We start from the raw sequence: 60,948 nt of genomic DNA, 5'->3' as shown, positions 1-60,948 counted from the left end.
GGACGCATGGTAACCCCCGTGTCCCCCACCCCTTCCCGCTGTCGTCTCTCCATGTGTCCATATCTGCACGCCTCTCATAGCCGCAGTTGCTTCTCGGCGCTAACACCGAACCAAGGAAAAAAAAAACAGCTCGAAGAAACGATGTCGTCCAAACGAAAGTGTTCCGAAACTGAAATTCGAACATTTTCCGTAAGAAACTTAGATAATCCGAAACAGAGAGAATGGGAAAGGTTGTAATCAGTGATGGCCAGTAGTGAACAACATGTTGTTAAACTATTATTCTGAGTGGTACTGCAGTTAGGTTACTGCAGGCGCCAACTGCTTCCGATTTTGCCGCAAGCTTCACGGCACAAATTTTGTTCTTCCGCCTTTTGCCTCGAGCTACACGTTTGATGAGAACGGACGTGCACAGCAATTGCGCCGTGCATAAAATCTTTACTTTCGTCACAGCTTACGATTCATATTAAGGTGGCCAAGAACACTGTAAAATGGGATTGGTGTTGATGGACAATGTGAAGTTGTTAAGAGATGTAGATAAAATACTGTAGAAGTAGTTAGTCGCCATCAGTGGTTGTAATACCACCACTTTCCACCTCACACAGCAGACTCTGAAGACAGTCGTCATGAAGACGTAGTAGTCATCATGAACTAGTAGTTAGACTATTCGATTGCAAAGTAGTTAGTACTTATATTTAAACTACAGTAGAAGGGAGTAGATGGTCGCCATCAGTGGTTGTAATACCACCACTTTCTACCTCTGACAGCAGACTCTGAAGACAGTCATCATGAAGACGTAGTAGTCATCATGAAGAACTAGTAGTCAGACCATTCCATTGCGAAGTAGCTAGTAGTTACAGTTAGACTACTGTAGAAGTAGTTAGTCGCCAACAGTGGTTGTAATACCACCACTTTCCACCTCTGACAGCAGACTCTGAAGACAGTCATCATGAAGACGTAGTAGCCATCATGAAGAACTAGTAGTCAGACCATTCCATTGAGAAGTAGTTAGTAGTTACAGTTAAACTACTGTAGAAGTAGTTAATCGCCATCAGTGGTTGTAATACCACCGCTTTCCATCTGTCCCAGTAGGCTCTGAAGGCAGTCATCATGAAGAACTAGTAATTATACTATTCCATTGCGAAGTTGTTAGTAGTTATAGTTAAACTACTGTAGAAGTAGTTAGTGGCCATCAGTGGCTGGAATACCACCAGTTTCCATCTCTCACAGCAGACTCTGAAGACAGTCATCATGAAGACGTAGTAGTCATAACGAAGAACTAGTAATTAGACTATTCCATTGCGACGTTGTTAGTAGTTATAGTTAAACTACTGTAGAAGTAGTTAGTGGCCATCAGTGACCACCAGTTTCCACCTCTCACAGCAGCCCCTGAGGACAATCGTCATGAAGACTGCCATCCTTATCCTGTTCGTCCTGGTCGCTTGGGGTGAGTATTCGTGCTGGAGCAGTGGCACTCTCTAACGACTCCCATGCGCAGGCGCCGTTTACGAAGTGGAAGCCTTGCCTTATCCTGGCAATAAATATCCCTCAATCATGCCAATCCTGCCAATGCTTAGAGCTCAGCCTGGGCTGCTGTCCAAGGTATGGCCCTGGAGATACATCAGACAGCGTCAAAGTGATTTATAAAAGTGAGATGGGGTCCTGAGACGCTCCGTCACAAAAGGGCTAGAATTGAGTTCGCAGATCCACGAGCACGTGGGGGGAGGGGATAGCTGTTTCTCCACGAAAAGAAGGAGTAAAACGGGGAGTAGTCGCAGCTTCTACTCCCCTAGTCTGCAATTACTCCCCATTTTAGTCCCTTAACCCGACATTTACTCCTCAGAACTGCAAACTGTCCCTGAACTTCGCGAATGACCTCCCGACTGCGACAGTCTACGTCAATGTCTGCCCTTGGTCAATTTGAAGGACATAAGCCTGTATAACTCAGACAACGCAGCAATTTTCCAGCCACACAGAGCAAGAAAGTGTGAGCGCTGCAGTGTTCGCAAATTGTGCCCTATGTACGGCGCAATATTTTATATAACGCAATATATCGGGGTTGATGGTTTGCTGCAAAGTATGTTCATGCATGCACACCTGGGACCAATTATGTATCTGGGACCCTTACAACAGCGCGTCAAATGCAGCCTCCACACTGTGACATTCATTTACTCCCGTGCATTTACTCCCGAAAGGGACTATTTTTTGTGGAAATGCATTTAGTCCCCAAAAGGAGTGAAAGTAAGTGTGCGTAGAAGCAGGAAAAGCTAATCACATGGGTTAATAAAACAAACGTCAAGGGTTGATACAGTATCCGATTCCTCATTCGCGATCTTCAAAACATGGTCTTCCTTGGTATAGGGAACGGCACGGTTGGTGATTGATCTTACGATAGTGAGAGAGGAAGTAGTCGACGTATTAATTTACTCCTTATCGATCACCGGAACTCAGAGACTCGGCAGTGAAAGTATAGAAGCTACATAAGCACTTAACGCAAGCACGCCCATCACTTGCCACAACGCGCACCTTCCGCCGCGGCGCGGTGTCACGTGTCCAGTGTTAACAACCAATACGGAAGCAGAGTGAGTACGACGGATGACGTTATCTCGTGCAGGAGGGAGCGTGGCCTCTGTGTGTCCAGTCGATGCACACTGTAAACTGAAAAACGCCCTTATGGGTGTAAATGGCGTACCCTGTAACTTACACCACTTTTTACACCGTATGGTGTGCAACACCCTTTTTAGAGGTTGTATTCGGTGTAAAACGCCCCTTTGAAAGGGTGCTTTTCCTTGAAAATGCCTTTTGCACCCTTTAAACACTCTCTTATGAGGGCGTTTAACAATGTTACGCGCTCCTAAAAGGGTGTTCAAAGGGTGCAAAAAAAGAAGGCATTTTCAAGAAAAAGCACCCTTTCAAAGGGTGTTTTACACAGAATACACCGTCTAAAAAGGGTGTTGCAGACCATACGGTGTAAAACGCGGTGTGTGTTATATAGGACAAGCCATTTCCACCCATAAGGGTGTTTTTTCAGTTTACGGTGTACCTGCGGCGCAGTAATACTTTTATAGCTGACGAACTAGAGTTCTCTTCTACAGCATTAGCGTATATCTGCTTCTCTGCATGTTCTAGTGATATTTAGTCACTTGCACCTAGTGTACTAACACACTAATTGTTGGATGGGGAATGTACTTTTGTTTGTTTTGGGTTGTTTGTTTGTTTGTTTGTTGTTTTGTTTTGTGAGGAGCAGAACTAGTCAGGAGGCAAGTTTAATTTCTCCCTGGTTTTCTTTTACATGATCAATCAATCAATAGAGTTCTCTTCCTTTTTTATAAGTTGAACGAGGTTATCAAAATTAGAAAATAAGCTGGATCCATGCATGCGCGCAACATATATTCTGTAATTGCCGCCCACTTTGTTTCCCACACAGTCCTCGGAGCCTTCTTCGCCGGGGCTCCCGCGGCGCTCTGGCGTTCCGTAGGCACAGATGCGGCGGCGTCTGGGATGTTTACGACGGTTGACGGCACCTTGATGGCACTTTTTAAGAGGTCACCAGCACCAGTGGTTCATACCGTGGTTACACAGTGGTTATACCGTGAAATAAAAACATTGAACGAGATCCGTTCGGGGACAAAACGTCTCGTGAGCAGAGTGTATTCTCTGGTGTCGCTATATCCCATGGCTCTGAAGTTATGGTATACGCCAAGATTAAATCGCATGAAAGATGAAAGTCACTGAAAATTGGTTAGCCAGCTGTAGGACTCGAAACCCACATCTTCTGGATTGCCGGTCCAGGGCTCTACCATTTGAGCTAAGCTAACACGCCTGCCAAGCGACTTCCAGGGTGCGCCATCTGAAGGGACAAACCAGTCACTCTCCCTCACTCATCCTGCTTTCACTCTTACGTTTTTGGCACACTCATACACACATTTATACGACAGGGATCGACGCAAGCGACAAATGTTGAACGTGGGAGAACTGATGTTATGAGGCTGGGGGGAACAACGTAGAAGGGACATAGAGGGGCTTGGGGGGCCTTATATATGATTATCCCGTCTATATTGTTCCAGCCTCAGAATCAGTACTCTGATATTAAATCGCTTGTTACGCAGTATACGGTCAGTGTAGGATTTTTATTTATTAATTTTTCCACTACCGTATTGCGTAAGCCTAGCATGGCCAGGTAACCATCCCCGCCCTGACACTGTATTTCTTCGAGCCGCAACCGGAGAGGTTTTTTTTTCTTTTTTTTCATACTCAATGCAATACGTGTACATACAGTCGAAGTTCGATTTATGAATCACGTGCTTCGGAAAATCGTTCGAGAGATTCGAAAATCGGAGTTCACAGTGAGTAGAGCATCTGAAAGTCTAATACCCCTGTCACACGGGCAGTCTTCAATGATCATTGAAACCAATGACCATTGAAAATATGTGTAGTGACACCAAGCGTGTAACGTGTCAACTTCCCAAAGAGTATTGGATTCAGTGTTCCCCGACAGGTTGACTCGTTACACGCTATGTGGCGCTACGCGCATTTTCAATGACGATTGGTTTCAATGATCATTGAAGACTCCCTGTGTGACAAGGGTATAAGAATGGCGGTAACTGCACCGTAACATTTTACAACCTTATTTACTTTACAGTACTTACAGTACTACTTTACAGTCATCTGACGCACCGATCTTTATCGTACTACTCTATCCCACTCTACAGATGGTTCCGCACTGATCCGGCTCTGGCTACGCCAGCTTCCAACGGCAGGTATCCCTCGGTTGCTTATTTCTAAACCCACTCCCGTACAACAGGTCGCCGCCGCCGTGTTCATTTAGCGCGGCGGCGGCGGTGGCGTATACTGGTAGCAGCAGAAAACACTGAAATGTCATGGAGGCCGTATGTTGGTGTTCGGAGCGTGTTATTGGACAGATGATGAGTGGAAACTAAAGGGAAACACCTGTTTAGGTGTCTTTCGATGACGATGAGCAATACATAGGTCCTTTGAACATTTATGTACATTTCTTTTGAGAATGTGAGACGACGGATATTCAACGTTTTCAATGAAAGTGCCGTTGGACTCCTGCTTCGCCTCTTCGATTTGCGATAGCATGAACACACTGCATGATCGTTCAAAATGTTTTGAAGTAAAACGTGCGCACAGTTTAAAAACCAAATATAGGCCAAAGCTTTGTTGTGTGTAAGATGCATGTTTGACGTTTGGTCGACGTGTAATGGACTCGTATGCATGTTCTACATACGAATGGAACATCATTTATTTAAGCGGGAATCACTTCTTCATAAGTCTATGGGCGATTTTCGTTCGCACAAGACACGTGAGCGCCCTAAACTGTCCTCTTAAAGGGACTATGAAATTTAAGGAACCCCCATACTTTTCTTCGATGGAAACTGCTCTTCCCGCAGAGAAACTAATATGCCACAAATTTTTCCGGACGAAATCGCTCCACTCTGCGAGGAGCGCGCGCTGGAAATGTCTCTTCCGCGTTCCTCCTCTCCCGCGCATATTTGCCTGCCGATGGTGCAACTGTACGGACCGCACTTCGGTTCCCCGTTACGTCACCGGTGTTGCACAATGGCAAGTAATGCCGCGAGCTCGCGCTGTGGCTGCCGCCACTGCCGAAATCTGCCGATTGCGCGAAAGCTGTTGTCATGGAGGTTTCCACTCCCGATGAACGCATACGCGGGATCCTACGGCGCATGCTCCTGGCAGGATTCCTCGGCTCGGCAACACGTCACGATGACGTGTTGCTGAGCCGGCCGTGGTCGCGTCAAGTTACCCGTTGTGTCTCCGCTCGGCAGCTCGCCACGGCGTGGCGCCAGCTGTCCTCCCTTCGCCGCTCCGTTTAAATTCGCTCCCGAGAAATCCGCTCGCGCGACGAAAGTAAAATTTCGGTTCTAGACTCAGAAAAATGTCTTCTTTCGAACGAAACGAACAAAAAAATCGTTTCATAGTCCCTTTAAGGTTGGTACTGGCGAATGACGAATGGCGAACTCTAGTGAATGACGTATGTTTTTGGAGACGAGGTTAAGCCGTTGATTTTTAATCAATTAAAGTTTGGCACGTCTCAAACCTGTGCTGCCATCTCGATAGGGTGTCGCACACTAAAACGTTTGCGAACTCGGGCTCAACACAAATCAACGGATAGTCCTGGAATTCTACAAAATGTGTCATTGACAAGGGCAATGCAAGGAGAACACGCCAGTGCGTCTGTTTTTACGACATTTTACGCCGTTTCTGGGCGGTGTGCGAACAAACTTTTTTTATTGTCTTGATTCCGCATTAAGCACTAAAAAAAGTATATACATTGACTTCCACAGGGCTGGTATGTGCCGCTACACGTTTTTTCCCGTTTCGGAATTTCAGGGGCCCGCAACTGATCGATATAAGCAGAAATCCTATGTGGCCCGTACAGGACACTACACGACTCCTACATGTCCTTCATAGAGGATGATTCTCCATATAGGACCTTATGGCTCCTTCGTTGTCCTACATGACACCTGCAGGGGCTCGTATAGAATAATCCCATAATTACCTACACGGAATTCGTATAGGTTCCCATACACTTTTATACAGGACCTATTTGAATGGAATGACTTGTAGCATCGTGATGACGAATAGGAGCAAGAAGACAAGGACAGGGCAGAAGTAGAGAGGACAACTGCTGGCTCTCAACTGAAGTTTAATCAAGGAACACAGCATCTTAAATGCAAACAGCTAGGTCACTGACTATCACGTAAAACTGTACAGAGACGACAAGGTTTTTGCTTCCGGCTGGGAGATAGCACTCAATATCATAACCGTGCGTAGAAAATCTATTTCCACATATGCTAACGTGACAGAAGGGGAGCTGACACATCTCTCTTTACACATGGCAATAAGAGATGCTTCTATTATCTTTCCCACCTACTGATCTTTATTAACTGCCAGCACCTTGATCTGATTGAAAAACGCGTACACAGCAAGTGAAGAGGCATGTTCCATAAGCCTAATGTTAAGGCATCTGCATGATTGACCAGCATAGCATCTGCCACACTAAAGAGGTATGCGGTAGACGATATCAAGCTTGCCGACGATCAAGGATTTGTAGCGTAGACATTTTTTTTTTTTAAATTGGTATCCCATTCCGCCAGACACACAACATTCCACGATCATCTATCAAACAATCGCGATGAATCACATTCTACCTGTCAAAGCAAAGGTGTGTGAGAGTTGGTACATACTGACGCAAAAAAACAGTGCAGAGGCAGGACGTGAGTAGACAAAACGAAGCCCTGACTAACAACTGCGGTAAATTGGGAAGGAATAAAAAACATGCCGGACATACCGGATCTCCTGGTAAAAGAGGTTAAAGAGACTATGAAACGATTTTTTTCTTCGTTTCGTTCGAAAGAAGACATTTTTCTGAGTCTAGAACCGAAATTTTACTTTCGTCGCGTGAGCGGACTTCTCGGGAGCGAATTTAAACGGAGCGGCGAAGGGAGGACAGCTGGCGCCGCGCCGTGGGGAGCTGCCGAGCGGAGACACAACGGGTAACTTGACGCGACCACGGCCGGCTCAGCAACACGTCATCGTGACGTGTTGCCGAGCTGGTCGAGCCGAGGAATCCCGCCAGGAGCATGCGCCGTAGGATCCCGCGCATGCGTTCATCGGGAGTGGAAATCTCCGTGACAGCAGCTTTCGCGCGATCGGCAGATTTCGGCAGTGGCGGCAGCCACAGCGCGAGCTCGCGGCATTACTTGCCATTGTGCAACACCGGTGACGTAACGGGGAACCGAAGTGCGGTCCGTACAGTTACACCATCGGCAGGGAAATATGCCCGAGAGAGGAGGAACGCGGAAGAGACATTTCCAGCGCGAGCTCCTCGCAGATTGGAGCGATTTCGTCCGGAAAAATTTGTGGCATATTAGTTTCTCTGCGGGAAGAACGGTTTCCATCGAAAAAAAGTATGGGGGTTCGGGAAATTTCATAGTCCCTTTAAGGAAGGCAGGCTCACACTGTTACCACCTCTATTAAGAATTTGAATAGCTTCGTAGATTTTCCTGGCCCTTTTATGTCGATATAAGACCTAACACGCGGGTGTCTTCAAGCAGAGGACGGAGGGCGTCCGCAATCACGGCAATCAACAGCTAGGTTGCTCCCCGCGTGTGCAGAGAGTGACCCAACGTGAGTCTATCGTTAACACGTCGTCCTGTCTGGCCCACATAGGTCTTAACAACATTACATTAGCACTGGACTGGATATATAAGGCTTTGCATGTTTCTTCCCGCAGCCCAAAAGAGAAAGTCCTTCCCCGATTTACTCGTAAATTTAGTCCCCCAAGCGGGTGTATCCCGTTTGAAACCATTAAAAATAATCTTTCAAAAATAAACGCGTAAGTACCCACTGTTAAAAATATATCTCCCAGAATATACGCTTAAAAATCAACGCACAAAAATAATCGCCGAAATATCCCCGTTTAAATAAAAACCCTAAGGAATCCACGGTTAAGAATATATCGTTAAAAATAAATCGTTTCAGAATCCCCCCAAGTCCACCCTACATGTGGTATGTGGTCATGTGGTATGGCCCAAATCAAGGTAAACTGCAAGGAAGGGGCTTAAACTAACCTCACAGGGCCAAACTATAGCCTAAACTATCCCAAACTAACCTAACCTAACATAACCTGATCTAACCCGGCGCAAATTGCAATCAGTCCGCCTCCGTGCTAGATGGTGAGGGTATTTTGAAACAGTTTATTTTTAATGGTGAATTCTAAAACGTTGATCTCTAAGCGGGGATAGTAAGCGGTTTATTTTAGGAGAGATATTTTTAACCGCGTATTTTTCAAGCGGATTATTCTTGAATGTTTTATTCGTAAGCGTTTATTCTTAATGATGGATTTCGGGGACCCCCCCCCCCCCCAAGCTTATGCGGCGTTGTAAACACTATGTATAGATACTCGCAGAGCGCTGGCGTGTGCATTTTGGTCATCGCTTGCAAATATACTCAATGACCTCGTGTCAGCACGCCTTGACAGGGCTCTGGACTCTTGACACTGTAATGACACACGGTGGGACTGTCAATCTGTGGGTCTGTCAATCTGGGTTACGATATTTTGGCCTATTCCCGTGTCTACGGCTATTACCTATGCTTTTCGCTAAAAATGCAGGTTTCTGAACTGTAATGGGACGCTGTGGGAACGCCTATCTGGATTACGATATTGTGGGACTATTTCGAAGTATACGGGTATTACCCATGCCTTTCATTAAGGATGCAGGTTTCTGCGCTCTAATGGAATACTGTGGGGCTGTCTATCTGGATCACCATTTCGCGGGCCCATTACCGTTTCTACGGGTATTACCCATGCCTTTCATTTACAATGCGGGTTTCATCGCTGTAATGGGATACTGTGGGACTGTCTATCTGGCTCTGTGATATTGTGGGACTATTCCCAGGTCTTTGCACTGTACGTCAACCCATGTCCACGGATATTACGTATGGTTTTCATTAAAAATGCGGGTTTGTCCGATGTAATGGGACACTGTGGGACTCTCTATGTGGATTTGCATATTGTGGAACTATTCCCATCGCTGCTGGTATTACCCATGCTTTTCATCAAGACTACGGATGTCTCAACTGTAATGGAACGCTGAGAGACTGTCTATCTGCACTACGATATTATGGGACTATTCCCCATGGCTAAGGGTTTCGTCCATGCGTTTCATCAAAAATACCTGTGTCTGCACTGTAATGGGACAATGGGGACAGTGTATCTGGATTACAATGTTGTGGGACTATTCCCATGTCTGAGGGTATTACCCAAGCTTTTCATCAAAAATGCGTGTTTTTGTACGCTAATGTGGTGCTCTGGGACTACCTACTATCCAATACTATGCACTATGGTATGCACTTCTGTGTTACATCATACTTCTACGTCCGAAATACAACATAAAATCAGGTAACCCACGCACAGTCACGGTCGAGCGATTTTCTTATGAAAGTGGACTAAACTGCGTGACAGATGATATAAATTATGTGAAATCATGATTGAAAATAATGAAGGGAGGATTAATTCCGATGGCAAAAGATTTACATGTCGTGGTATAAGGATTAATTGTTATGGCACAAGGATTAATCACGGCGGCATAACCTGTAGTCACTAGTTACTTGCGACTGAATTTCGCCCCATGGTTGGTGTAAATAAATCAAATGAAACGACTCTATGCAAGCACACACAGATTGTATATTGTCCATGTCTGTCTGGTAAGTATCACGAAAGTTTCTTTTTTTTATGAATTGAAATGGGCAGACTATTGCTGTTAGAAATTAATGGTGTAATTAAATGGCAATTGGTAAATGGCAATTGTTTGGTATCCCGCCCTCCTTCACCTGTTACATTGGTTACCTTTATTCGTTTCCGGACAGTGGTAGGGACAGCCTACCGAATTTGCACCTTGTGCTAAAAACAAGACAGCACAGCCGTTCCCTTTAGAGCTTCAACTGAATGTCCTTTCATTATCTGTTCAGATAATGACCTACTAGATTATAACGACCATGTCATAATCAGCAACCCCTATGAGGAGCCCGTCCGCACGATCCGCTAGGGGCGCTACTCATCGGCACGCGAGATCTGCACCACGATTGGACGATGGAAATTTGAATTCTGAACGCGCAGAAGCATACGTACGACTACCGTAGCAGACGACAGCGATAGCTCCTATGAAGAAGACGCATAGAATGAATGATGATAATCAACCTGAGATGAAACACCTGTGGAATATCCACCGCTTGCACAGGAACACTAAGGTAAGCTAAAGTGCAGAGTATTGTAGAAGTTGAGGAATCAATAACTGGGACGATGACTAGCGCCACCGCTACCTTACAAAAAATGCGGCGCTGGGAACGGGTGCCTACGACATGGTCGTTGTAATCTTGTAGGTCGTCGTGCAGACACGGTTACAGCGAAGGGCACTGGAATGACACAAGAATGCATTGAGCGACAGCTATAGCTGAAAGTCAACCAAAGTGTCCAAGCTGTATGGTCAACGTTCTGTGTTCTATGTGAATGTTTATGTTGTAAGGCCGCCCTCTCCCCAACTCTCTGCCACTACCGCTGTTCTCCGTTTTCTCAGACCCTTAGGACTAATGAACTGCATGCGGCTTCTTCTTCAGCTTCTTCTACCAAGGAGATGCATGCGACTTTGTCACGTTGTTATAGTGTCTCTTCTTCCATTGTGTCTTTCTGCTTTTTTTTTCTTTCTTTGGAATAGCAAGACCGCTCTTTGCATGGCTACCCTCTCTTTTCTTTCTTTCTTTTCAATCAATATATCCTCCCCTCCTGCAGTTCAGGCGCGGCTTCAGGCAAACAACAACAACTTTATTTTAAGATGAAAAGTGGGGAGGTTCGTCGCAAGGGGCGATGCTCTACCCCATTGCTGACGGAATAGTCCCACCGGCCATCATTCCCCACCAGGTCATAGTCACCACATAGTCCCTCCAGGCTTCAGGCATTAGGCTCCTCTACTGATCCTAACAAAACGGCCCTTGTTACTGGGGCCTCGATAGCAACCACTAATTGGGTATCATTTCCGTGCTACGACCTCCAAAGCAGGATGTACAGCAGCAACCTTTAAGACTGATTAATAAAACTTTCCGGCTGTTTCTATAAGCTCTCAATACAATTCGTGGGAATGAGCAGTCGTGAAATAAGCGTCCACTTCCTCGAAATAACGAGCAGCGTTCAAGCGTATTCGATTATCAAAACTGCGGGTGTTTGGCCACATTCTGTGCATCCTGTTTAACACGACGAGCTGCCTTAGTTTCACATAGCGTCCGTCGACGCTAATACTTGATAGGTTCGAGGCTTTACATGGCGATACAGCACTGACCGTAAGGGGTACACTCTAAGGGAAAAAAAAGGAGTACAATGGGGAGTAATTGCAGACAAGGGGAGTAGAAGATGCAATTACTCCCCGTTATAGTCCCCTAACATGGCATTTAATCCTCACATTTACTCCCTAGGACTGCAAGTTGTCACTAAACCTCGCGAATGGTCTTCTGAATGCAACGGTCTACGTAAATATGTGTCCTTGTAAATTTGAAGGGCATAAGGCTGTATAACTCAGGCAACCTAACAATTTTCCAGCCACACAGAGTAAGAAACAGTTAGCGCATCTTTCTTCGCAAATTGTGGCCTATGTGTGGCGAAAGATTTTATATAACTGGATATATCACGGTTGACGGTTTTCTTCAACGTATTTTCACGCATACGCACGAAGTATGTACATGGGACTCTTACAACAGCGCGTGAAATGCAGTCTCCACTCTGTGACATTCATTTACTCCCGTGCATTTACTCCCGAAAGGGACTATTTTTGTGGCAACGCATTTAGCCCCCCAAAACGACTAAAAGTACTCCTTTTTTTCTTAGAGTGTACTGCTCGTCGAACATTTTCTCATATCGTTCTTTATTTCTTTCTTTTTTTATGAGGTGATGGTTAGCTTTATGGAAAACGTATTCTTCGCTGACCACGACCACCTCTTCCACGCTCTCCTTCAACCAACCATCTTCTGCTGATAGTAAACAACCATACACTCAGACTATCACTGTAAAGTTCTTCACGCCTTTAAAGGCGTGCACCATGCACCTTAAACCTGGTTGCTAACATTATCCCTCCGGGGTGATATTTTACAAAGTTCAGAAAGCATTACAAAAGGTCGGGTGTTATAACCAGAGTTGTACACGCTACTCGAAAAAAATAATTGATTACAATTACCGTTACTACTGCGCAAAAAGTAATTCTTTACCGTTAAAAGTTACTTCATCAAAAATGTAATACGTTACCGATTACAAATGTAACGAGTTACTTTTTCCGTTACTTTTAAATCGTGGGACATAGCAAAGCCAACGTGCCAGCAGTGAATGCAACCATGCGACTCTTGTTGCAAATTCTAATATGAGACACCAATATACATGATAAGTGAAATTCCCAAATACATTGGAAAGCAACACACAAAACACGAACACGCGTTTATTACAGATTTATATACACACTTCAAACAACATCGAAACATCCGCTTCCTCTTGTTGCTATTGTTATGTTCACCCGGCACAATTTATTAATAGAGTCACCTATTTTACTGTTGCTCTAGTAGGTCGCGGTTGTAAGAGATTATCATGGAACACGTGTGGACTAGAGATGGCCGTCACAGTGACCTCTGCGTCATTGCTTCAGTCGAACTCGTGGTTGAAGAGAAGAACAGATTGGTTTGCAGAAAAGGGTTGCCATTGTTGACAGAAGGTTAAAAGAGTAATCGATTACTCATTAATTGATTAGTGAAAATTGTAATTCGATTACTTGGAAAATCAGTTGCCCACGAAATTAATTGATTTTGTTAAAAAATACTGAAAAAAGTAATTGATTACTAGTAACGCAATTACTAGTAACGCGTTACGTACAACTCTGGTTATAGCAAATCTTGCCTTCATTATGTCTTGTATATCGTAGGTACGTGCTGATGCATAAATGCGTCCCTACCGATAATCGAGCACGTGCAAGTGTCCACAATACTGTTAAACAATGTTGAGAGCTTGAAAGTCTGACTTTAGACGACAGACCTGCATGCGAGTAAATAAAACGAGTGCTAAACCGTACTCCATTATCATGTCACCAACCTTATACCCGCAAGGGCGTGTCCCATGACCATTATTACACCTTGAACAGTGTGAAAACCCTTAGAGTGCACATACACACAGAAGAGGGTGTCCCCTGGAAAACACCCTTATGGGTGCAAATGGCTTGTCCTATAACTGACACCTCTTTTTACGCCATATGGTCTGGAACATCCTTTTTAGAGGGTGTATTCTGTGTAAAAGAGCCTTTGAAAAGGTGATTTACCTTGAAAATGCCGTCTTTTGCACCCTTTACACAGCCTTTCAACAATTTTACACCCTCCTAAAAGGGTGTCTAAGGGGAGCAAAAGAAGGCATTTTCAAGCAAAAACACCCTGTCAAAGGGTGTTTCACGCAGAGTATACCGTCTAAAAAGGGTGTTCCAGATCATACGGTGTAAAAAGTGGTGTGAGTTATAGCACAAGCCATTTACACCCATAAGGGTCTTTTCTAGTTTACAGTGTACCTCTCTCTCTCTATCTTTTCAGCAATCTGTTCAGTCATCGCACGGACTCCTCCTCTCCATGTCACTTGAGAGCCGCGACTTCTATTTATTTATTTATTTATTTGATGCGCAGTTGAGCAGCCAATTAGAACGACGTCGTCGAGCGCGTGACGGACGGAAGTGTAACGACGGATGCCCTTTATATAAAAGGCACGAAACTCCGTTCGATAATAATTCTTCGGCACTCAGCTCTGGTACCCTCTGGTAAGTTCATGTGCATGTTTTCGCTAGTCCTGACCCAAGCGTGCTTTTTAGAAAACGCGAGGCAACTGCGTAGCACTTATAGTGAGCATTCTCTTAACTTGATAACTTGATAAACCAAAGAGTGATATTCAACGGTAGGAGCAACTTATTCATTTGCACATGGTAACAAGTGTTTCGTGCACGAGACTGCACTTCTTCAGGTAACAAAGATATGAACATGGTACAGTCAACTGTATATATGTTCCTGTACACTGTAAACTGAAAAACACCCTTATGGGTGTAAATCGCTTGTCCTATAATTGACTCCTCTTTTTACACCGTATGGTCTGGAACACCCTTTTTAGAGGGTGTCCCGTGTAAAACGCCCTTTGAAAGGGTGCTTTTCCTTGAAAATGCCGTCTTTTGCAGCCTTTATACACCTTTCTAGAAGGGTGTTTAACGATCTTACACCCTTCTAAAAGGGTGTTTAAAGGGTGCAAAAGAGGGCATTTTCAAAGAAAAGCGCCCTTTCCAGGGGTGATTTACACGGAATACACCCTCTAAAAAGGGTGTTCCCGACCATGTACAGTGTAGAAAGAGGTGTCAGTTATAGGACAAGCCATTTACACCCATAAGGGTGTTTTCCAGTTTACAGTGTACCCTGTTCCTGTACCCTGAGAAGGCGTGTTAGCTTAGTTCAATTGGCAAGAGCCCTGGACCGGTAATCCAGAAGATGTGGGTTCGAATCCTACAGCTGGTTCGCCTTTTCAGTGACTTTCATCTTTCATCGTTAGTTTCTAAGGCAATTTGAGGCTTTGCATGTATTTGTCCCTTCTATGTTGCTCAAGCCTGAGAACACCAATTCTCTCATGGTCAACATATTCGATTGGCAGCAAGAATTCCTTATTTCACTAAACTAAGCAAGTTTTCTGTGTCCTCGGTGTCCGCTCACGCTAGCTTCCTGGAGACCCAGAACAGCCGGGGATCATCATGCGGCTAAGGACATGGTTTCTTGCATAGATCGAGCAGTTACCCGTCAAAAAGAAATCGTTACGAGTTAACTTACCGTGTGGAAAATGTAAGTAAGCGAAGTTCTTCAACTTGAAGTGTAATACAGGGTGTTACCCTATAAATGTCTACCCGCGCCGGCATGCGGTGCTCGCCAATTACTCAATGCAGGCTCTACAATGTGTTTCCTACGTATAAAACTCATAAGGACATTTCATCATGGTAAATATCGATGCGATTGAGCACCGTAACGCAAAGTTATAGCGCGAAACGTGAGACTCCCGTAGTCAAAACAGCCAAGATGGCGCCGCTCAGTTAGCAGACGACATCCCTTTTGGGTGTCGTCTGCTGAGTATGCGTCGGCATTTTTCGTTCCTCACGTTGCTTACTTCTGAGCGAAATACGAGAGTTACACGAAAGCGAAATGAAAAGTGCAGTTCCATCTGGCTGGCAGGATATGCGACACGTTGTCGTGTGGGGAGCAGCATGTCGAGTGCTCTTCTCAACGCCGCCATCTTGTTTGTTTTGACTATGGGAATTGCACGTTTTGAGTTATAACTTCGTGCTGCGGCACTCAATCACTTTGAAATGTACCAAGATTAAATGTCCGTATGAGCTTTATATAAAGATCGCACAATATGCCACCTGCATTGAGTAATTTGCGAATACGGCATGGCGGCACGGGTAGACTTTTATAGGGTAACACCCTGTACTTCAAAGTTACTTCGGACACAAAATTGCACTATCACGGGTGCAGCGCGTGTGTGAACAGTTGCGTTAGACCTCTAGTGGTCCGGGGAGGAGTGACACACGCTTAGGTCACTTTCGTTTATGTCCAACATGTCGAACGCTTTGCGTCTTACTCTCCCGTGGGCGCACAATACTTCAGCTTCATTTCAACGCCAACGCGGTTCTTACTTCTCGAATAGAATAATGTCATTGATTGAATATCACGTCTTATGGCATAAAATGCATCGAAAGAACTGGAGGGAAAGCAAGAAAATATGTTAAAAGAGAATTAGAGTTAGTTGAGAATTGAAAGTAAATTGGAACTTGGCTTCAGTTACCTTGGCAAAGATAACGAGAGGATAGAGAGGTAGCAAGCCAGCTGGTGGCAGAGATCTATAACTTAAAAACCCGAGACTGGGGGACAAAAGAAAAACAAAAAAAAACGACAACACAGACAAGGTCTCAAACACAGCTGAAAGTTTACTTAACAGCACAAACAGATAAGGAGTTCAAGTGGGTGAGAAAGAAGGGTGAGGAGAACGTAAGGGACATCCCCAAAACCAACGGGAAGGTAAGGGAACGCTTGCTGACACAGTTCACAGCAGAGATAAGACAACAGATAAGACAGCAGAGAGAGAGAACCTGTCTGTGTTGTCGTTTTTTTTTTTGTCCCCTAGTATCGGGTTTTTAAGTTATAGATTGGCAAAGAAATCTGAAAAAGAAACGAGTTCCTCTGAAAGTTACCACGCCGCAAAAGTACCGAGTTAAGTTACAAGTTACGAAAAAAGTAACTCAGTTATAGCAACAAGTTACCTCGAACTCTGGTTTCTTGTCCCCTTTTTTCAAGATTCCCGCCCTTTCGGAAGCACTGCGCTATATCTGAACTGGTCCGCAGTACTAACTACGCAGATCATGATGCACTAGTTTCTTGCGTCATCTCAGATAAACGCACAACTTTGTTGTTGATAAAGGACGGCTCTTCTGTTATCTCTTTGTCCCGCTATTATCGGGACCTAACATCTGGCACTGTCGAGTACGGGATAAACGTTAATTGACCGTACGCACTTAGTCCTCTCCTCTTGCTGTCTACAGCCTCTGTCCCTATTACTTCGTCAACCTCAAGGATTCCCCATGAACTCGGCCCAGGGCGCCTACAGTAACCCCCTGTCCCACTCTCCTTCTTCCCAAGCAAGCAGTGGCCGACGGCCGACTGTTGGCAAAAAGTTAGATGACAGCTGGCCAACTACTTATTCGACCAGCCAACGTTGGCGTAATGTTGCATAGTGGTAGGCGGAGCGACATACTTGGCAAGCCGTCGGCCAAGGAACAGATCCGTACCAAGAAACGAGCTCGTTGGCCAAGCACTTGCCAAGCACTGCTAGGTTGTTTAGCCAAGCTCTTGCCAAGCTCGGTCCACTCTCGGTATGTCGCCTTGTGGAAACGGTAACTCACACTCTAAACTGAAAAACACCCTTATGGGTCTAAACGGCTTGTCCTATAACTTACACATCTTTTTACACCACATGGTCTGGGACACCCTTTTTAGAGGGTGTATACTGTGTAGAACACCATTTGAAAGGGTGCTTTTCCTTGAAGATGCCTTCTTTTGCACCCTTTTACACCCTTGTAGGAGGGTGTAAGATCGTTAAGCACCCTCCTGCAAGGCTTATAAGGGGGGCAAAAGAAGGCATTTTAAAGGAAAAGCACCCATTCAAAGGGTGTTTTACACAGAATACCCCCTCTAAAAAGGTTGTTCCAGACCATGTGGTGTAAAAAGACGTGTGAGTTATAGGACAAGCCGTTTACACCCATAAGGGTGTTTTTCGGTTTACAGTGCGGAATGGTGTAGCAGTGCATAAGCTCGACTGTCGATTGACCAATAGTGAATATATCAAATCCAAAGCAGTAAGAAACAAAGAAGTCATCTTCATGGGGTGTTAATACGACAAGCAGTTCATCATTTCAGTGTTGTTTGTGCATGCATTTAATAATTAAACTTGGATACCCCACCCTTTATGTTGACGATAAGGTGAACAGGACTCTGGAATTTGTGAAAGCTCGCCAAGGCAACCTGTGTACAGTAACAGTTCTTCCTCGGGAGAGAAATGCAATTGCTTTTTGTGTGTGTGTGTGTGAGCTCTTTTGGTCCTAGTGATCAAGGCATTTTGCTTTTTTTTTGCGCTTCGAAGAACCGTGCACATTGTCCATTGTGGGCAATTTAATTTGCTGCACAAATAATCTTCTTCATTCTTTTGTTCCATCTGCAATATAGGATTGGAATAGTCTTGCACAGCGCATTGTAGACATTGTTTATCCAAGTGTTTTCTGGGACGAAATATGTACATATTTTCAGTGAATATCTTTTTGGAAAGTTTCTCTTTTCAGTCTCTCTTTCCCCCCCTTGCTTTCTAACATGTTATATAACAGCATATGTAAGGATTGTATATTTTAAGTTTGTGCTATAATTGTAGCTCGCGGGTGTTGTTGTAGATTGGTTTTGTATCACTTATTGAACTCGCCACTTTTTTGTCCACCCCTCATGTAATGCCCCTGGGCCCTTGCGGTAGAAGAATAAACAAATAAATAAATATATGCGCTTTAAAATGCAGTGCTCACTGTCCGTGGTGGGAAATACAAGCGACAAAGAAAGAATGATATAAATCGTTGCCTTACATCGGGAGACAATTGAGTATGAAAATGAGCGACGTCGCAGGAATGTTTTGGTCTCTATCTCGGCACAAGCTTGGCACAGTGCAGGCTGGCCAGTGCTTGGCGCGTCATTGGCCAAAGTACAGATCCGTACAAAGAAACAAAGCTCGTTGGCCGATGCTGTACCAACGAAGGCCAGGTTAGCCAGTCTAACCACTGCCAAGCTTGGGCCAACCTTTGTTTGTTACTCGAGTTGCTCTCGTCGTCACTCCATCTATCCACGCCTGTACGCCGCTCGGGCGCTAACACGGAACCCAATAATGAAAAATGCTCAAAGAAACGATGCCCTGCTCAAGAAAGTGCTGGTCGCTGCCCCAGACAGCCCTTACATAATCGGAGAGAGAGAGAGAGAATGGGAAAGGTTGTAATATTATCCCTTTCCACTTCTCACAGCAGACTCTGAAGGCAATCGTCATGAAGAGTGCCATCCTTATCCTGTTCGTCCTGGTCGCTTGGGGTGAGTATTCGCGTCGCCTTCGTACTCGATGAGCTGCACTGTTTCTATAACCACCTTCTGCGCAGGCGCTGTCTCCGATGTGGAAGCCTCGCCTTATGCTCCCGTAAAGCGCGCACTCGGGGCTGCTGCCCAAGGTAAGGCCCTAGACGCACATCAAACAGCGTGAAAGTGATTGGGCTTACAGAACTGAGATGGGTCTCGAGACGCTCCATCACAAAAGGCTAGATGTGAAAAGTGTGATTGAATTCGCACCACCACGATCGCCAGAAGGGATATCTTCACTTTGAGGGAGAGGGGATAGCTGGATCTTTGTCCAAGTGAGAGAGGGGAATCACAGCGGTTCAAAAACTGGAGGTGCTGATTTGTTATCCGGTTCCAGGATCCGCGATCTTCACGACGTTGTCTTCTTAGGTAGATATTGGCACAGTTTGCGATACATTTTAAAGGGACTCTGATCAGAAGGTCGACAAATCTTTCTTTTACATCTATTACGAAGGCATAATATGCCTCCAAGCCACGCGCGAAGCATTTTGGCTGTGCGCGACGGCGAGGTTTGCCAAACGGGGAGCTGGAGACCGGCTTCGCTTTTGCTCCTCAACTCGCGCAAGCTGCTCCGAAATCTAGCCTCTTTGTAGTGGGCATTCCGTGTGCGTGACGAAAGCGCGAGGTCCATGTTTCATTGGCCACCCGAATGGGAAGTTCTGATGTTAGTGAGTTTGTGAGAGCGGCGGCATCCGTATGGAAAGCGATCTTCAGTGTGGACGTCGAAACAAGAGATGCGCGGACTTCGAGCCCGGAACTTCTTTTGTTTTTTTCTTTCCTCTCTGCGATCGAGAAGGAAATTCTGCGTGCTGAACAGCTCGGTAGTAGCACTGCTTTCGAAACGTCGCCGATGCTGCGTATGCGAGACGAAGTTGGAGATCTACGAACATCTGTCGCCTGTCTTCGACAGACAGGTCAGCGATGAGGTTTTCAACGCACACTGTGATCGAACATACCGTTTGTGACGTTTTAATGCACGAAATTTCGCCTGCAATAGTCCTAGTTGGGTGCTTTGTCGACTGCAAGTACGAAAGAGCTCGCACAGTTTCTCGTCAGAGTCCCTTTAATATGATAAGAAAAGAAATAGTAGATATATTAATGTGCTCCTGTCGATCACCGGAGCTCACAGACTCGGCAATGACAATATGGAAGCGGCCAGTAAAGACCTCGCGCTTCCGCTAATTTTTCAAATAACCCATAAAAGTTGACACTTTCGGGATCTCCAAAAGTATGTGTCAACGATGCCAACCCTGGCCGTCCGTCTCTTCGCGACATCGGCCGCGATGTCTTGAGCACAGCGGTGGCAGCGGTGTCTTATTGCGCGCGATGAATACGCTTCTTGAAGAAGAGGCGTAGTTTGGTCATTCCCGACATTTAGGTTGTATTTAGGGAAACAAAGGTCTCGGTAAGCCTTCCACCTTTGTAGCGAGGAGTACTCAAGACAACGGAACTGGGCTCACCGCCAATGCGATACCTCTGTCCTCGCGTGTGATGTAATCATCCGTAGTTAAGAGTAGAGATGCAAAATTTCCGTAAATTTTGAAAAGCTCAAAAAATAAATAAAGAAAGGTTTCTTTCGATTTTTGTTTGAAAAATTTGAAAAAAAAGGAAACAAACACGATTACTGCTGAGTCGAAGCATTGCCGGCCAAGCCACAGCACACAAAGAGCTAGAAACTTTAGAGCGTTCACCCTCGATGCCAAAAATGCAGAGCAGAACAACAACAACTTTATTTTCGACCTTGGAGAATGGGGAGTTCCATCGCCACAGGCGATACTCTACCCCACTGCTGGATGGAATGGGGGGAATAAAAAAGCCCCTTCACAATAACGATCGAAGTCCGATGGTGTCCAGAAATGTCAGAAGAGCTTTGAGCGCGGAGCGTTGCTGGGCTGGATTGGGCCAGGGACCAAGCAATTTCGATAGGGAGAAAGGGCGAAGAGACTCGGAGAGTGTGGTTCGGGAAGGTTCGTAGTGAGGGCAATGAACAAGAATATGCTCCAGATTCTAAAGAGCACCACAGTGGCAGCAGGTGGGAGAGTCAACTTGTCTCAAGCGGTAACGCCACTGAGCTGTAAAGGCCACATCGAGGCGCATTCGGTGGATTAATGCAGCATCTTGACGAGAGGTGTTTCGTGGCATGCGGAAAGCGAGCGTGGGATCAACTCTGTTCAACATAGAGGGGGGAAGAATGTCGGCTCTCCGTTGGCGGGAAGCCAGGGGTGTCACTAGGTGTCGCAAAATTGAACGGCGGTCTCCTCTCAGCAGAACAATACGGGTCCGTTTCCGATACGAGAGTGCTGCTTCCGCGGCGGTGCCGGCCTGCTCGTTCCCCAAGACACCACAATGGGCTGGAACCCACTGGAGAACTAGCCTGTGGCCTGCTGCGTAGATAGTGTGGTAAGCCATTAACACGTCTGTGAGTAGGGGTGCGGATGGGCCTCGTATGCCGGAATTTTCAATTGCTTGAAGTGCAGATTTGGAGTCTGTGAAGACTGCCTATTCCCGGGGTGGAAAATCAGCGATGCGTTGTAGAAAGAAAAGGATGGCATAGGCGTTGATAGGCATAGGCGCATAGGAAAAGGATGGCGTTGATCTACGTTTACGGCAGCATATACTGATGGCGCATCCCGAAACAACAAGTCCGCCTCAGCATTCTTCATTCCATCCGAAGGCGTCGTGCACGGAAGACGCCTTTCACATCCAACCTCCTCCACAGATGCAGAGCAGAGCATCCCATGAGACTGCTGTATACTCAGCGATATGCACCAGTTGGAACAACCCACCCACTCGGACCGGAACTCCGACATTATGTGAACGCGATGCCGATCGCTTTGGACGAGACAAACGGAGCTCTAAGTTGGTTGTTGTTGGCAGACTATATAAGCACTTAAGTCACTGTTGCCGGGTTGAAACGGAAGGCACGAAAATTTGCATTTAAAAAAAACATTCGCCCGGATATTTTAAAGAATTTTTTTTCGAAGACGAGGAAAAAAACGAAAACTTTTTTCCGAAAAGTTTTCGTTTTTTTTTTTTTTTCGCGTCTTCGCATCTCTAGCTAAGACATATAGTCCCGCTGAGCATGAGACAACCTCTTTTCACCTCTTAAACAAACAACCAAACATTCGTTGGTCATGGACAGTGTTAGTCGACGAGTTTCGGTTTCAGGCTAGACTACAGCGAAGCTGCTCCGTTAGCGGGCAACCCTGCCAAGTCGCGTGTCACAGCAGAATAGCGGAACGCGCCGATGGAGGTACGATGGTCAGCGAAGGAAGTGAGACAAGCCCTGTACTTTGTGTCGTGTACGTGCGGCCGTTCTTGGTGCGTGTAGGCTTAGTGTTGTAATCCGTGTCACTCACTAGACGTTGTTAATTATATATTATTAAGAAGACACGGAGGCAGAAAAATAGGCGATGCCAAGTTGCCGGTGGTGAGTAATTCATAAGAGTCATATTAAGCGGTAGCAGCGACTTATTTATTTACACATGGTAACGAGACTTTTTAGGCAACCTGAAGAGGTGCAGTCTCGTGCACGAAAGTGTTGTTACCATGTCTAAATGAATAAGTTGCTCCTACCGTTTAATATTACTCTTTCATTTGCATATTATCAGCGAGATCGTCCTTGGCACTGGCAACCCTTTGCCTGCCAGCGGCACGGACATGAACCTGTTTCCAGCCTACGACGCGTTAAGCGCGGACCCCATAACAAGCGACACGCGACGCGCTGCAGAATTTGTCGCTGTCGCGTCTGGTCATGGCGCGACTTCCTGGTCCATTTGAGCAGCGACATTTCGTCACCGAGAAATTATGTTTTTGGAGAAGCAATGCTTATTTTATTCGAGCTAAGTTGTAAATTGCCATAAATATACCAAAAATAGTATTTCATTCGTCAAAACGAGGAGAAATTGTAATGAAGTTGCTATGTAATATTCGCCGTAACGCAGTGGCGCTGCGGTTGAAGTACCCAACGCCCCGCCCACTTCTTCGTCTGCTAGTTTTGTTGGTTGCCCTCTCCACCCTCTCCCTTGCCCACGCGTTCAGTTCTTGTTTCACGCCGCCAAATCTAGCGGGTTTTGTCAAACAACAGGCAACGAACTCAGCGACATGCTACAAATATCTATTGGGAGTAGATGCAGAAATATTGAGCCGCGACAAAGCTTTTTTGACGCTCGTGTGGCGGCAGTGACGTCGATTTTGTCGCTTCTCGCGTGTATCTGCCGCGTGTCGCTTGTTATGGGATTCGGGCTTTAAAGCAGTGACTCGAAGCAGCGTTGATATGATTTGCTAGCCAGATATCTTGTCCGTCTGGAATATGTAGCATGCATTTCTGAGGGCAGTAGCAATCCGAAGATGACAAGAGATTGTTAACCGTCACCTTCATTTTGCTCTACGAACCGGCGGGAACCGGACGTACACAACATCGAAACGGTCCGCCATTTTGCTTCTTCGCTTAACTTTCTCTGATACGAAATTGAAGCGTGAGCCACACAACACATGCAAGTAATGTAGTGAAAAATAATCTTGGCATACTCGTTTAACATATGTATGTGAGATGCGCGCATAGTATGCTGAATTTAAGCGTACGACCTCACGGAAAACCCTAGCTGCCCTCCCCCAAGACCCTACCTGCGGCGGAGTAATGCTTTGACAGCCGAAGGACTCGCTTTCTCTCCGTTTTTAAGTTCAGCGGAGCTATAGGTAAGTGAACTAGCCACGCCATTTGAGATAAAGAGACGCCATAGCGCTCCTGTAGAATACCGTAGCGCCACCATGCGCCACCATCAACCGCCAAAACGCACTTTTTGAAGCGGCGCAGTGTCACACGCGGCCAGTCATCACAACGAATACGGAAAAGGAGCGAGTACAATGGATTGCATTATCTGGCGCAGGAGGGAGCGTGACCTCTCTGTGTCCATTCATCATATGTCCGGCGCAGTAATATTTTGATAGCTGACAAACTAGGTTTCTCCTCCTTTTTAAGTTGAACGACAATATCAAAATTAGCAAAGGAGATGAATCCATGTATGCACAACATATTTTGAGTAAATTTTCATTCGCCTTTCCCTCGCAGGCTTCGCTGCTTCGTCGCAGGGGGCGCCTGGCGGTGGGCGGTTCCGTAGGAGCCGCTGCGTCCTGTCAGCTTTCCCTCTCATCACGGTCGAGTGCTGACGGCACCCGAATGGCGCTCTTCAAGAGGTCACCAATACGAGTGGTTCTTAGCGCGGTTACACAGTGGTTACCGAGAAATAAAAGCATTGAACGAGATCCGTTGGAAAAAGAGTCTCTCGAATGCGAAACGTAATCGACGCTGTGGCTATCCCACGGCATTGCAGTTGCCGTACACTCTAAGAAAAAAAAGGAGTACTTGCACTAAGGAGGACTAAGGACTAAGGAGGACTAAGTGCATTGCCACAAAAATTAGTCCCTTTTCGGGAGTGAATGCACGCGAGTAAATGAGTGTCACAGAGTGGAGACTGCATTTCACGCGCTGTTGTAAGAGTCTCAAGCACATAATTCGTGTGCATGCATGAAAACACTTTGAAGCAAACCGTCAACCGTGATATATCGAGTGATATAAAATCTTGCGCAATACATAGTGCACAATTTGCGAAGAAAGATGCGCTAACTGTTTCTTACTCTGTGTGGCTGGAAAATTGATACGTTGGCTGAGTTATAGAGCCTTATGCCCTTCAAATTGACGAAGGGCACATATTTACGTAGACTGTTACATTCGGGAGACCATTCGCGAAGTTCAGTGACAATTTGCAGTCCTAGGGAGTAAATATCGGGACTAAATGTCAGGTTAGGGGACTAAAATGGGGAGTAATTGCAGACTTGGGGAGTAGAAGCTGCAATTGCTCCACGTTTTACTCTTTTTTTTTCTTAGAGTGTACAACATCATTACTTCGCACGTTACGTAGTACACGTTCAGTGTAGGATTTTAAATTTTTATTTAACAAAAATTCTCCTCCCTCGTGTCACGTACCTAAGTAACCATCCCTCCCACCTACTTCTTCAGACTGCAACGGGAGAGTTGTTCATTTATTATTTTTGTTTACAAACGTACAATACAAGTACACTCTCAGGAAAAAAAGGAGTACTTTTTCTCCTTTTGTGGACTAAATGCATCGCCACAAAAAATAGTCCCTTTCGGGAGTAAATGCACGGGAGTAAATGAATGTCACAGATTGGAGACTGCATTTCAGGCGCTGTTCTAAGTGTCCCAGGTACACAATGCGTTGTGCATGCATGAAAATAGTTCGAAGCAAACCGCAAACCGTGATATATCGAGTTATATAAAATCTTGCGGCATACATAGGGCACAATTTACGAAGAAAGATGCGCCATTTGTTTCTGACTCTGTGCGGATGGAAAACTGGTACGTTGGCTGAGTTATACAGTCCAATGACATCAACTTGACCGAGGGCGCATATTTACGTAGACTGTTGCATTCAGGAGACCGTTCGCGAAGTTCCGCTACAATTTGCAGTCCTGGGGAGTAAATGTCGGGTTAGAGGACTAAAATAGGGACTAATTGCAATCTTGGGGGAGTACAAGCTGCAATTACTCCCCGTTTTACTCAATTTTTTTCTTAGAGTGTACAAACAGTGCACCGTTAAATTCATGAGTTACTTTTCTCAGAAAACTGTTAATAAAAGCAGGGATTCCTAAAGCAGAGTTCACAGTGAAAGTTCAAGAAAGTCGAAGTGTAAGAAGTCGCTGTATTCTACTGGGTTTGAATTTTTTTGTTGTTGTTTGCTCTTCATTTATACATCCAAAACATTGTAGCCTGTTCCTGCTACGGTCGCCAAAAGGCGATTGGCAGTATATAATAAATAGTAATAATAAATAATGACGGGAACTCCATCGCAATGTTTTTAAATCTCATTTACTTTATGGTCAGTGCTATGCATTATATGTTTCTCAAAATCGTTTGAAACTACGCTGTGGGTCAATGGCCCTCCACACTAGGCGTCTGACGCTCCAATCCTGATCGTACTACACTGTCACTACTACGCAGTCTTGACAACTGTTTGGTTTCACAGAATATCACTGATTCATATTGACAAACTGCCGCGTAAAGTGTGGCACTTTCCATAACGGAAAGAAGCACGTGAACTTAGAAAGACAGAAATCCAGAAGGCAAAAAAGAAAGAAAAAGAAGGCTTGCCTGGAGCACACAAAGGCCGACAAACCCACTTTGAAAGGTACTTGAATTCCCTTCCAATGATAAATCAGACACTGTTCATTGCTTGTTATGCGATCCTCCGTAGGTTCGAGACCGTCGTAGTCGAGCGGCGACTCAGAAGCGACTGCCCGGTACAACGATAACACGCTTAATGTTCCAACCCAGCACGCACTCTGTAGATCGCGCTACCAAAACCCACACTAGTCTTTGTCGTCATCATCGTTACACGACACCTCCCCCGTTTTGGTGTTACCACAATGAGTCTTTGAAGTGAATAACTAAGACATAGTTTAGCATAGAATTAGCGCTCAGGCTCCTTTACAGTTCGTCCGTAACGCGTACGTACAACGTTGTCGTTTTCTTCAGTCCCATTTGGACTCGAAGGCATTGTCTTTGTTGCCGCCGCCACCTCCTGAAGATGTTTCGTCGTTCTTCTGGTAAGTCCGGAAAGCGTCTGGATCATGTATGACCTTGGTGTAGGCCCTTGACTATAAACTCTGCCATGCGCTGCGGCGCCATCAAATATCCGCGCAGCTGCGTTGTTCTGTATGCGAGGTCTGTCCGTCGCCATGCGTCGTTGATTGTAGGCCGTCGCGCGGCTGCGTTGTTCCTGTTCGTATCGTTCTCGATACCTTTGTAGATGCGGCCAACAAGGAGCCAGCGTCGTAGGCACGACCCGTACATTGCAACGGAGCTGTCGGCCCATTAGCAGTTGCGCGGGAGAATATCCGCATGTTCCTGGTGTTGTTCGATGAGCCAGTAATGCTTCATGGATATCCGGTGATTGGGCTATGAAGGATTTCGCTGTCTGTACGGCCCGTTCTGCCTGCCCGTTGCTTTGGGGGTAGCATGGGCTTGACGTAACGTGTGCAGAGCCACACGTCGCAACCCGTACGAAACTTCCCGAATAACCCGAATCAGACCAGATTCCGCGCATTATCGGCTGATTCCGGCGGAATCCGGCACTGTTCAGGCACTATCAGGACATTCCGGCGTCGGTCCAGCCGGATTCCGGACGGCGCTTTCCTGAATGCGCCTGAATATCGCCTGAACCAAACCGGAAGGACGTGCCTGATACTTGGTCGTCAACCGGGATTCCTTTGACAATCTTTGAAAATATTTCAAGTGTGGCAATAGATATTACGTGATTACAGAGATCCTCGATCACGTTGCCCTCAAAATCTGGAATTATTAAATTATATGTAGCGTACCTACGACCGTTATCGACAGAATCCCGCAAAACGTTTTTTTCCCCGATTATAGCAGCAGAAGAAACGGAAATACATTCAAGGTGAGCAAATACTCGGGATCCCTCAACACAATACACCCAGGAACATTTTTCTGGAGCCACGTGCTGTGTGTACATTATTTCGAGATCCCGTGCATGGCCAGACGAACCAGCGATGAGATGATATGATTGCAGGACGATCAGGTGAAGTGACCTTGGTAGCGCGTAGTGTTTGACGTAAAGCCACGAATTAGTATTAATTGTTATTGCTGAGATAACTTTCTGGACAGGGAAAAGGGACACCAGTGAATGCCGGAATGCACAGTATGCTATGATTGATAACTAATGCGTAAACAGGTTGACAAAAAGCAATAAAGCTTAATATATCATGCTCATTTTTTTTTATAACTTGATAATACGGATGCGTTGCAAAAGTTCCGTTTGGCTTCGAAACCACCAAACCACATGTACATTGCAGTCCCTCTGGACAAAAGTGTACGAGGAGCTAAACTGGTTTCGTCTTTTTAGGTCAGCGGGAAATTCCAGAGCTCAATGGGAAGCATACACTGACCCTTCCCCTTCTGCACCGCTGCTCCCTTCGGGCTGATAGGGAACATACTTATTCTTGGAATATTGTCAGTAGGTCACCTGACCTCCGTAGTCATTTGAAGTGCTAGGCCCAGACAGGATTCATTCGCCATCGTCGGCATCAAGACGTCCTCGTGTGAGACAACGCTTTTTTGTGTGTGTATGTGCGTGCTCCACATAGAAAACTACAACAGTGAAACGTGTACAGATAGGGGAGTTAGAGTACACTGACAAGCAAGAAGAATATTTGATGACTATTTCTGGTAAGTGGCCGCTTCTTACTGCGTGTGTTTTGTGTGTGCGCTTTTTCCTTCATCACTTCGTCTTTCTTTCTTACAGACGACAAGACTGCACTCCAGGATGAAAATGACGTTTTAATAGAAGAATGCAACAGGAATTTGCTTGCGCTTCTTGAGAAGGCGGTTGTGTGTGTGTTGTGGCGTGCGTTCTGTGTTCCATGCCATGTCGTCCATCGATAGGAACCAACTCGATAGCATCAGCGCTCTCTTGGATTACCACAATACAAGCCTTCTCCTCCCAAAACGGCAAGTTGTCTTGCTATAAGTATTCGTGCCGCGATTCCGCTTAGTGATTTCTTTCTCTGTCCTCATGTGTGTGCCTTATTTGCAGAAGTCACTCAGGAACACAGCGTAGGACGGGAGGAATGGAAGGCGTCGCCCTGGCTCTACTGAAATCTATTGGGACCAAATTAAGTGAATTGAAAGGCAAACGAATCCATGGAAATAAAATTGTCGACTGAATCTTACACTTTGTGTCCCATTCATGCATGTAGTATGTAAAGGCACGACAACGGCGCATGGTCAAGCAGCCCGATTTCAGGTTTCACACTAATCCTGCATGCATCTCTTGCTGGTCTAGTCACATTTTTGTTGTTTTCAAACAGATCCACTCGAGTAAAGGTTTATAGCAAGCGAATGCATGCACCACCATCGATTCAGCATTTCTTCCGAAATTATTCAGGCGCTCTCCGTTTTCATTCAGGGATTATCCTGTATTCTATCAGGCGCATATCCGGGTATGATCAGATAAATGGCGAGTTTGTTCCGGTTACATTCAGTTTCGAGTTCAGGACCCATTCAGTCCCGGAATAAATTACCGGAATAGATCCTGATACCCCATTCCTGAATAATTCCTGATCGTCATTCCCGCCCAATTTTCGGTTCAGTCCGGAATCAGGTCTGATCGAAGAAACCTGATTGGTTTCGGATTCAGGAATTTTCGTACGGGAAGAAACCGTATGAATTCTGCCGACGTAAGCTGTGGTCCGTTGTCTGATCGTACGACCTCCGGCATGCCAAAGCGAGCGAACATAGGTCGTAGTTCCCCAATGATGTCCGCAGCTGTTGTCTTGAGGTGCGAGATTTCAAAAAACTTTAAAAAAATAATCTACGACCACAGGATAGTTTTGTCGATTTGCATAGAAAAGGTCCATGCCCACTACCGTCCACGGCCGCTCCGGGAGGGGTGTCTGCATCAGGGGCTCTGTACCTGATCTTCTGTGCATCTGGCAAGTGGGACACCGCTTGATGAAGTCTTGTAGATGTTCACTGATGCCTGGCCACCACGCAGCTTCTCTAGCTCTCGCGCGGCATCTTGTGACGCCTTGATGTCCCGTGTGTAGACTGGCCAACACCTCGTGTCTCATGGCTTGCGGAATGACAAGTCGTCCTCCCCTTAGTAGGAGACCATCGACCACGGCTAGTTCGTGCGCGACGCTGGCGAACTTCAGACACTATGGGGAGAGAACTGCACCTGGAGGCCACTGCGTCGTACACTACTCGGCGATGAGCGTTAAAGTATTGTCCTGTACCGAGGCTTTCCTGATCCGTTCTAGCATGTTGGCTGAAGCGTGTAGAAGGTCGATTTTGAGAGCATCGTACTCTTGCAATTGCACCTACTTAATTGCACTTGCAAGGTATGCATCCATGTCCTCGTTACACATTACCGGATTCCTGGAGAGCACATCAGCTGTTAAGAGCTGTTTTTCCGGTACGTGTGAGATGGAGAAATCGTACTCCAGCGTGTGCAACCGCAGGCGCAGCAGGCGAGGAGTAAGTTCATCGAGCCTATTCGTTGAAAAAATTGGGGCCAGAGGTTTGTGGTCAGTCTGCACATGAAAGCGTAATCCCAAGGCGTACACTCGAAACTTGTCGCAGGCCCACGTAATTGCAAGAGCTTCCTTCTCCACCTGCGCTAACGCTGTTCAGTCTTGCTTAGTGCCCGAGGTGCGTACGCTATAGGACGATGGTGTCCATCCCAGTCTTCTTGAAGTAGCACTGCGCCTAGCCCATAAGAAGATGCGTCGACTGACAACGTGAGCGGTCTCTTGGGCGAGCAATATGTGAGGACCGGAGTTGTTGTCAATGCGTCTTTGATGCCCTCGAAAGCTTCCTGTTGCTAAGGGCTCCACATCCAGGCTGCGTCTGACGCGAGACGGTTTCGCCTTTTCCGCTAGGCCAGGTATGAACTTCGTCAGGTGATCTATCATACCGAAAAATGAACGCAGTTCGACCACATTTTTCGGTGATGGCATTTTTCTAACTGCTTCAGTTTTCTCAGGGTCCGACGATATACCCTTTGCGTCGAGAATGTGCCCAAGAAAAGGTATCCTAGTTTTGCGGAACTTTCTGTTTCCGGTAATGGAGTACAGTGGTATGCGTTTCCTTTATCGTTGCCATCTACAATTTCAGTAAGGTACCGTTTCTGTTTTCGTTACCATTTCCGATACCCTTCCCTGCTCTTAGCAAGTCAGCATGTTTCTTTGAGAGTCCGACAATGTTTTATTGAAAATGTGAAAAAACAAAAGAAGTGTTTCCAAGTCCCTAGATCTTTGAACAGTGTGCGAGCGACAAATTGACGTCACCATCGAATACAATTTACATCCGGGGTTCGCTGATGGGGATCCCGCGCTATCCCGGGAAAAAACAATTTCAAAAAACGATTTCGTTTCATGCAGTTAGCTATCGTTTATCCGCGCTTCGGTTCCCGAGATCCGCACACGAATTTCCTGGAACCCCAAGAACAGTCCTCACTTATCGCCGATGAATGAATTAGGGTACCTGCCAAGAGAAGGGCATTTTTTTAACGAAATTTCAGCTCTCCCCCCCCCCCCCTCCAATTTCAGAGTATTTTTCCCCTTTCCGATCTTACTAATTTGTACACCACATTGACCAGTTCAGTCGTTTGAGGCTTTTATGAAACATGCTTTATGATTACGATGATTATCGTCAACGAAGCTGGGGGATACGCAAAAAATAGATTAGATATCCTAGACGTGATGAACCGCGCGTGTTGACCAAGATGTACTACAGGCAATGAGAGCGCCATCGGCATTATCTGAACAGAAGAGACAGGGGAGACACAAACCCGCCATTGTTGTAGCTACCCTCAAGCGGGTGCTTTTGGCAAAACTGCCATCTTGTCCTCGTCGCACGTCGTAGAAAACGTCATGTTGAGGTCACGTGGCTTTGTTTACATGTTGTTTTGACCATGTTGATGACCATACTTTGCAAGCGTAAACTATGCGGTGCTTCTTCTGCAACATGGTAGCCCATTTCACCTTAGTTTAAGTACATCGCATAGGCTCGGTAAGTCTTAACACGCGGTCCTCATCACACCTTTGGAATTTGTCAATAATTGTGTGAAACTGCGCGTTTTACTGCGAGATTATCGGATCAAAATAATTACCATGGTCGAAAAACATCCAAAACGTCGTCCAGAAACAACAATCGCGTTGTTTACAAACGGTTTGGACACCGATCACGGGCGCCGCCATCTTTAAGGCCTTGACGTTTGCTGTGACGTGCGACCAGGGCCTGTCCAGGATGCATTGGGTTCGCCCAGCACGCTGTCGTCTACGCAGCAATACATTGAATGCCACCCCTGTGATAGAAGACCACACTGACCTCTATAGTATAGGCTGGATCGCGCATAGGGTGCTCCACCGCGTGGGCACCGGCCGCCATATTGGTGGGCCCAACGCATTCTCTCGTCTGCATTTTATTTCAAGTGGGGCTGCCCGTATTTTTCAAAATGTCCTTTAAACTAAAGGGCATGTCATGGCAGTTTAAAGCGCCAATAAATATTCCAAATCAAATCGGTTCTCACTGTTTCCTATGGGAGTGGCCGGCGCCAGTGGGCCTCCCAACATGGCGGCCGGTTGCCGCACCTCTCTGCCACGCGCCGCTCTGCTATGCGCAAACCAGCCTTTATACAAAGAAGTCAGTGGAAGACCAATGTTTTTTTTTTCAGTCAACGTCACAGAGGGGTATTTACGTGAGCTGATTCTCTACAGCCAGGGCGTCCTAAGCTCCTCCCTATGCCGCGCCTCTTCAAACATATAAGATATCGTATCTTACCCCCACGATGCTTTTGGCAATACCCGAAGCTATTCAATTTAAATGCATGAACGGTAACACGTGCAATTGGTGCTGAAATTTGACTTCACGCTGGACATGGTCAGTGTGAACAAGCTGGGCAACAAATGTTCGCGTGGCAGCAGGAATTGATGTTCGACGAAAAATGAAACTAGCTGAAAAGGTTAGCCAGATGTAGGACTCGAACCCACATCTTCTGGATTACCGGTCCAGGGCTCTACCGACTGAGCTAAGCTAACATGCCTTCCGACACGATAACAAGCTAATAAGCTAACACGTTAATCCAGAAGGTGTGGGTTCGAGTCCTACAGCTGGCTAACCTTTTCAGTGACTTTATTCTTTCATCGTTGATTACTTAGGCAAATAGAGGCTTTGTCCCCTCTATGTTGTTCCAGTCTCAGAACATCAGTTCTCTCTTGAATTGATGTTCCTCTGTTCAGTAAACTGAGCTTGTTTTCTGTACCCCGGTGTCCGCTACCACGAGATTCCTTGGCATCCAGAACAGTCGGAGGACATCATGTGGCAAAGGACACAATGTGTTGTCCCTTTTTAGTTCGGGTTTCCACACTTTGGAAAGCACTGCAGTATCTCAACTTATTCGCAGTAGCGATTATGCAAATTACGACGGACTAGTGTCTTATGGTTCTCTGAAATAGGCGCAGTTGTCGATAACAGATCACGCATCTTCTGGAGGGTTTCACTTATCCGGATGCCCCAGTATTATCCGGGCCTATTTCCAGAGAATGGCGAGGACGGGATAAACATGGATCGACCGCACGCCTTTAGATAATTGCACTTACAATAACGACATATCAGTAACGAACAGCTTGCTACGAACCCAGACCACGGCTCTAACCGCATCGACCACTCAAAAACTAAAATAAAAAAATAAAACAATTCCTTGCCGCCCAAATAATTTTCTTCATTCTTTCGTTCCATCTGCAATATCGCATTGGAATAGTCTTCCACAGCGCATTGTAGACGTTGTTTAATCCGAGTGCTTTCCGGGACGAACTATGTACATATTTTCAGTGAATATCTTTTTGGAAAGTTTCTCTTTTCAATCTCTCTTCTCCCCACTCGCTTTCTAACATGTTATATAACAGTATGTGTAACCTTAACATTGTATAATTTTAAGTTTGCGCTGTAATTGTAGCTCGCGGGTGTTGTTTGAGATTGGTTTTGTACCACTTACTGAACTCGCCACTTTATTGTCCACCCCTCATGTAATGCCCTTGGGGCCTTCAAGGTGCAAGAATAAATAAATAAATAAATAAATAACAGCTTGCTAAACCAAGAAACTTTGCAAAGCAGTTCGTTGTAGAGCCCTGCACCATCCGCGGATGGAATCGGATATCCGCGGATATCCGCAATATACTTGCGGATTCGGATGAAAATTTAGCACTTTCTGCGGTGTGCGGATCGGATGCGGATGGCTCGAGGTCGGATGCGAATCGGATGCGGATACGAAGGCAGCGGATCGGATGCGGATATACCGCGTGCTGTCATTTTTCCACCCGCAATTTATTTGTATTGCGCGCCGACAGCCGACAGCGAGCGCATGCTCTGGTTCACCTTTGACCATGCACGGCGCCAAGACGGGAGAGGAGGCATTCAGGCGTCTCGAACCGCGCGAGCGCCGACGAGGTAGCGTTCCACGCGTTCCAGAAGTCTCTCCATATCGCGTTTGTTGAAAGGTTTACCTTTGCTTGTCGTCCTGACTGAGTCCTTCCGTGACAGCATGGAGGCATCCGAAATTATACCAACATGCTTCCGGCGGTCTTTACGCGTCTTTCGAAACGTGCGGATTTTTGCGGATCGGATGCGGATGGTGCGCTTTGCTCAGCGGTTCGGATGCGGATGTAAACTGTTGTGTATGGTGCGGATGCGGATCGGATGTGGATAACGTGTGCGCGGATGCGGGTCGGATGCGGATGCCAAAAACCTCATCCGCGCAGGGCTCTAGTTCGTTGCACTCAAGAAAGCCAAGCGCCGATCAATAATATGCAAGCGGGCTGGTGCATCGACGTGGGGCGGTACGAGTTCCTTGAGGTCAAGGAGTGTCCTAGGGACAGAGGCATCCTAGTCCTTTCTCCTTACAGTCTACTGCCTCTGGCCCTATTATCTCCTCAACCTCAAAGATTCCCCGTGAACTCTGCCCAAGACGCATATAACCATAGTTGCTTCGCGGCGCTAACACGCAAACAAACAAAAAAATGCTGGAAGAAACGATGCCGTCACAAAGAACAACAACAAAAACAACTTTATTTCGACTTTGGAGAGTGGGGAGGTTCATCGCCCGAGGCGATACTCTACCCCATTGCTGGTGGGGATGTGGGGAATGACATAATGAGCCCCTTTCACAATAACGATCCAAGTCCGATGGTGTCCAGAAATGTCCGAAGAGGTTTGAGCGCAGAGCGTTGCTGGGCTGGATTGTGCCAGGGACCAAGCAATTTCAAGAGGGAGAAGGGGCGAGAGTCCAGCTGACGAAGAGACTCGGAGAGTGCGGTTCGGGAAGGTTGGTAGTGGAGGCAATCAAGAAGAATATGCTCCAGATCCTCAAGCGCACCGCACTGATCGACCGAAGTCACCAAGAAAGTGTTGTTCGCTGCCCCAGAAACTTAGTTAATCGAAAACAGAGCGAATGGGAAAATTTGTAATATTATCACTCCCCACCTTTCAGAGCAGGCTCTGAAGACAACCATCATGAAGACGGCCATACTTATTCTGTTTGTTCTCGTCGCTTGGGGTGAGTGTTCGTGTCAGACCTCGTGCTCGATGAGCTGCACTGTTTCTAACGGCCCTCTGCGCAGGCGCTGTTCCCGAAGTGGGAGCGATGCATCATCGTGCCTTACAGCGTTCGATCAGGGCTGCTGCTCAAGGTAAGGCCCTAGAGAATGGTTGAGGATTGGGGTAGTTGGTACTGAGACATCTGAACTGAAAGCGCAAGGATGTCCGTCATGTCTGTTTCCTTGTTCTTTTTTCCGTGTTCCTTGCGCTTTCAGTTCAGATGTAAGGCCCTAGAGACAGGTCAAAGAGTATGAGAGTGATTGGGCTCACAAAAGTGCAGTGGGTGCTCAAATGCTCGGTCAAAATACTTAGTATTGAAAGCGTGTCTAAATTCTCAGAGAAGGAGAGCGGCATATCCACGTCTTCATATGGGGGACGAGGGAGGTTTCCATGTCCAAACGCGTAGCGGGGAAGGTAGGGGAAAGCGCAATTGGAGCTGCGCCGTTTGCGAGCAACCCTGAGAAGTCACGTGCCACAAACACAACAGAGGATCGGGCCGACGGAGGTATGGACGGCGGGAACGAAGGCGAGGGAAGATATGGGCCTGTTGCTCTGGGCCAGGTGGCGCCAGTGAGCAGCAGCGTCAGCGCCCCAAATCATGCAACACTCCCTAGTTTAGCAGACGACGCGGCACTTTCAAATACACGGTCTCGAGTTGTTCGCGCTTTTCAAGAAGCACCGCTTTCTCTGTGGATTTCCTACAGGTTTTGTAGCTTTCCTTGGCACCATACCGTTTAACAAACCATGCAAAACCCGCTGAGTAAACTACCTACCGTTGGGATCCGTGGCCGTTTGGGCCCGAAATGGCGCTGTGCAAACTTCACTGCAGCAGACATGTAGCGAGGGAAGCCCTGCACATTGTGATTGGCACGTACGGCCCTTTTGGGTGCGGAGTAGTATCCGTTTCACAGCTTAAGCGACATTAGTGATATGTTATGTGTGAGATCGTCATGGGTGCCGGGACGGGAACCCTTCGCTTTCCAGAGGCAAGGATGAACGTGTCTACGGCGTATGAAATGTTGAAGCCACCATGTGGAGCAACCCCACTGGCAACATAGATAAGGAATAAATCGTGAGGAACATAGCATGCATTTCACGAGGACATAGCAACATGTGTGCTTTGCGGTCACGGAGGAGGGAAACAGAAGGAGCGGCTCTTCCCTCCAGACCAGTGCCGTGTATGCCAAAGGGAGTCTGGCCATTAGGAGGAGCCTAAAAAAAGAGGCTCGACCTGTCAATCAAATTGAGCGTTTTTTTATTGGCTGCTGTTTTCTATGCGGGCCGCCATGACACCAAAACTTTCCCGAAAATGGCGACGCAGCTTGGAACGGCAAAGCGACGATTTCATGAGTAATTTTTTTCGCAAATTACATCAATTTTATTCCCTAAGTGTAGGGTCTGTTGCAAATCATCTTTAAATTACGCTCCAGTGTCAATGTTTGCCTGAAAATAACATGTTTCGTCGTCCTTAGCCTAGTAACGCTAGCAATCACAGGCAAATAGCGAGAAAAACGCTACGGATTGCCAAAAATTTGCATCTTATGACATAGTTTTATTCATGTACGCACCTTTGCCCATTCTTGATTCAACCTTGTTATGTTTTATAGTAAAAACACGTATAATACAGGCAGTCTCTTCCAACTAGCGGTTCTACCGGCCGATCAGTTCTGCTAGCATGCACTTCTGCTTCTGCTATTCTGCGTCTTCCCGACATGCCCCTCTCCATCCAGATGGCGCCGTTAAAAGAGGACGCAAAATCCATTATGTTGCTTGGTCGTCAGGGAATATTTTATTCAATCCAATCCAATCCAGTTTCCCGAAGATGTCGGCACCGAGTGAATACAGATAATTTATAGCTAGTATGGCGGCGCCGAAGACGATCGCCTCACCTGCATCGACCGCTTTACTCGCTGGCCCGAAGCGGTCCCCATTTCCAACATCACTGCAGACACCGTCGCGCAAGCTTTCGTCGCAGGGTGGATCAGCCGCTACGGGGTGCCCGCCAAAATTACAACTGATCGCGGACGTCAGTTGGAGTCGGCGCTCTTCAACAGACTCTTGCGAACGATCGGCTGTAGACGCGTCCGAACTACCGCGTACCACCCCATGGCCAATGTGGAAAGGTTGCACCGACAACTCAAGTCAGCCATCCGTGCTTATCCGGCTGGAGAGTCATGGACGAAGATTCTTCCTTTAGCCCTCCTTGGCATCCGCGCCGCCATCAAGAATGATATGGGCTGCACTGTTTCGGAGATGGTGTACGGCACCACCCTCCGCCTTCCCAGCGATTTCTTCCCGTCATCCCCCTATCCGCCCCCTGACTATACCACTTACGTCAACCGCCTCCGTTCCGCCATGCATTCTCTCCACCCTCCGCCGTCACGCAACTCGCAGCCGCGGTCCATCTACGTCCCGGCAGCACTGGAGACCGCCTCGCACGTCTTCATCCGCAAGGACTCCGTGCGGGGTCCCCTCCGGCCTCCCTATGAAGGCCCTTACCCCGTGCTTGCTCGCTCGGAACACCACTTCACCGTCCAACTCCCTCGACGACAGGACGTCATCGCGAAGGCAAGACTCAAGCCCGCCTTTCTAGACCAAACTGAAACCACCCTTCCTGTGCCTCCATCTGGGCCGCCCCTGCTGCCGCCGAAACGCCGCTCCAGGGTTCACTGGGCGCTACCGCTTCTCCGGGTGGGGGGCTCCTGTGGCGGCGCCGAAGACGATCGCAACATCCGTTCCACCCGCGCTTCTTCTCGCGCCTTTTCCGGTGCGTGCACCACTTCGATTCCTGTCCGGCTCCGGTGAACAGCACTGTTCTCCGGCTGCAGTCTCGACAATAAACTCACATGGCTTCCCCTCACTAGGATAGCCTGGGATTAATTGCGAACTGTATTTTGCCTCGTGATTGGCCAGGGAACTCAAAAAGTGGGAGGAGCTTCACGTGTGTACAGGTCCCATTAATGGTCAGACTCCCTTTGGCATACACGGCACTGCTCCAGACTCGTGTAGCCACCCTCTAGCGGTCGCTCGAGTCAAAATCGCCATTACGTCCTGCCTACCACTTGATCCCTTCTGAAGTTTCGGTTTTGTGTAAGGCTATGTTTCCCGCGCTGCTCTATAGTGATTTTGCTTTTCGAAAGTCATTTATTGTGACAATGTGAGAAAAAAGGAGTAAAATGGGGAGTAATTGCATCTTCTAGTCCCCTAGACTACCCCCCCCCCAATTACTCCCCATTTTAGTCCCCTAGCACCGCAGTTTACCCCCCAGGAATGCGAATTGTCACTGACCTTCGCAAATGAACTTCCGAATGCAACAGTCCACATACATACGTGCCCTTGGTCAATTTGACGGCATAAGGCTGTACAACTCAGTCAACGTAGCCATTTTCCACCCACGCAGAGTAATAAACTGATAGCGCTTCTTCCTTCGCAAATTCTGCCCTATGTATGGCGCAAGATTTTGTATAACTCGATATATCACGGTTGACGGTTTGATTCAAAGTATTTTGCATTCCCGCAAACGAATTATGTACATGGGACTCTTAGAACAGAGCGCGAAATGCAGGCTCCGCTCTGTGGCATTCATTTACTCCCGAAAGGTACTATTTTTTTGTGGCAACGTATTTACACTCTAAACTGAAAAACACCCTTATGGGTGTAAATGGCTTGTCCTATAACTAACACCTCTTTTTACACCATATGGTCTGGAACACCCCTTTTTAGAGGGTGTATTCTGCGCAAAACATCCTTTGAAATGGTGCTTTTCTTTGAAAATGCCTTCTTTTGCACCCTTTCGACACCCTTTTTGGAGGGTGTAAAATTGGTAAACATCCTCCTAAAAGGGTGTATAAAGGGTGCAAAAGACGGCATTTTCAAGGAAAAGCGCCCTTCCAAAGGGTGTTTTACACAGAATATACCCTCTAAAAAAGGGTGTTCCTGACCATATGGTGTAAAAACAGGTGTCAGCTATAGGACAAGCCATTTACACCCATGAGGGTGTTTTTCAGTTTACAGTGTAGTCCCCGAAAGGTGTAAAAGTACTCCTTTTTGTTTTTCTTAGAGTGTACAAACGACGTATGGTAATGTGTTCCTGTCAACGCTGTGGCTCCCGTTGAACGGGATGCAGCTCTGTCACGGGAACGTGTGTGTACACGATCACTTGCTTTAGTTGCCTGTGCGTATTCGAGTCATCTCGAATCATTCGTTTGCGACCTGGTACTGTGCCGCAGATTCATTTCATATCCTCTGTTGTTGTACAAATATGATTAATGGTATTCTGGGTACAGCATTCTTTACCACTTAATCAAGAAACTTACACGTTAGAAGCCACCGTTGCCGCACGTGATGATTCCGGTCCCGCGTACTCCTTTTGCGTTCTGCACACTGTGACTGGTCTTCTAATAGAAGAGTAAACAACCCAACATAGAGAAAAAAAAAAAGTCCAAGCACGCGTTCAGCAGAATACTGCCAACTGAACTGTAACACAACTACAGCTCGGTCGTCTGCTTTTGAGGCCCCGTGCTGTATGGATGGTCACGTGGTGGACAGGAATGCGCATCCCAGCAGGCAACGCGAAGGCGGCTACGCTCGTCCCGATGGAAAACTGTCGGAGGGGCCGCTCCGTGTTTCCGTCCTCCATGTTTGCGGTTCTTCTCCCGGGAAGATTTTTTTTTTGTCCAGTCCGAATGTGACGAGCAACAGCTAACCGTCCGCCATTTTTGCTTCCGTCTGTTGAGTTTCTGTAATGATAAACTCACTTACGAAAGCCAGGACGCAATCGAGTGATGTAGTGGAAAATATCAATTGCCTACCATCTATTTATTTATAGATTTTTATTTATAATATTTCTTTTTATCTATTTGTTGAACAATTTTTTTTGCGAGATGCGCAGATAGTATGCCGAATTTAAGAGAACCTGCGAAGAAAAAAAAGGAAGTCAAGTTTAGCGGAATGAAGCAACCAACGGAAGGCAACGCCTTCCACGACCAACAGATGGTGGCTTCCTTATGGTAACCCTTCATCGGCCAAGCCCCATCCCCCTGGGTTTGACTGAACGTCCTGATCTGTACCGAGGATTCCATTTTGGAATGTTCAGGGTTCACTCGTTGTGACGCCAACAGTTCACACCCTGTGACGTGTACCTATGTCACACCCTTGTGCAAGTTCACTGTTCCGGTCAGGGGCGCCGGAACAAGGGGAGCAGGGGGAGCGACGGCTCCTCCTCATTTACAGATGAGGTACCACGGCTCCCCCAGATTGATATTCATTCCCCATATTCATACACATTACTTCAGCAATGTTAGTTTAGTTCTGCTGTACAAGTATGCGCATCTCGTAATTTGCCTGGCGCACGTTTTCAATTTGTGTACCACCCCTGTATTGCCTGCATGAGCCCTCAAGGAAAATAAATGATGATGATGATGATGATGGTAGAATTTTTTTCCGCTCCTCCAATGGAAAAATAGTTCCGACGCCACTGGTTCCGGTGGTCGGATTAGGATTCAGTGTAACAATGACTATAGTCGCGTTCAACTTAAGAAGGAAAAGAAATCTAGTCCGTGAACTGCATACGCCGTTGGAGATAAGGAGGGAGAAGACTATAGACCATTTCACTGTTTGCAAACAAACGGCGCAAACCGGAAGACCTACCGGGAACAGAACAGTTTAACGGGCACTGGCGCTACCTGGCGGCGAGGAGCTATCAAAAGGGTCTTGCCAAACAACAGCTGTAACCGGTAGACCAACGGGACGCACAATCCAGTTGGCGTGCGTTGGCGCACCCTAGCGTCGCGAAAGGGTCGATACTGCAGCGCCATCATGTGCCATCAGCCGCCAAAACGCGTTTTGTGCCTCAGCGCGGTGCCACGCGGTCAGCGCGAACAGCCAATACGGAAGCAGAGGGAGCACGATGGATCCCATCACCTGGCGAAGGAGGGAGCGTGACCGCGCCGTGTCCAGTCATCCCATCTGCGGCGCACTAATATTTTAATAGCTGACGAACTAGGTTTCTGTTCCTTTTTTTTTAAAGAGTTGAACAAGTAAAGTATTTCGAGCACTTTACTTCCACTTTGTATTTTTTTTTTTCTCACAGCTTTCGCTCCTTCGCCGCTGGGGCCCCCTGGCATTGGTCGGTTCCGTAGGAAGACCTGCTACGAGCCATATGGTCCCGTTGTCGTGCCGCGCAAGTGCTGACGGCACCGTGGAAAGCGCTCCTTCAAGGGGTCACCGGTACGAGTGGTTCACACGCTTTTACCGTGAAATAAAATGCATTGAACCATATTCCGTTGGGCAAAACTCCTCGTATGCAGAATGTACGCGTCGGTGTTGCTGTCCCATGCAATCATCGGGCACCATCCTGGAGTCGGACGTTACGCTACTATGTACATTCAACGTAGGTTTTTTTCTTCTTCGTTGCTCGTGCTGGGTAAGACCTTGCGTGGCAAAGTAACCATCCCCGCCGTCCCAATGCATTTCTTCGAGCCGCAGCGGGAGAGCTTTTCTTTTTTACGTATACAGGGTGTTCAAAAATTAAGCTTTCACTAGCACTTTATAAATAGGCGAACAAAAGAAAACGGGTGCTATTTTTACTGTTGCTTGGGTAAGAAACAGGTGCTACATAATTAGCAGCACCTGTTTCTTACACAAGTAGCGTAAAGTTATCATCCGGTTTCCCGTCATCGCTGTGTTTGCGTAGCGTTCGTGAAAGCTTAATTTTGAACACCCTGTATACAACACAAGTACGCACAGTCGACCCTCGATTTATAATAATAATAATTATAATAATAGTAATAACAACTTTATTTTTGTTTGGGTACCCAAAAACAACCACAGGGGTGTACTGCAAGCGTCTACTATTTATGAATCGCGTTCCTCGTTCGTACAACGAGGGATACATAAATCGGGGTTCACAGTGAGTAGGGCATCTGAAGGTCTTAAGAATGCCGGGAACTGCACTGTAATATTTTACAAAACCAGCTCCGGTGGCGCAGCGGTAACGCGTGCGCTTGGAGACTGGGAGGTCCGCGGTTCGAATCCGCGGGCCGGCTGTGCCGTCTGGGGTTTTTCCTGGGTTTCCCTCAGATGTGTAATAGGCGTATGCCGGCACAGTTCCCCTGAAGTCGGCCCATGGACGCAGCTATCCTCCCCCCGAACGGATTCCGCTCGGTCTTCCACTTCACCCTTTCCTCTCCTCCTCTCCACCACCTTTCCCTTCCCGAGAAACATGCCGCCTAATCAGGCAGGCAGACCTCTCGGGTTCCTCCCAACGACACTCCTCCTCCTCCATATTTTACAATCTTATTTACTTTACGGTCAATGGCATTCGTTATTTTATTTTATTTTCAGAAAATCGTTTGAAATTACGCTGTAGTCGTCTGACGCTCCAATCGTCATCGCACTACTCTATCGTATTCTACAGATGGTTCCACACTGATCCAGCTATGGCCAGAGATGCAAAATTTCCGGAAATTTTGAATCGTTCGAAAAAAAAAAACGTTTTTTTTTTTTCTGAAATATTAGTGTTGTAGTCTTGCGTGGGTGGCGGAGCATCAGGGAGGCGACACGCACACAGTGAAGCAGGTGACAACAAAATAATGCGTTTATTGCAAAGTGCGCAGCCTTTTATAAACTCAGCACACGGGGCGGTGCCCTCTGTTGGTTGCCCTCAGATACAGTTATCATCAAGGTCGGTCTTCCGTCATCACAATTAGGAAAAATGGAAACAAACGCGGTTACTGCTGTGTCGAAGCATTGCCGGCCAAGCCACATCATACAATGAGCTCGGAACTTTAGTAGTGTTCACCCTCTAGGCATAAATGCAGAGCAGAGCATCCCATGAGACTGCTGTCTACTCAGCGCTAGGTAACTGGAACAACCCGTCTACTCCGACCAGAACTCCGACATTATGTGAACGCGATGGCGATCGCTTGGAGCAGCCAGACGGAGCTCTAAGTTGGTGGTTGTTGGCGGATTAGAGCAGCTTTGGGTGTTACTTCTAAAAAGTAACTGAGTTGCAGTTACTTGCAGTCACTTTCTTGGTCAAGTAACTAGTTACAGTTACTGTGACTGAGAGAAAGTAATTTAGTTACATTACAGTTACTTTTCATAAAAATGACCATGAGAGGGCGATATAATTGTTAAAAACACGTTTATTTACATTTACTTAAGTACGATAAAAGTATTATTGCACTTAACCAGAAGCTGTACAAGTCAATGTGTGGCTCTCCCACAGGGAAAAATACGACATGCGTACGTACGTAAAAAAGGATCCACATTCATTCGAGTAACTAGTTACATTTTGCAGTTGCATTCACAGAAATAGTAACTAGTCAGAGGTAAAAGCTACTTTTCTGGAAATGTAACTAGTTAATGTAACTAGTTAACACCAAAGTAAATAGTTACAGTTACAAGTTAAAAGTTACTTAGTCATGTAAGAATAGAGCAAGTACACTCTTCCCTGGTTACGAACCGAGTGAGCTCGTGCCCCGTTCCTCGGCTTCTTTATTGTCTCCCCTGGTACCCTACATAGGCCCCGGGTCTTGAAGCTCATCCCTCCTGGGATGATATTTTGAGACGTTCCTTATAGCGGCTATGTGCATATGATTGTCTGATGTAAGGTATCCGATAGTCTTTAAGATACCGTTCTTTGATGCCGTTTGTACGACGGTGTAAGGACCTTGTGGTAATCCTCGCGTACCAGGCACAGGTTTCTGCACGAGAATAAGATCTCCTATGGCGATGGCTGGGATCTGGCGACTGTGACGGCGGTCAAAGTCTTTCTTCATGGCCATCCTATACTTTTCTGTTTCAACAGTGGTCTTGCGTTGTTCTTGTAAGGTGATGTGATTAGCAATGTTGAGGTACTGGTCGGCATGGAGAGTGGGTGGTGTACCATGCAGAGCAAAGTATGGTGTACATCCTATGGCTTTGTTGTGGGAACGGTTGTGATGGTGTGTGGCTGCTTCTAAGCATGATTTCCAGCCGCCAGGGAAGTCCGGGTACATGTGTATGTATTGTTTGATGTCGCGAATAGCACGTTCAGCCATTCCGTTTGCCGCGGGATGATATGGGGCTGTAAACTTAAGTTGTATGTTCTTGCTCTGGGCCCATATGGCTAAGCGCTTGCTGGTAAATCCAGGGCCATTATCGCACACGATCGTCTTGACATTTTTAAAGATATTCCGCTCCATCATTGCAATTATGCTTGTGGTATCTTCGCCACTTGGGCGAGTGTTGACGATGCGTGTGTGCTCGTCGATAGCCAACAGAAATGACTGAGTCGGCTGCGCCAATGTAAGAATAGAGCAAGTACACTCTTCCCTGGTTACGAACCGAGTGAGCTCGTGCCCCGTTCCTCGGTTCCTTAATTGTCTCTCCTGGTACCCTACAAGTCACTACCCAATACTGGATTAGAGGCATCCAGGCACTGTTGGAGGGTTGGAACGCATCGAAGGCACGAAAATTTACATTTTTGAACTTTGTCGCCCAGAAATTTTGGGCAATTTTTTTCTGGTGACGATGGAAAAAAACGAAACCAACTGTTTTCTTTTCCCAAAATTTCCGTTTTTTTTTTTTTTCTGGGCTTCGCATCTCTAGCTGTGGCGCTCCTGCTTCCAACGGTAGATATCCTGCGGTTGCGTATTTCTAACCACGCTCCTGTAGAACAGGAGAGTGGTTAGTCGCCGCCGTGTCCATTTAGCGCAGCGGCGGCGGCGGTGTATACCGCTAGCAGCAGAAAACGCTGAGATATCATGGCGGCGACTACGTTCGTGTTGCGAGCGTGTTATTGCACAGATGATGAGTGGAAAGTAAAAGATAGAGCTGTTTAGGTGTATTTCGGTGACGATACGCAATATATAGTTTGAACATTTATGTACATTGCTTTTGAGGCTGTGAGACCACGAATATTCCAACGTTTTCAGTGCAAGCGACGTTGGGCAGCTGCTTCGTATTTTAGATTTGCGATGGCATGAGCGCACTGCACTCTAAGAAAAAAAGGAGTAAAACGGGGAGTAATTGCAGCTTCTACTCCCCTAGATTGCAATTACTCCCCATTTTAGTCCCCTAACCCAACATTTAGTCCCGACATTTACTCCCCAAGACTGCAAATTGTCCCTAAACTTCGCGAATGGTCTCCTGAATACAACAGTCTACGTAAATATGTGCCCTTGGTCAATTCGAACGACATAAGGCTGTTTAAGTCAGCCAACGTAGCAATTTTCTAGCCACACAGGGTAAGAAACAGTTAAAGCATCTTTTTTTCGCAGATTGTGCCCTATGTATGGCGCAAGATTTTATATCACTGGATATATCACGGTTGACGGTTCGCTTCAAAGTATTTTCATGCATGCGCACCAATTATGTACCTTGGACTCTTACAACAGCGCGTGAAATGCGGTGTTCACTCTGTGACGTTCATTTACTCCCGCGCATTTACTCCCGAAAGGGACTATTTTTTGTGGCAATGCAATTACTCCCCAGAAGGAGTAAAATTACTCCTTTTTTACTTAGAGTGTGCGTGATCGTTCAAAATATTTTCAAGTAGAAAGTGCGCACAGTTTTGAAAACTGAATACTGAAACACACTGCGGAATTATTTACACAACTTCGTATCATGAAAGTTCATCAATACTATGAATACCTCCTTTTGAAGTTCTACATATCGGCCGCAAAAAATAACAACTTAGTAATACTGTCACTTTTCAACCTGCAGTCACAGTTCACCCAAAGGACACGCCAGGCAGTCTACTGGAATGTACCCCGCTTGCGTACTAATTTCGGTACTCAATTGATACAGTATAATACTGCAACAATTCTTAATAAGTACATCAAGAACGGTATCGATCTTGCGAATACATCATTTACAACTCTTAGAGCCATGTTTGAATTCTGACAACTTGCAATTTCTCTTGCGACTAATATTTTGTTACTAGGCCTTGCATCAGAGTCATCTCTGTAACTTCTATTTCTGATTAATTTCATTAGATTTATCTAGTTTTTGTTTTGTTATGTCTGTTATTGTGAATTCACATTGATGCAGTGCTAGCGATTTGTTTTGCGATTTGCTTTATATAGTTGCACAATTGTTGTGATGCTGCTGTACGTTATTAAAGGGGCGTGCCCTCGTCAAGCTGCAGTATTGCCGCTTTTTGGCCGCCTCTAATCAACTGATGTAACATGTTGTGTCTATAATAAAGAAAGAAAGAAAGAAAGAAAGAAAGAAAGAAAGAAAGAAAGAATATAGGCTAAAGCTTTGTTGTGGGTGTAAGTTGTTGGTCGACTAGTAATGGACTTGTATGCATGTTCCACAAATGAATGGAATATCCCTTTTTTTTAAAGGGTGGTCTATGGGCGATTTTCGTTCGCACAACGCACGTGAGCGCTCTGAACTATAATATTATGATTGATACTGGCACGTTCTCTTACCTTTTCGCTACTCAACGACGTATTTTTTTAGAGGACGAGGTTGAGCTGTTGATTTTTAATAAATTAAAGTTTGGCGCGTCTCGAACATTTGCTGCCAACCCGATAGAGTGTCGCACACTAAATTGTTTGCGAACCCGTGCTCAATACAAATCAACGAACAGTACCGGAATTCTACAAAATGTGTCATTGAAGAGGGTAAAGCACACTGTAAACTGAAAAACACCCTTATGGGTGTAAATGGCTTGTCCTATAACTGACACCTCTTTTTACACCATATGGTCTTAGAACACCCTTTTCAGAGGGTGTATTCTGTGTAAGACACCCTTTGAAAGGCTGTTTTTCCTTGAAAATGCTTTCTTTTGCACCCTTTAAACACCCTTCTAGGAGGGTGTAAAGTTGTTAAACACCCTCCTAAAAGGGTGTTTAAAGGGTGCAAAAGAAGGCATTTTCAAGGAAAAGCACCCTTTCAAAGGGTGTCTTACACAGAATACACCCTCTGAAAAGGGTGTTCTAAGACCATATGGTGTAAAAAGAGGTGTCAGTTATAGGACAAGCCATTTACACCCATAAGGGTGTTTTTCAGTTTACAGTGCAAGGCGAACACGCCAGTGCTTCTGTTTTTACGACATTCTACGCCGTTTCTGAGCGGTGTGAGAACAAGCTTTCTTTGTCTTGTCTTGCGCATAAATGATTCTGCCTTAAGCACTTAAAAAAAGAAATATATTGATTTCCACAAGGCTGATATGTGCCGTTACTCGTTCTTTCTTGTTTCGGGTTTTCAGGGACCCACAACTGGTCGATATAGCACACATCCTACGTCGCCAGTATAGGATCCTACAGCTAGAGCCCTGCACCATCCGCAGATGGAAGCGGATATCCGCGGATATCCGCAATATACTTGCGGATTCGGATGAAAATTTAGCACTTTCTGCGGTGTGCGGATCGGATGCGGATGGCTCGAGGTCGGATGCGGATCGGACGCGGATACGAAGGCAGCGGATCGGTAGCGGATCAGATGCGGATATACCGCGTGCTGTCATTTTTCCACCCGCAATTTATTTGTATTGCGCGCCGAGAGCCGACAGCGAGCGCATGCTCTGGTTCACCTTTGACCATGCACGGCGCCAAGACGGGAGAGGAGGCATTCAGGCGTCTCGAACCGCGCGAGCGCCGACGAGGTAGCGTTCCACGCGTTCCAGAAGTCTCTCCATATCGCGTTTGTTGAAAGGTTTACCTTTGCTTGTCGTCATGACTGAGTCCTTCCGTGACAGCATGGAAGCATCCGAAATTATACCAACATGCTTCCGGCGGTCTTTACGCGTCTTTCGAAACGTACGGATTTTTGCGGATCGGATGCGGATGGTGCGTTTTGCTCAGCGGATCGGATGCGGATGTAAACTGTTGTGTATGGTGCGGATGCGGATCGGATGCGGATAACGTGTGCGCGGATGCGGGTCGGATGCGGATGCCAAAAACCTCATCCGCGCAGGGCTCTATCCTACACCACTCCTACATGACCTAGATATAGGACTCGCGGCGATCACGTGTGTCACATTTCCATCGCTTCATAAGAAAAGCAGATAACATCCAATACGCGGGTAATTCTCCTGAAGCTTTTTTTAGCTTTCCTTGCAGACGCCGTCTGTTTGCACAAGCACGAGATACAAATTGTTCGAATTTTTAACCCCATGCAATTTCTATGTCCTGTTCCCGGTTATTTTGTGGACATTTCGTTGAAGAACCGCATTTCACAGCGAGTTTCGACACACCTCACACAGGTGGCGCAAGGTGCTAAGCTAACACGAGACTCTGAGCGGGGTCGAAGCGCATTCTTGTCGTCTGCTACGTCTTGGCGCCTTGCGCCGCCTGTGTGAGATGTGGCAAAACTCGCTGTGAAATGGGGTTCTTCAACGAAATGTCCACAAAATAACCCCCAAATAACCTGGAATAGGCCATAGAAAATACACGGGGTCAAAAGTTCAAACAATTTTTATCTCGTGCTTGTGCGAACAGACGGTGTCGGCAAGGAATGCTAAAAAAAAGAAAACTAATGGAAAATGGCTGTCACTGTGCAAATTTTCAGGCAAGTTTGACTATCTTCTTTTCTTATCGAGTGACGAAAATGTGTCACACTTGAGAGTCGCACCCTGTAGATTCCCAGTGTAGAACCTCATGGCTCCTCCATTGTTCTACATGACTCCTGCATGGGCACGGATAGAATAATCCCATAATCACCTACACGGAAATTGTACAGCTTCCTATATAACTTTATACAGGACCTATATGAATGGACTTGGAGTTCTTTTTTCTTTTTGTAATAGGTATCCAATTCCGCCAGACACATAACTTTCGACCATGATATATCAAACAATCGCGATGAATCACTTTCTACCAGTCAAAGCAACGGTGTGGGCAAGTTGGTACATACTGACACAAGAAACAGCGCAGAAACGGGACCAGAGTAGACAAAACGGAGCGCTGACTAACAACCGTGGTATATTGTGAGGGAATGAAAACATACCGGACATACCGGATCTCATGGGAAAGGAGGTTAAGGAAGGCATGCTCACACTGTTACCACCTCTATTATAAATTTGAATAGCTCGAAGGGCCCTGGCCCTTTCATGTAGATAGAGACCTAACACACGGATGTCTTCAAGCAGAGGACGGCGTCCGCAGTCACGGCAATGAATAGCTAGGTTGCTGCCCGCGTGTGCACTCTAAGAAAAAGACGAGTAAAACGGAGAGTAATTGCAGCTTCTACTCCCATAGTCTGCAATTACTCCCCATTTTAGTCCCCTAACCCGACATTTAGTGCTGACATTTACTCCCCACGACTGCAAATTCTCACTGAACTTCGCGAACGGTCTCCTGAATGCAACAGTCTACGTAAATATGTGCCCTTGGCCAATTTGAAGGGCATAGGGCTATATAACTGAGCCGACGTAGCAATTTTGTAGCCACATAGAGTAGGAAACAGCGCATCTTTCTTCACAAAATGTGCCCTATGTATGGCGGAAGATTTTATCTCACTCGATATATCACGGTTGTCGGTTTGTTTCAAAGCATTTTCATGCATGCACATGAATTATGTGCTTGGGACTCTTACAACTGCGCGTGAAATGCAGTCACCACTCTGTGACATTCGTTTACTCCCGAAAGGGACTATTTTTTGTGGCACTGCATTTAGTCCCCAGAACGAGTAAAAGTACTCATTTTTTTTCGTAGAGTGTGTAGTGAGTGACCTGGCGTGTTCCCGGAGCCTATCGTTAACACATCGTCCTGTTTGGACCACATATGTCTCGGCACAGGAAATGGCTTATCTCGTATACAACGTTACATCGGCACTGGACATATAAGGCTTTGCATGTTTCTTCCCACTGTCCAATAAGGAAGGTCCTTCCCGATTTACTCGCCTACACAGTTCATCAAGCTTATTCGGCGCTGTGAATACTACACTCTAAATCTTTTCACACCTTTAAGGGTGTAATAGCGTGCATGGCGCACGCCTTTTTAGGTGTAATTTCGGTAACATCATAATGGAGCACGGTTTCGAACAAATTTTCTTTACTCGAGTTTTGTCTGTCCTCCAAAAATTCAGTCTTGCAACATCTCAACATTGTTCAACAGTATTGTAGACACTTGCGCGTGCTCAATTATCGATAGCGATGCATATATGCATTAGCTCGTACCTACGATATCCAAGACATAATGAAAGCGAGATTTGCACTGACACTTGATCTTTAGTAATGCTTTCCGAATTTTGTAAAATATCATCCTGGAGATGCAATGTTACGCAACCAGATTGAATGTGCATAGCGCACACCTTTAAAGGTGTGAAAAAGTTTACAGTGTATGCACAGATACTCGCAGAAGACTGGCGTGTGCCTTGGGTCATCGCTTACAAATATACTCAGAGACCTCGTGCTAGCACGCTTTGACAGGGCTCTTGACTTCTTGACACTGTAATGGCACACTCTGGGACTGTCAATCTGTGGGTCTGTTAATCTGGGCTACGATATTGCGTGTCTACGGCTATTACCTATGCTTCTCGCTAAAAATGCAGGTTTCTGAACTGTAATGGGACACTGTGGGAATGCCTATCTGGATTACGATATAGTGGGACTATTTCCAAGTATACGGGTATTACCCTATGCTTTTCATTAAAGGTCAGCTACGCCGATTTCCCGATGTGTTGAAAATGCTGTGATATTCAGAACGTGCACATCCAACTGCCCCCGAAACGCACCTTCGTTTCTCAATTTTGTCTTCCTATTACGAAAATTAATTCATCAAAGGAACCAAAACAAGCCATGGGCGCAGCCATTTTTGTGACGTAGATGGGATAAACCTGCTCCATCGACGTAGATAGAGAATCGTGCGTCTGATTGGATGAAAGCTGAGGCTTTCTCTGACTTCCCTGGCGTCTCCTCCCGTTTGCGAGGAAATCCAGTTATGGCCGCCGGCTACAATGAGCGTTTCGTCCGAGGTAATCCCGAGAACTATTGAACGATGGAAACAACCGCTAACTCACCTCAACATCATTTTCGGCTTGAAATTGTGATTATGTGCTCGAGAACTTCGCAGTTCAACCGTTCAGCTGCCATTCCCGTCAACCCGTTTGCTGCTTTTACTACAAGTGCAGGAATGGGAGCGATTGAGCAACAACGTGAGACTTGGTGATCGTTTGAGCATATACCTGCAGAGGACTGGTCTTCAAAGAAAGAAGGCCGTATTTCTACCCATGCACATCGTGCGATTGCCAGGCTTGTTACACGAAATACATATATTGTGCAGCATCATAGCGCGACTGCAATGAACGACGTAGGAATGTATCGTGACCACTCGAACTGCATTCGTTGAATCATTCGTCGGTTATATGAAAGTGCTCATTAGAGTTGCCCCGCACAAAAAGTGTTGGATGTAGTTTTGTAGTGTGTTGTTTATCTCGTAGAGCGCATCGCGGCATGTAGGTCGAGAGCCCTTATACGTATTTTTTGCATGTTTACTTGAGTGTGCGCATTGTTCTATACCACACAGACCATATTTCATTCATAATAGTTTCGCAAATAAACACGTACTGGTCGATCTCATATTGGTTTTTGAGTTAGGCATAGTGCCTAGTGTATCCTATTTGCTGGGCCCAACAGATGTTATTAAGGGTTGTGCAACATTTCCCACTTCTTGAACCATGCTAACATTGCCAGAATAAGGAACATTACACTGTGCTGTGTATTCCACACTCAGTTGTCTCGCGACGTAAACCCCCAATTATTATATTGGGTACTCCACATGTTCAACCAGTCAGCTTTCCCATATCCCATTTTTTTTAAACATGTGCTTAAAATTGCACAACTGCCACTCAAGTAACTTTGTCACCAAATTAGTCAGTGACAAATGGTATATCACAAATTTAATAACCTTGGTGGAAATGGTTGATGGTGTCCTCTGCCTTGTACGGTGCACTTCATAGCAAAATACATAATAGTCCAAATGTTTTCCTTGTCCACAAATGCCCTGTCAAAGCTGAAAGACTCTTATCAAAATGGGGATGCGGGCTTGCTTGTCCAGAGAAACAAATATGAAACTGCAGTGCTCAACGTAAATAACTGCATGCTCAGCAACTAAGGCTGGTGATGCCGAAGACCTAATATTTCTAGGTTAAAAGGAACAGAGGAGAAAAGACCACTGCAGCGCATTAATGTTGTTTCAAAATCATAACACCACAAAATTTGTGAGAGTCAGTTGGTGTATTTGGTTATGTTGGTTACCTCCTGCACCAATTTTCAAATGCGTTGCTACCAACCAGGACTTGAGCCTGACCTATGATCTAATAATAATAATAGCATCTATCTATGACCTATATGGACCTTCACCGCTAGTTTGGTCTAAGTTTCACACGTGGCTTCTAGTGAAATTCGAAGCTGCTCTGTAGAGCTGACTTGCAGAGCACAGAATTTATTTATATTTTCCAAAGAACATGTAAAAAACAATGTGCTGTACCAACTGTATTCAAAGAAATTCAAATATACTTTGTTTTAGCTATGTGCATATTAGCAGATTACAGGTGACCGATGACACACAATGGGAGTTACGGGTGAGGACTCAAGAATACTACCACTGCAGGCACTGTCCTGAAATTCTAAGTCACAATTTGTCAGAAAGCAATGACCACGCACAGCCTAAGGATCATATTGAGCTCCTTTCATTATTCTTTTTATTGACAGCATGTTGGCTGCCATCCAATTCATGAAAGTGATCCTTATCGTTGAAAGAACGGTTCAACAGCAAGCGAGCTGGTTATAGTGTCCATGATGGCGAGACCTGAAGAGGAGATACAGGAAGGGACATACACACACTATGTTGAGACATTGTGTATGTCCCTTCCTATCCCTGGTCTCAGGGTTTTTCGCTATGGACCTTCATGATGTTTCCTTCGGCAAACTTTACATATTTTTACGTAGAATTGTGAAGGTACAGCCAGGCGCTGTTAGCAAATCACGCAGTACTTTTCTTGAATCAAGAATCTATAGAAGGTACACAGTCACCTTCAGCATTGCACACATCTCTGGGACATGTTAATTACTTTGGAATGTCACAGACATGTCATGGAGGCCGGCACATGATTAGTGGTGCTGAACAGACAACTATTTGTCATAGTTTAGGCATAAAAAGCAGTTTTGTCACCTGCATGTTGAGAGAGACGTATCTCTACATACTTTGTCATGACACAAATATATGAAGCAACAAATGTACCCTCTGCTTTATTATGGTTATTAGTCAACACTGCCAAGAATGTCACAACACAGTCTTGTACCACCTACACTCTTCAAAATGACCTTCACACACGACACTTTGTAGGTCAACGAGACTCCAGAATGCTGTCCTCTCCCTCCCCATTAGCTGAAAACATTTTTCTACAACCTTACATAAGGGGAAGTTAGTACAAGAAACACACACATTCCTTTTTTGAGCAAATCAGTATTCAGAGCGTTACCATACTGTGGTAGGCCTGCAGTACATTACGTGGTACAGCACACACTGTAAAAAATTTCACCGTAGAACATGTCCCCCATTCTAATGACAGTCTTCTCCAGTTTTTCAAACTGCCATTTCCCATAGTGCTTTATGGTATGACACAGTATTTCTAAATCCTTACCATAGTTTACTGGTTGTAGCAGAAAAAAGACACCACTGTTTCCGATCACAGGACGCAAGCCATAAGTGCTACACGGAAACAGTACATGCTTCTCTCTAGCAGTTGTTCGTGTTTGGACATGGTATGGTGCATGCAGGGTAAATTCCATGGTGAAAATATCCAAACGTGAACAACTGTTAGATTACATGGTGTAGAATGCTCTATAGTACAGTAAAACCTCCAAAGTCGGACACCTCCCTACCTGGGACAACTCCCCATGATTTCATTGCACGGGCAGGCTCCCATTGAAACTACATGGGGACGAAATTCTCTATGTCGGACACCTCCCTATCTTGGAAGTAGGATAGGGTTTTCCCTGCAAAGTTGGACAAAACCCTGGCCAAATTACCTCAATATCGGCCCATCTTTGCACTAAAAAGACCTAAAATGAGCCAGTGGCCTTGACTTTTGCCCCTTTTTTCCCCTATACTGGTATCAGCATTTTGTTGCTTTAGTTTTTAGAGTCCAAAAACCTGTGCTGTCAGTCTACATCGTAATTCTTTATGTGAGCACTTGTCTTCAGTTTGTCTATAGAGCCTTTGAACGAGCACTGCACCAAAGCTATGAGAAGTGGGCTGATGCTTCAGAGACAAGTCATTGCTGCTCGAAAAGCTCCAGAGGTAATGTCATTGAGTAGAATCTGAACGGAATTGAATATACTAAAATCAGTAATAATTATCAGTGAAGAGTGGGCAGAGGTACTACTAACAGGCAACACCACCAGGAACCACTAAGGACCTTAAATTGAAGAAGGGGGACATTTCTCACAGCTGTGATCTCTTCCATTTTTTGTTGCCGTCATATTCTGTAACTCGGACACCTCTATAAGTAGGAGACGCTTCGGCTGCACCGCGGGTGTCCAACATAGGAAGGTTTCACTGTATTTATGTTCTGTGTCATGTGACCACAAACAATATATGCTTTTGCTCATGCTGCCACAGGCGAATTGAGCTGCATGTGAGGATAATAACATGAAGCCCGAGGCGCGGAGGAAAAGGCATGACTTTACGGTCTTTGTGTCTGTTGTTTCATGTTGTAATTGCGTACCAGCTGGCCTGTACCTGAGAATAGGTTTGATGCATTGTATACGCACCATAGACATGCAGTATGTGGTGTGTTGTGATAGTAACGTCGCTGCCAATTGAAGAATAATGCTCCAGGTGGATTGTTTCGGTACGATCTTGATCTATGCATACAAAGGGGTAGGGCATCTGCGTGACAGGTTTACCTGAAAGTAAGGATGTAAATGTTAGCTGAAGTCATTGAATAATTAACATTATCAATATACTGCTGCAGATGATACAAACAATAGCACACAAAATGTTCCGATATGTTCTGCAGGAATGTCTCTGTACTCACAATACACTCTTTAACCCGTACCTTTTATTGTAACTTTTAGAAACATGAAACTTCTATATAGACGTAGATTTCGAGATTTCTTACAGGTTACACCACTGTAACGTATATTTAGAGGTTAAAAGCGACCAAGGTCATGTCTTTACAACACGAATAGAAGTTACATCTCGGAAAAAACAAAAACAGCTTGTTGTAACTTATAAATGTACCCTCTACTCCGACACTGTAACTTCTAAGCGAAATCTGCAACGATAATTTCTTTGTTAGTTTCTTATCGTTTGTTTTCCTTCTGTTTTTCAGCACAATGCCACGTTTCAGTCTCCCATTCGAGACGACAGTTGCGAATCTACGCTGTTATTTTTTATCTGTTTCAGCGTCGTCTATACTTCGACTACATGATATGAACACAGATTATAAGTTCGCAGTCTGGAATACTGATAGTATGTTTCTTTCTAAAGGGTGGAAAACCATTGTCAATGCCACAACCACCAAGATTACATCACACAATAGTAGTACAGCAGCTACAGAAAGGCATAAAACAAGTTTTTGTATACATAAATGCAACGGGCACCATTCTGAGAGCCAGTATGGTGGCGAAGAGTTCGCTCTCGAACACGGGAGTGTAGTCATCGTAATCTTTCTTTATTTAGTCAGTATTGTAAAATGTACAGAAAGCGGGACTGTGAGGGCAAGCCCTGTAGTACAGTCCCAGCACAGTTCAAGAACTAACAGCTAAAAGATACAGTTTAGTTGTGATTAAGATATTGTTAAATCAATATAAGACTTAAAAAAACACTACATGGGGAGTTACCCGACAACTAAAACACTAATAAGTAACTAAAGTACACACGGGGAGTTACCCAACAACTAATACACTCATAAGTTACTACAGAACACAGGGAGAGTAACCCGACAATAAACAGACTGGTAGGTTATTGAGCAGCCTTGCGGGCACAGGAGCCTTATACAGTTATTGAGAAAAACAATTTTAACCAAAACATCATATGTTATCATGTAATTCATCACATGGTTACATCTACATTGATGATGGGGTATTATGCTGGGAGTGTAACAAACTGCGTAACTGATACTTAAAATGGGGAAAAGAGGTTAGGGACCGTATATGAGACGGCAATGAATTCCAGACATTGGATCCGAAATAACTCATTGAATGAATCCCGTAATTCGTTCGAGGTTGAGGTACCTGTAGCATATCAGGTTCGCACCGCAGCGAATAAGGTTTTTGAAGATGTGTGATTGAAATAAGATGATCTGAGATCATGCCGTTGCATAATCTGTAGATTAGGATGGCAACCTTATATTTCAGTAAATTGTATATGCTCTGGATAGACAGACACTGGAATGCAAATGAGATGCTATCGCGGGGATGTGCGAACATCATTATGCGCATTGCTCTCTTCTGCGCGTGGAGTAGAGGAAGCAGGCTGGATGAATAAGTGAGCCCATAAACTTCCAGGGCATAAGAAATATGCGATTGGACTAGAGCATGGAAAACCATTAGGAGACAAGTGACGGGGACCAGGTATCGAATTCTTGAAAGAGCATAGAGCCCGCTGGTGACCTTGGAACGCACAAACTGGATATGGTTAGTCCACGATAAATGTTCATCCAAGATAACCCCCAAGAATTTCACAGATGTCGTTCTTGACAGGGAATGCCCACAAAAATGCAACGTGTATTGGCTTAGGTCAAGTAATTTTTGGCGTGGGCGAAAGATTACATATGAAGTCTTACCTATGTTAGGAACGAGTTTGTTAGCTATCAACCATGCGGAAAACTTAGGTAAAACGTTATCAGCCTTCACGAACAGCCCTGCAATAGTGGGGTCTTCAACAAAAATGTTGGTGTCGTCGGCATATAAGAAACATTTCTCAGACAGACAGAGATGAAGGTCGTTGATATACATAAGAAAAAGGAAGGGACCCAAAATTGACCCCTGAGGAACGCCAGTTGATAAGGCCTTAATAGAAGAATCGTAGCCCGAGACATGAACATACTGCATTCTATTTTGCAAGTAGCTCTCTAGCAACGTGAGCGGAAGCCCTCGAATTCCATACCTGTATGCCTTTTGTAGAAGTATTTTGTGATCAATTAAATCAAAGGCCTTTGTCAGGTCCACAAAAATGCCCATTGTAAGCAGTTTTTGTTCGATATTCTTCTTTATCTGTTCGGTCGCGTTTATTAGTGCTAAAGTTGTGGATTTACCTTTGCGAAAGCCGAACTGGAGCGGATGTATTATCTTATGTCTGTTAAAGAATCTTTCTAGTCGGTTAAGTATTAATTTTTCAAACACCTTGCTGACCGCAGGAAGTATCGATATGGGACGATAATTTCCTACATCCACTCTGGTCCCTTTTTTATGGACAGGTACAACCTTCGCCAGTTTAAGTTCGTCAGGGAATGTCCCTTGTAAAAACATGCTATTTGCTAGCACTGACAGTGGGTGGGCCAAGAGGTGTCCCACTTTTTTAAGAAGAGATGGAGATAAACCGTCATGGCCAGATGACTTTGAACTTTTGAGAGATCTTATAGTGGAAAGCACTTCATTTGGTGTGGTTGGGTCAAGAAAGAAAGAATGCGGGTTTGATGGCGGCAGTGGAACTTCCAAACCTGTACCATTCAATAAAGGCACGCTCTTCGTTATATTAGTAAAATGGTCATTTAGCATGTTTGCCACTTTATCAGGAACACTCACCAGTTCATCGTTATTTTGGAGTGAAATGTCAGTATGTGTCTGTCCATTACTTTTACCCAAAATGCGATTGATTGTGTTCCACATGGTTTTGGGACTACCGTTGGTCTCGCTGATAACCTTAGAAAAATAGTTACGTTTCGCGGCGCGCAGGACATTTCTGAGGGTATTGTTATAAGTAGTATAACGAGAACGAAGGTGGTGATTGAATGGAGAGCGGCGCATTTTAGTATATAGATTATTTTTGTGCTTAATGCTTTTAAGAATTGCATTTGTGATCCATGGTTGTCTAATCGCGCTACGCTTGCTCAAAACTGAGGTTACGGTCGATTCCTTAATCAACCCAGAGAGTGTTGCAAGAAAGTAATTCACCTTTTCCGATGTGTCAGTATATGAGGAAAAATCCCATGTGAGCTGACGAAGGCGATTCTCGAGTGAAACAGGGTTAACGTGCGTGCGTGTGTGATATCCCAAATCACGTGAAGGCGTCCCCTTACGGCCAACATATGTGAGCTCATGATCCGAGATGTCACACCCGGCAACCCCATAGATCAGGTTATGATCACAAAGATTAGTCACAACATGGTCGAGAAGTGAGCCATTAACGCCTCCTCCAAATCGAGTTGGCGAGCTAATTAACTGCTTAAATCCATGATTGGCAAGAATCTCCTGATATAATGAAACACTGGTATCGCTTCCTAGGAGATCTATATTGAAGTCACCAACGAGAATGAGGTTGAGCTTATGTTGGCATGAAGAATGTAATAGGCCATCAAGTTCATTCAAGAAATCTGGTAGATGAGAGCTTGGTGATCTGTACAATACTCCTATTGTGAGGGGGCGGCCACTAAATGTGGACAACGATGATGGACAATCTGGGATATCAAGAAACAAGGACTCGACAAGCTGACAGTGGAACCGAATGTCGTTTCTGACAGAATATGGTACCCCTGAGTGAACATACCGAGCAACACCACCGTGGGGTTCACCCATCCTATGTGCAAACTCTACATTATAATTATCTACATGGAAATACATATCACGGTCACTTTGTAACCAGGTTTCGGTTAAAGCAAAGAAAGTGACTTTACTTTGCAAGATTTGAAATACAGCTTTTATGTCATCAAAGTGCTTCCCCAAACTACGTGTATTAAGATGCAGTACCGACGGGGAGCTAAGACATTCTTTATTCAGACATTCGAGTGAAATCAGGTCCATGAACACTGTTAATCATGAGAAGCTACATCACCGCGACACATCACAATCGAGCGAGATCACTTGTTTGTTTAATGCGTACAACCTTGGCATCAGCATCTTTGCGCATGAGAACGTGCCCATTTCGAACCCAAACAAAGCGGTAGTTCTTTTCCTTAGCCACGTCTTTCGCTTGTCGAAGAAGCAGCCTGTTGTACACGGTCAAGTTTTCACAGATAAAGGCAGACGAAAGATTTAAGTCAGTGTCGTCCCCCGATATCTTAAGCATGTGTCGGTTACCAAGCCACGTGTCTCTGGTACGCCTCTCCTTGAAGCGTACAATGATAGTGGGGTGTGTGTCATTATTGGACGGGAGTCGGTGCGCGGCTTCAACATCCGACGATGCTAGTGGGGCAACTTTCAGTTTAGACGCGACACGATTCAGGACTTCGAGCATGTCTTCCTTTGCGTTCGCAGGAATCCCGCGAATCTCAAGGTTGTTCCGCCTCGTGTACTGCTCGATATCATCGACCTGTGATTGTCAGCGAGGCGGATGGGGCAATGACAGTCGAGCTGAGGGAAGACGACGCCGGCACCCGCTAGCTGAGTCGAGACACAGGCATCTGTCGCGACAACAACGTGAGACAGGAACTGGTTGACGTGCGCCGAGAGGAGGGCTTCAAGCCGAGGAGACGGAGCGTAGGCGAGGCTGGGCTGGAACGCGTCGGCAACAGGCAGGGCCATGGACGAGACCGGACAGGTGGGCACAAGAAGGACAGTCAGAAAGGTATTCAGCGAGGCCAGAAGGGATTCGACAAAGACGAGCTGCGGGGCGTTGAATTTTCGCCATCTCCGGTCGATCCACTGGGTCCGATCCCTGAGAGACTGGTTCTGTCTGGTGGCTAAAGAGCTCTGGCAAAGCGAAAGAAAGGTGTTCACAGTGAGTTACAGTGAGTTAGTTCACAGTCGTTCACAGACGTCTCGGAACCGGACCCATATTGTTCTGCTCAGAGGAGACCGCCGTTCAATTCTGCGACGTCTAGTGACACCCCTGGCTTCCCGCCAACGGACAACCGACATTCTTCCCCCCTCTATGTTGAACAGAGTTGATCCCACGCTCGCTTTCCGCATGCCACGAAACACATCTCGTCAGGATGCTGCATTAATCCACCGCATGCGCCTCGATGTGGCCTTTACAGCTCAGTGGCGTTACCGCTTGAGACAAATTGATTCTCCCACCTGCTGCCACTGTGGTGCTCTTGAGGATCTGGAGCACATTCTTCTTCATTGCCCTCACTACGAACCTTCCCGAACCACACTCTCCGAGTCTCTTCGTCAGCTGGACTCTCGCCCTTTCTCCCTACCGAAATTGCTTGGTCCCTGGCCCAATCCAGCCCAGCAACGCTCTGCGCTCGAAGCTCTTCTGACATTTCTGGACACCATCGGACTTCGATCGTTCTTGTAAAGGGGCTCGTTATTTTATTCCCCCCATTCCACCAAGCACTGGGGTAGAGTATCGCCTGTTGCGATGAAACTCCCCACTCTCCAAGGCCGAAAATAAATTTGTTGTTGTTGT

General features: G+C 45.9%; 1 protein-coding gene and 2 long non-coding RNA genes across 4 annotated transcripts in view; all 3 read left to right on the top strand.

The window, feature by feature from the left end:
• The first annotated feature begins 4,722 nt into the window (after positions 1 to 4,722).
• On the top strand, positions 4,723 to 24,558 carry LOC135377182 (uncharacterized). 2 transcript variants are annotated; one of them, XR_010418089.1, is made up of 5 exons: positions 4,723 to 4,757; positions 14,239 to 14,369; positions 19,188 to 19,251; positions 19,317 to 19,385; positions 24,365 to 24,558. It is a non-coding gene; the product is annotated as an uncharacterized LOC135377182 (long non-coding RNA). The 2 variants fall into 2 exon arrangements; XR_010418088.1 differs by lacking the exon at positions 4,723 to 4,757 and having other exon boundaries at positions 14,212 to 14,369.
• A 13,036-nt stretch (positions 24,559 to 37,594) lies between these two features.
• On the top strand, positions 37,595 to 38,293 carry LOC135396210 (uncharacterized). Its single transcript, XM_064627240.1, has one exon. The coding sequence runs from the start codon at positions 37,595 to 37,597 to the stop codon at positions 38,291 to 38,293; it is 699 nt and encodes a 232-aa protein (XP_064483310.1).
• A 16,386-nt stretch (positions 38,294 to 54,679) lies between these two features.
• The window catches only part of LOC135377181 (uncharacterized), an 18,572-nt gene continuing 12,303 nt past the window's right edge, over positions 54,680 to 60,948 (top strand). The window contains exon 1 of the long non-coding RNA XR_010418087.1: positions 54,680 to 54,729. This is a non-coding gene — a long non-coding RNA (uncharacterized LOC135377181). The remainder of the gene's footprint in view (positions 54,730 to 60,948) is intronic.

This window comes from Ornithodoros turicata, chromosome 1 (genome assembly GCF_037126465.1).
Source record: "Ornithodoros turicata isolate Travis chromosome 1, ASM3712646v1, whole genome shotgun sequence".
In the NCBI taxonomy this organism is placed as follows: Eukaryota; Metazoa; Arthropoda; class Arachnida; order Ixodida; family Argasidae; genus Ornithodoros; species Ornithodoros turicata.
Note: the sequence above shows the minus strand (reverse complement) of the source record. Positions and strands in the feature narration are given on the sequence as shown.

Coding starts and splice junctions, on each gene's coding strand:
- LOC135396210 (XM_064627240.1), top strand. CDS start 37,595: ATGGCCAATGTGGAAAGGTTGCACCGACAACTCAAGTCAGCCATCCGT.